Source organism: Typopeltis vanoorti, chromosome 24 (assembly GCF_054136105.1).
Source record: "Typopeltis vanoorti isolate ZY-2024b chromosome 24, IOZ_Tvanoo_1.0, whole genome shotgun sequence".
In the NCBI taxonomy this organism is placed as follows: Eukaryota; Metazoa; Arthropoda; class Arachnida; order Uropygi; family Thelyphonidae; genus Typopeltis; species Typopeltis vanoorti.
The window spans coordinates 5,081,829-5,149,408 of record NC_143572.1 but is presented as its reverse complement, the minus strand read 5'-3'; the positions used below and the strand labels follow the sequence as shown (position 1 = coordinate 5,149,408).

General features: G+C 36.5%; 1 protein-coding gene across 7 annotated transcripts; it reads left to right on the top strand.

Moving 5' to 3' along the window:
• The first annotated feature begins 11,877 nt into the window (after positions 1-11,877).
• LOC150092902 (solute carrier family 61 member 1-like) lies at positions 11,878-62,530 on the top strand. 7 transcript variants are annotated; one of them, XM_090413429.1, is made up of 6 exons: positions 11,878-12,054; positions 25,803-26,017; positions 37,630-37,702; positions 37,792-37,942; positions 50,549-50,620; positions 60,933-62,530. In XM_090413429.1, the coding sequence occupies exons 5-6, from the start codon at positions 50,585-50,587 to the stop codon at positions 62,277-62,279; spliced, it is 1,383 nt and encodes a 460-aa protein (XP_090269555.1). In that variant the 5' UTR covers positions 11,878-12,054; positions 25,803-26,017; positions 37,630-37,702; positions 37,792-37,942; positions 50,549-50,584; the 3' UTR covers positions 62,280-62,530. The 7 variants fall into 7 exon arrangements, with proteins under 7 accessions (XP_090269555.1, XP_090269553.1, XP_090269559.1 ...); XM_090413430.1 differs by lacking the exon at positions 11,878-12,054 and adding an exon at positions 14,964-20,059; XM_090413427.1 differs by lacking the exon at positions 25,803-26,017.
• Positions 62,531-67,580: the final 5,050 nt, after the last annotated feature.

Sequence of the window (67,580 nt, the reverse complement as noted above, 5' to 3'; positions counted from 1 at the left end):
TAAGAAATAGTTTTGCTGCTGCTGTAAATGAAGAAGCGAATTTATTAAGCGATGAGACAAAATTTAAAGATGAAAAGGAAAGAGTTAAAAAACGAAAAACAATGAGTGACGAAGTTTCACAATCTAACAATGAGATTATATTACATGGAAAAGAAATTTTCGCTGTGAACACTTTTAATGTCATTTGCGATAAGCTAATTTTGAAAATTAATGAAAGAACAAAAAGCTATTTCGACATATTAGATATGTTTGACATTTTTTTGAAGGAAGATATAGACCAAGACAAGTACAAGACTAGTATTGATAAAATTTTACAAACTTATGGGACTGATATTGATCCAGAAAAATTTACTGATGAAGTTAAGCAATTTTTTATAATAATAAAGCAAGAAAATTCTTCAATTAAAAATATGTACAAATTTATAAACGATGGGTTAAGGTCTGCTTTTCCGAACGTAGAAACAATTTTAAAAATATTTTTGACGATGCCTATTTCAAATGCAAGTGCTGAACGCTCATTTTCAGTGTTGAAACGAATAAAAAATTATTTAAGAAGCAACTTGCACCAAAATAAAACAAGAGTGACCTGTCGTTATTATGCATTGAATCAGATGTAATGGACTCGATCAATTATGATCGAGTCCATTACATGACATTATAGATATATTTGCTAAAACCAAAGCCAGAAAAAAAAATGTTAGTTATTAATTATTTTTGATCAATTATGATCGAGTCCATTACATGACATTATTCCTCCTCAGGGGCTCACTTTAGTGAGTATGGGTGTGGCAAACCCGAGGTACCTGATGCTGGACTATGCCTTACTTCATGTAATATTCTTCTTATTGTGCTATCTTCTATCGAAGGTCAGCGACCATCCTGGCGAACAAACCGCGCTCTTGTGCTAATCTCAGCAGTTGTGCACTGCTCTTTCCTGTCCACGTCTTTATGTTGTCAAACCATGATATTCTTTTTCTTCCTCTAGTTCCTTTGCCATCAATTCTTCCTACCAAAATAGTTTGTAGAAGTTGGTATTTGCTGTTTCTCATGATGTGTCCAAGATATGATGTTTTTCGTTTCTTGATTATTTGTACAAGATGTTTAGCTTTGCCAATGGATTTTAAGACATCTTCATTGTTATTTTTTCTGTCCATGATATCTTTAGCATTCTTCTGTATAGCCACATCTCAAAGGCTTCGATTTTCTTGATGGTTGTCGCCTTCAATGTCCATGTTTCAACTCCATAGAGCAGAATAGACCACACGTAGCATTTCAGCATTCGGCATCTGACTTCCATGTTTAGGTCTTTATTGCAGAATAGTGTTCTCATTTTCATGAAGGACTGCCGTGCAACTTCAATCCTTGTCTTTATATCTATTTCTGGATCCCACCGTTCATTAAGCCAGCAACCAAGATATTTATATCTTGACACTTGATCAATATCTTTCCCATTGAGTGTCAGTTTCATTGATGAGGCTGGATGTTTGCTGATGATCATGTATTTTGTTTTGTTGATGTTTATATTTATTCCCATTCTTTGGCTTTCTATGTATACTCTGTCAATGAGTTTTTGTAGATCCATAATATTATCTGCAATTAGCACGGTGTCATTTACATATCGTAGGTTGTTAACAATCTTTTCATTTATTGTGATTCCCTCTGGACATTCTTCCAATGCTTTTTTAAAGATTACCTCTGCATATATGTTGAACAGGAGTGGTGAGAGCACACATCCTTGTCTCACTCCTCTTTTGATGTTAATATCACTGGTGGTAATGTTGTCTAATTGAACGGTAGCTGACTGATTCCAATACAGATTTGTTATTAGTCTTATGTCTTGTTCGTCTAGCCTTATTTGTTGAAGGATTTCTATTAAGTTGGTGTGTCTGACTTTGTCGAATGCTTTTTCAAAATCTATGAAACACATAAAGACAGATTTCTGTTTTTCTATGCATTTTTGTATCAATATTTGGGTACAGAAAAGGGCCTCTCTAGTACCAAAACCATTCCGAAAGCCGAATTGTGTTTCACTTAGAGTTTCTTCACTTTTTCTATAAATGCGATTCTGAATTACTTTCCAAAATATTTTTAATGTTTGGCTCATTAGACTAATAAGTCGGAAGTCACCACAGGAATTGGCTTTGAGTTTCTTTGGGACAGTGATAAATGTAGATTTGAGCCAATCTGATGGAAATTCATCACTTTCATATATTTTATTAAATAGTTTTTCAAGAAGTTTGATGTTATCTGGTTCGATTAATTTTAAAAATTCTGTTTGCACACCATCTGGTCCACTGGCTTTTCCTGTTTTACTTGTTTGTATAGCATTCTCTATTTCGCATTTCATGATTGCTGGTCCTTGAATGTTATCTTTTATATTTATAGGCTTCTTACTAGTATCATTGAAAAGTTCTGTTACATATTTTATCCAAATCTGTGCTTTATTCTTTTCTTCTAGAACTATTTTTCCATTTTCGTCTCTTAGAGACACTATTTGCTTTTTCCTCAGTTTTCCGGAAATTTCGTTGATTTTCTTATACAGATTGAAATTATCATGTTGTTTCTGAAGCAGTTCAATTTCAGTACATAAATTTTTCATCCAATTTTCCTTGGCTTCTTTTATTTTTTTCTTGATGATGTTATGTGTTTCTGTATACCTGGCTAGGTCTTTGTTTTTATACATTCTTCTTGTATCAATAAGAGTAAGAATCTCATCTGTCATCCATTCCTGTTGTTTTATATTATTCACATAACCTACTTCTTCAATACTTGTTGTTACGATGGCATTCTTTAAGCTATTCCAAAGAGATTCCACACTTTTATTTTCTTCTATGTTAATCTGTTGTAATCGCAGGTTAAGCTGTGTCTTGGCACTTTTATTTATGTTTGGGTCTTTCAGTTTTTCTACATCAATTTTCTTTTTCTTCTTTTGTGATTTTTTAGCTGATTTTAATCTAAGACGTACTTCTGCAACTCTTGGATTGTGGTCTGATGAGATATCTGCTCCAGGATAAGTCTTTGCACTCTTTATACTACTGTGGAATCTTTTATTTATCAGTATATAATCAATTTGATTTCTGACAATATTATGTTGGTTATCTTGAGGCGATTTCCAAGTGTACAGTCTTCTGGGTGGAAGTTTAAACCAAGTATTTGCTATTGTTAGATCTTCTTCCTGACAGAATTGGACTAGGCGATCTCCTCTGTCATTTCTGGTGCCTAAGCCATGTTCGCCAACAATTTCTCCATCACCCCTCTTCCCACTTTTGCATTGAAGTCACCCATCACTATGTTTATATCATGTTTCTTTGTTAGGTTTTTAATCTCTTTTAGGTGTTCATAAAACTCTTCAACATCTTCTTCACTTTTGTCAGCTGTGGGTGCATAAGCTTGGATGATATTTATGTAAACGGGGTTTCCCTTAAGTTGTAACAGCATTATCCTTTCAGAAAATGGAATCCAATTTATTACTGATTTATTGATTTCTTAATCTACTATTACAGCTACACCATGTCGATGTTTGTTCTCATCATTCCCAGAGTAATACATTGTCATATTATCTTGTTGACACTTTACAGATCCTGGCCATCTTGTCTCGCAAATTCCCAAAATCCGGATGCCCAGCCTCTTCATTTCTCTTGTGGCATTTCTTAATTTGCCAGCTTCATACAGAGTTCTGACATTCCAAGTTGCAATTTTAAAAGTGGACACCATTTTGAGCCCGGAGATTCTTCGCACCCCTGTCCCATTTAAGGGACGCCAGGAACTTGGGGCCAATTGTAAGGGTTTGCTCGCCATGGTGGTTGTTCTGGAGATAAGGTAGAGCAGTAGTTTCTCCATTTGCTTTCTGCTCCGCAGTATTACAGACGTACACAATATAATCATATTGCCATCTGCAAATCTCTGATCACAAGCTTTTCCGTCATCATTTGACTTCAACCTTGTGTCAGTACTGACAATGCTGCTTCCCAATGTCAGGGGCGGTAACCCCAGCAGGTACTTATTTAATGGCGGCACTACTCGCCATGTCACCGAGTTGTCATTGGGCTTTGTGAGGTTTTAAGTGAAAAAGAGTTGCCACTTCTGCTCCCCCACGCCCTGATAGCTCAGTCGCTGTTGGTCCACGGCTGCTTATTCGCCAAATTGCTCTGCTTATATCGCAGCTAGCCTCCATATCTGAAGGCTGTTCCCCGATCCGCCACCTGGGGACGCACCCGGTAGTAGTCAGCTCTGCCCCGGGTGTAATATACATCTGTTATATTATCTGTAGACTGGTCCCTCCTCTTCCTCCCTTGATTTTTTCTTTCTTCTCTTCTTGCTCCTTCCCCCGAATGCTATTAGAGTATTCGAGGGGAATCTTTCCTATTTTTCTATGTCATTTCGTCTTGTGCTAACAGGACATTATCAAACACTGTAACATGATCAGGCCATCAAAAATTGTTCATACCGCATCGTCGGTTGCGCGGGTTACCAAGGGACGCGTTCGGGTTTTAGGCAGAGGGACCCGTTCGAAAAATATGTTACAGTCTCCCTTAGACACCACTCCTCAGCACTCTGCTAGAGGAAACTTCATCAATGGGCCTGCTACCCGTTTGGGGAGGTGTTTAGGGGAAGCGCAAAGAAATGGTTCTGCAAAAGGACGGAAATGGCAACGACAACGGCACCAGACTATGGCTTTAGGCAACTGGAACATCTCTCTGACAGGGAAGGAGTTGGAACTGGTTGAGGAAGCCAAGCGCTACCGGCTAGACTTAGTCGGGCTTTCTTCAACCAAGAAAAGAGGCTCTGGAACTGTCGACCTGGATAAGGGGTGGAAGCTCTACTAATCTGGTGTGAGCCCGACAATGTCTGCTCAGGCGGGTGTGGGGATACTCACAAGCCCCAGCTGTCAGACTGTGTTGCTGAGTGGATCCCATTGGGGGGACGGGTATGTGTGTTAAGGCTTCAGATGAAAAACCATGATTTGGCTGTGGTGCAAGCCTATGCACCTAACCTGGAGTCAGAATACTTTGCCTTCCTAGAAGAAGTGGATGCTGCTTTTGATAGGGTGGCAGACATGGAATCAGTCCTGCTAATGGGCAACTTCAATGCACATGTTGGAACAGATGACCACGGTATGCTGAGGCACGAAAAGCTGCTGCTAAGGCAGTAAAGACAGCAAAGCAGAAGGCTTGGGAATCCTTTGGACAAAGATTAGATTCATCCTATGCAAATGCGAACAAAGTATTCTGGCAGACCATCCGCCGCCTTCGAGGGAGGAAATCGTGCACAGCAAGGGCATTTAAGGCCTCTGATGGTGAACTTTTAACAACCGAGAAGAATATTCTTCACAGATGGAGGGAATACTTTGAGAGCCTCCTTAACCCGGGTGGCCCAGCAGTTGTGGACATCCAAGAAGTGCAGATTGGGGCAATGACTAGTCTCACAGTAGAAGAGGTCCATTTAGCAATAAAATCGCTAAAATCGGGCAAGGCTACTGGTGATGATGAAATTCAGCCCGAAATGCTAAAAGCCTTAAATCGAGACAGTGTTCTCTAGCTGACTCGAGTGTGTCAGGCTGCTTGGATATCTGGGGGAGCACCAAAGCAGTGGCAGACAGGCATAATAATACCAGTCTTTAAGATGGGAGACCAGAAGGATTGCAGTAACTATCGTGGCATCTCTCTGCTCAGCCTGCCTGGGAAAGTGTATTCTAAGTGCTTGGAAAGACGGTGCAGGAGCATAGTTGAGTCAAAGTTCCAGGAAGAACAATGTGGCTTTCGTCCTGGTAGAAGCACAACTGACCAAATCTTCACTTTAAGGCAAGTCTTTGAGAAATCTTGGGAATGTGCCAAGAATGTCTACACATGTTTTGTGGACTTGGAGAAGGCATATGACCGGGTTCCTCGAGAAAAGCTTTGGCAAGTAGTACAAGAGTATGGAGTGGATGGTCAACTATTAGCTGACATCAAGTCCCTGTATGAATGCCCAGAGTTTTGTGTCAGGGTAAACAGCACAAAGTCTGAACCTTTCACAGTCTCTGTTGGCCTCCGCCAAGGGTGTGTTCTGTCACCCCTCCTTTTCATAATATTTATGGACTGGATTGATAGGCACAGCCGAGGCAGTGAGTGTGTCAGAATTGGAAAATGGAGCATTGGACATCTGATTTTTGCAGATGACCTAGTTCTGCTTAGCTCTTCCACAGATGACCTCCAGCGGACCCTGGATAGGTTTGTAGCTCTTTGTGCAGATTCCGGAATGAAGATCAGTGTGGCCAAAACTGAAACATTTGTGGTCTCAAGACAACCATCCCAGTGCACTCTAAATGTAAGTGGAGTCCCAATGAGACAGGTGGAGAAGTTTAAATACCTTGGGTCCATATTCACGAATGATGGAAAATGGGACGTATAAATGCGGCCCTGAGTTTGGTTTCATTTTGGACAGAGGGTGTATATCACCAGTTTCACATCTACCTCCATATACTTCTTTTTACATAACAAAGTTCCATGTGGTATTCTGTTAAATGTGTTTGGAAAATCCGAAGTTTCATCATGTACTGAAGTATCAGAGCAGTAATCGATAATACTTCTTGCTTATCTGACGATCAAATCCCTTTCCTGATTCCTTAATTTCATCTTGGTACTTTGACATCTCTGATTTTTCGGACACTATAGTATTAGAATAACTCAAGCGGTAAGGGTTTTTGTTTTATATACATACACTTTCCGTTTGCTATTATTCGACTATACAACTGGTAAAAAGTTAACAAATGCATCTTCCAGTCCATCTGGTCAACATGGAGGATTAGACCAAAAACCTCCATAAATATGGAGAGAAGAAAGAAAGGCAGGCTATAAAGACTACAGGTATTTTGTCTTTCCCTTGCATAGAAATGTTTAGTGCATTCAAATTCTGTGTGATATTACTTAGGATAGCTAGTGAGCTAAGGTAAACGATATCACGACGTCATTGAGAATTTTAGTTCAGTTATTAGTGCCTTCCTAACGAAGATCCTGTGCTGGAATAAAGACTGTGTAGCGCAGTGGAAATGGTAGTTGCACCCGTATCGCTGACCTCCGAAGAATGAGTTCTCGCTCGGTTCGAATATAATCGCCGTCTAGAGATACTTTTATTAACCTTATCTTGCAGGAAACTTAAGAAAAATTAGATTAAGAAAATTAAGAAAAAATCGATCGTAGACCCTATTTCTGCAAATAAATATATTGTTCTAGAGTTAGTCAATGGGATAGCGGAACTTGCTAGCCATAGCTTCGCTTGATGTCCATTGCAATTAGTGATAGTTTTCGGACAGTTATCTCTGATTAACAACCACGGCTTTTTTATCTAAATATAAGTTTACCTGATATAAGTTTAATATAAGTTCTCATCTCATAACACAAGAAAATCAAAACATACCAGTCCTTTGAAGCTCTCGTTCTTTTAGTTTTGACAAATGGATATTGTATATATCAAATGGAAATAAAACATTAAAGCAAAGGTGAAAAAAATTTAAAAAATACCTTAATTTTCACAATAGCTTCCAATTTGGGCTCATCACACTTGTGTTGCCATCTTCACGAGTTCGTTCCTTAATCTTAGTGTCTATTGCTAGATGCCTGCCTTTCATGAACCAGGAATTGACGTATGGTGAGGGTTGAAAAAAACACAGAGGAGGCCCAACCAATTTGATGAACATCAGTGTACTCATGATCTTTATTTGTGGAGAAACTCTTATCGGTGTGATAATCAAGTTCATCTGAGAAAAGCCACGCTCACATTCAGCAGTAGAAATGGGGATGCTGTTGATAGTGTTTATTAACTGCAATAGTGCAGCAGGAATTTTCTTCTCTGTCAAGAATTCACGAGAACCTCTAACAACCTGTCGTTCTGGAATTCTTAGCCACTTACACAAACCCTTCACATCAGTCTCACCCAAAGTATCATTCCTTTCAGCACGGTCTGATCAACATTCTGGATACAACACTTTTCTCCATTCTGGAATTTGCATCTCTTCTGCAGATAGAAGGCGATTTTCCATTCGTTGTTTCAAGCAGTCATAAAATTTTGTAAGATGAAGAGAACGATTCACATTTGTTGATCGAATGGTTCAAAGTCACTCCTTTAAAATTCAGGTTTTCAGCTGCTTGTACAGCTTCACGATAAAGAGGACCCACTATTGACTTTCCTGTCTTCAAATAGCTGAATCTGCCTTGATATACTGCTCTGAGCTTTGTAGAGTGTAATATCCCTTGCTTGCAGTTCAACACTAAGCTCTCACAAATTTTGACAGCTCTGACATGTTTTGCTGCTGTAAAATGAGCCACAAGTGCTTTATAATCTTTCCACACCGCGGAAACACTTCTGAAAGTAGAAGCCACCCAACGTGTACTTAAAACCCTTCCACTTTTGAAGATATCCTTGTCAAGATCTTCAGCTACTTCGTCTCTGACATTTTAGAGTGACTGGTGATAGAGACAGTAAAGTTTGTCAAGAAATTACTTAAAGTGGTTGATTTGTTCTGGGAAGTCTTTTTTTTACAACATCACCAACAGAGAGCTTGAGTCTATGGTTGGTACAATGCCAAACCAAAATGTGAGAATAACGTTCCTTAATGAAAACCACTACTCCTTTTTACATACGCAACATCACAGCTGCTCCATCACAGGCAATGGCAACAAGATGTTTCTTCAAATAATCATCATGAAACGCCAATTCATTAAGGGTATTCATGAAGCTATGAAAATACCTTGTGCGGATATACATTTTCTAACTCTACAATGTCAATAAAAATATTTGTGTGTTGCTCCATATCAGGTAGCATTGTGTACATATACTATTAATAATGACAACCGGTCATCATTAATAATATGTCAATCAAAAGGGAAATCTCACAGTTTGACTCTGTTAATTTTTTAAAAAGGATTTTTCTCATTTCAGTTCCAATATGATTTGTTATATTGATACAAGCATTTGTAGAATGTAGAATTCGCTTATGTCACTGCCATTCAATCCTTGGAGGTCATTTTCTGATTCAAAATCGTTAAAAGCCTGGGTTTTCTTTGCAACTTTATATGCAGTTCTGAAGATTATACAAGTGACTTCTTTCTCATGTTCAAATGCTTTTGAATAAGCTACCTCCAGTTTTCGTTCTTTTCTAGAATCTATAATTTTAGCGGCAGCAATGTGAGCTGAACTGTTCTTATGATTGTGAATTTTTTTACGTAATGAAGTCATTTGTTCTTTTTTTATTCCTACCATAATGAAAAATGTGAATATTTGCCCATGGCTTTGAAATATACATACCTTGCTTCCTTTATACTACCAGACTTGCGACTTCCTTACATATTTTACAGCCAATGTTTTTATTCTCCACCAACAGCCATTCATTTTTGTTGCAAAAATCAGCTTTTTGGTCTAGAGTCCAACAGGCAGGGTAGATCTTCTTGTGCATCTTTAGTCGTCGTAGTCGTGTAGCAACCATAACAGCACGTGTTTTATCCCTCCAGTTTTTGTATCACTGTCCATCGGGTCTGTTTTTGTACCATCGCTATTACTACACATACTGTTCTCGAGCTTTAATTTTTTAGTTGCGGGAGCGAAAGAGAAAAATTGTGTTATTTTATTATTCATCGCATAAAACTGGTGAAACTTCCATGAAACATGTTAACTTCACTCACCCACGGTGTAAAAGTGCGAGTCTACTTGTATGCTTTTTCACATAGAAATTCCACAAGATGGCAGCACTAGGTTGGATGAACCAAAGATGATCTTTGATTTACGTTGTCAACGACCATAACTGAGAATTTAAAATGGAGGCAGTCCTAGTTTTGAAATACTTATAAAATATGTGTTTAGGGACTATTGAAATCCTAAACGTTTACTGGAACGCGTTCCGGCTGAAAAAAAAAAAAAAGCCTGTTAACAACTGGTGGAGTTTAAAGACCCCCCCCCACCTCCCTCAGTCTCCAAATGTTACATAAGACTAAAACAGCCTTGTCTTTTTCTTATGGGAGAATAAAAGGCGTGAGTTGATTTAATATTTTTATTTGAAATAGTTATGAGTAGTTCAGTATCACATTTAATTTCTTCTAAAAACGAAGTTTTTATCGAAGTTATAAAGTACGGTAAGTATTATTTAGATTTTCTACGTTTATTTGCTTCTGCTAGTTTAGCAATCGCTTAAAATATACAGTGGAAATTTTAAGAAAGTATGATACTAGATTTTAAAAATACTAAAAAAAACGCCGTCTTTCTTGATTAAAGTTATATTCTTATGGCAGCACTTGTTTGCTGGTCTCTTCATCGGTGGCTGCAAATAATTAGTGATAGCCTTGGGCTAGCTATCTCTGACTGGCTATAGGTGGAGAATGAACTGCCCACTGAGTCTCCAAATTCTAGATAGGGTTTAAAGGTATTGCCTACTCCGTATAAGGGAATAAAAGGCGTTAGCTTATTATTTATTTATTTGTTTTTAGTGTCAGGCTATGTACGTTGATCAGAGAAGATGGAATGGGGTATACCATCAGCGCCGTAAGGAGGTCGTGGCGAAAGAGGCGCCCGCCACGGGCGCAACTAGGTTTGGGCACAAAACGTAAAAAATCTAAAAAATAAAAATAAATAAATAGATATAAAATTCCGCTATTGTATATTGTATTTTTAAATTTCGGCAATACGCCGCTTTAGACACACAAATTCTGCAACACACTGCAACTTTTTTTGATGAGGTTAATAGTAAGTATTTAATATATTGCATTTACTAAAATTTAACTTGTTGCTTTTAAATTTTTCAAAATATTTGGCCTTTTTTGGTGAAGGGGGCACAAATTAGACACTTGCCACAGGCGCTTCATACCCTCGTTACTGTACTGTTTACCATATTGGAGGAACTTTTACCACATTGAAGAAAGCAAGCCATCTGGTCATCTTGGTGAGCACGGAATAGAAGTTCAGGGGACACATCGCGAAAGTTGTACGGGTCACACAAAAAAATTGCTGCTGTAATGTGAAGAACGCTGACACGTGCGGATAAGAAAGTGACAGTTCCACTACATAAAGCGCTAATCGGACTACGTTTGGTTTTTTTTGGACAAATATGGTCACCTGGCCATATTAGTGATAAGGAGACACTGAAGAGGTTAAAACTGAGCATGAAGATATTTTCAGGCGCAAACTTTGTTTGCTCATACTTGGATAAAGGATTAAACTAAATTTATTATAGTCTAACCAAGTGAAAAACAAATTTTCAACATCTTTCTGTAAATCCAGAGTAATTTAATAAAAAGGTGGCACACCTTTTGGCAACTCTTATAGGTAAAGATGACCTCGCTATTGGAGATACCTGGTATCTCCACTTCTGGGCCTGGCTCCCACTGAAGAGACCTCAATAAAGGTCGAAACTAGTCAGGGTTGTGGCCCTTCCATTAATGCGTAACATTATACATATCTGCAAGGAGATGTGTTTTGCATTATGGGAGATACTGAGATAGGAGTGCTGTTAGCTTGGTCCACATTTGCTACGAGTTTCCTGGTGTTGTACTACCTTATCCGAGGCCTGAAGATATTTTCAGGGGCAAACTTTGTTTGCTCACACTTGGATAAAGGATTAAACTAAATTTTTTATAAGGCAAGTGATCTGAAGTCATTAGCCTCTATATACAAGAAACTCGGACGTGAATATATTTCACGCGTAAAACTTTGTTTTGCTTACTTGGGAAAAAGATTAAAACCATGTATAAAATTTCTTGGTATCTTTAACACACACACACACACACACACACACACATATATATATATATATATATATATATATAAACATGATTTCTGACCAAAATAAAATGGGAACTTTTACTTCTCCAAAGAGATAGAATTTAATCAGAGGGGGCGCCTTGTAGTTTTGGTGGTTTCTGCAAAATCGTGTTTTCGTAATATATTATGTAGTTGTATTTGTTTTGTAGAACTTTTGATTTGTGATGATTTGAGTTGTTAAGTTCACATAGCAGTGATATGCTAGTTTGAGAAGAAAGAGCAGTGACAAATGTTGATTAAAAAAGTTTCCCCGCCAAAGGTGGTTGGCAGGTACGTTAATTGGAGCAGTTGATTTATTATGAGTCCTTTGATTCCACACTGTCCACTAACATTACATATCATACATCGCATTAAACTTATTCAATGTAAGAGTGCTCACAACCACCTCCGGCAGTCGCTTTCACTCATTCACCAAGCTAAGAACCTAGTATGCACACCCTTACTAACTACACTCTTAGACAAGTATGACTTGTGATCCTTGTATTCCTCCTACTCCCTTTGTATTGAAAAAATTCCTTTGTGCTAATCTGAAACAATCCCTTTATTAACTTATGAGTTTCTATCATATCCCCTCTCCTCTGCCTGCCCGCTAAACTCTGCAGCCCACACACTTTCAATCTATCCTAATAGGAAACATTCCACAGACCTGTTACAAGCTTGGTCACTCATCTTGGAATCCTCTCCACTACCTCCTGATCCCCCATGAAATGTAGATAACCAGATCTATGCACAGTATTAAACATGTGGCTGAATGGTAGCCATATAAAGAGGGAAAATAGCCTTCTTATCTTTCTTGGTATCTTAGATTAAAGATACCAAGAAATTATATTCTTAGTTTCATCTTTTATCCAAGTGTAAGCCAACAAAGTTGGTGCACTGAGTAATTTCACTACTGGGCTACACGTATATAGCGGCTAATGACGTCATATCAATTCACATCAATCGATGGCAATAGTTGATAACTTACCGGATGATTTAAATGAATTGGCAGTGTGAGCAAAGGACAGTGGATGTCTTTTCATTGTTGTAAAGTGTAAGGTAATGCACTTCAGGGATGAAAAGATTAAATACTTCGTACCATCAATATGATACGAAGTATTTAATCTTTTCATCCCTGAAGTGCATTACCTTACACTTTACAACATTGAAAAGATATCCATTGTCCTTTGCTCACACTGCCAATTCATTTAAATCATCCAGTAAGATATATCACCTTTATCAACTATTGCCATCGATTGATGTGAATTGATATGACGTCATTAGCCGCTATATACGTGTAGCCCAGTTGTGAAATTACTCAGTGCACCAACTTTGTTGGCTTACACTTGGATAAAGGATGAAACTAAGAATATAATTTCTTGGTATCTTTAATCTATAGTATAACCAAGTGAAAAAACTTTCAATGGTTAGTAACTATGTTTCAGTGGGCTGCTCTATTCAGTCCTTCCCTACTTTTGTGTGTGTATATATGAGGTGGTATCAAAAAAGAAACCAGACTGTGCTGGGTACTCATCGACAGATCGAGTTAGTCTCACACTGCCAGGTGTCAGTGGCATAGACACTGTTGAGTCAGCCTGCCATGCAGCATTCAACTATGTGTGCACCGGAACTCATGTAGTGCTATGACCTCATTAGGACTATTGCTCATAGATCTTTTCTTCTGCTTTCTGAGTTGATATAGAAGAGAGAGAGAGAGAGAGAGTGTTAAAGATGATACTGAGACTATAATGTAGATTATGAGGGATGATGATAGAGAACTAAGAATTTTGAAATGGTGGTCATACAAAATACCAGGAAATGGAATTTTTCATTTAATGGAGGGTTGGGAGAGGATGAGAGCATCCATGTAACTTGAGAATGAATGAGGTCAAGAAAAGGGTGGGAGCCACAATGTTCTCTCATAGAGCAGTGCATGATTGAAGTGGCTTGCTTTTTTGCAGGTGGTGAGTGCAGACAGTGTGAATGAATCCAAGAGAAGATGTGGCAGGTGGATGATATGTGGCTTCCCTCAATGAGACCGTGATTCCCCTGAAGTATTTTATAATAATAATAACAATAATAAATTGAGTGGTGGGCAATGAAATCCATCTCCAACCTAATGACAATCACAAACATCCATACCTATGTTGAAAGTTTTTCACTTGGTTATACTATAAATTAAAGATGCCAAGAAGTTATGTTCGTAGTTTCATGAAGTGACTTCATGCACAAACTTTGTTTGCTTACACATGGATAAATGATGAAACGAAGAATATAACTTCTTGGCATCCTTAATTTATAGTATAGCCAAGTGAAAAAACTTTCAACATTTATCTCTGATCCAGAGTATTTTAGTAATAATGTGGGACACCTTCTGGCTTATAGTATATGGAAATATGACTTTTGCATTCAGCCTTGGTATCACTTATGGGTTTGGTTCCCACTGATGTGACCTCAATAAAGGTCAAAGCTGGCCTGGGCAGTGGCTCTTCCCATTACAAATAGCATTAAACATATATATAAGGTTATGTGCATTGTATTATGGGATACTAAGGCAATTGATTTGAAGCTATTACGAGGTTTTCTTTTTGAATGCAGCACAGTAATTCCTGTAATGGCAGGAAGCCAGGTTAAAACAGTAAAAATCGCAAGATTTCCAATGGAATATACAGAGAAAACAGTAGTGAAATTCTTATACAAACATTCTCGAAATGGGGCATAATTAGTAACATATGAAAGGGTTTATCAGGTGAAGATCCAAACTAGTTCTCTTGTGAGGTCAACTTCACAATGGATGTGAAGATGCCCGTACCAAATTTTGTCAACATCGCTACAACCCTAGTTATGATAAATTATCCTTTAGTACAGAGGCAGTGGCTGCATTGTGGGTTCATACAATCACCTGGGCAGCAACTGCCCAAATCTAAATGTTTCAAGTGCATGGAGATTGGACATATCGCTGATCAGTATATCAAACCTTGTCAGAAATGCGAAGGTTCTGAACACCACGTTAACACCTGTCCTTTCAGAACTTTTGCTGAAAGAGTGGGATCACTGGTAGAGCCAATTAGAACACCATATATATCAGAGAGGCATAAGAAGAGTTCCCAGATCTTCCAATTTAGTCTAATAAAGATGCAGCTTTTAAGCAAACTAAACTTGGTAAAATCACAAAAAGAGCACGACCAAATTAGCTTCAAAATTCCAGAACTGCAGGAGCCACTTTCCCACTCAATCATATATAGATGAAACAACATCAGGTGAAAAAGACGTGAAACTGAAAAGCAAGTTCTACAAGGAGAAACTGGAGAAGAAGCAGAAAAGGAAGTAAGACAACTGAAAGTACTTAATATGCAGACAAGATCATCAAAAAAGGAAAGATGAATTAATAAAAACATTAAGGATAAACAAAATAAAAAATAAAAAAAAGAACTACATCTAAAAGAAGTAAAAAAATGTAAAGATGGAGAAGGTTGTGGATCATCAAAGGAAAACTCTTCAGGCTCAGAAGAGTTTATGGACTATGAAAAACCATCTCATGTTAATAAAGTGAAAGCGACAGATACAATTAAAATATAATGAAGTTTGCTGATTCAAAGTTTTCTCAGTGTGATTATCATCTTCATGAAAAGAAAATGACTAGCTTCCAAATCGAGAACGATAGGCATGAAATTGAAATAATTAAAAGCAACTTTACAAAACTGGAAAACAGTTTACAAGAAGCAGGCTACATAATTGCTCCTTCACAGATTGAAGATCTCATCAGGTTCATCCAAAATCTAGAAGTTAAAGACTTATCAGTGACACTTCACCAACACTTCCTTTTGCCTCATTAAATGTAAGGATTCCACAGACAAATTAAACAAGAAACTATATGGGAGCTTATGCTATGCCATAATATCAGGTTTTTGTTTCTCCAAGAAACATACTTCTACAGATATAAAGATATAAAAACTTTAAGAGATGGATATCCCCTTCTTTCTTACTGGAGCTGTGGAAGATTTAACAAGACTGGAGTTTGAGTTCTTATTCTTGCCCCCCCCCTTCCTCCCTCCTTGGGTCAGTCTGTAATATCCAAAGGGATGCAGAAGGGAGAGATCTTCACAATTAACTGGAAATACTGTGAATGTGTAATAAGGTTTATCAATGTTTATGCTCCATCCAATGGAACAGTTAGATGAAAATTCTTCCAGGAATTGGAGCCATATTTATATGGTGCCCACTACATTGCAGCAGCTGGAGACTGGAATTGCATTGAAAACCCCACATTAGACAAAATACGAGGACACCCCCAGGAGCGGAAAAGTGGGATATGCACAAATAAAAACATGTCTCGACAATGCTCAACTAGTAAAACACATGGAAGATTCGCAATCCTTATCTCAAGCCTTACACATACGTGAATCAAGGTATTGGTACCCTTGATCGAATTTATATCTCTTCTTCCCTTATAAATAGGATAATTAAGATAAAACATCTTGACATCAACATCTCAGATCATAATCCAGTTTTACTTAAATTCCACTGCGTGGAATAAGTAGAGATCTGGACCATGGAGACTTCCACCAAATTTTCTGTTGATCTTTTCAACCATATTCCAGACCCTCTGTTCAAATTGGAATAATTTTACCTGGAACTGGGATATGTGGTTAAAAATCCAAACTAGCCATAAAACAATATGATTGAATGGGGGAAGGAACAGGCTTTCCTTAAAAGAAAAAAGTTGAAAGACTGTATAGAGAAAAAGTTGGACTGTAAAGACTGTATTGAAAGCTGTATAAAGAAAGAAGCTGGTTCATTGCAAACCAATGCAATGGTATAGAATGCAGCAACATTAGAAACATTAAAATAGAGATAGGAGTGGAAAGACAGAAGCAAGTAGAAGAAAGAAATTTTAAAATAAGAATATACAGCAGCACTTAGCAGATTGCCCTTCAGCTGCATTCTTCAATAGACAAGCCACTAAATTCCGAGAAGAAAGGACTATCACTCAAACCTGCATTGATGGTGAAGACATCCATGGCTCCTTTCAAAAACACTATAAAAATCTGATAAAGACAATAGTACTGTGGGAAATCATAACTCTTGGAACATTAATGGCTTTCCTGTTCATATCCAAGATGGGCTTGACAGACCCATTACAGCATCTGAAGTTACCACAGTCTATAGAGAATGCCAGACAAGAAAATCCCCAGGACCTGGTGGTCTAGTAACAGAACTTTACTGCGAGGCCTGGTATTTTATTCTTCCCATTACAGTTATATTGTTTAATTCTTTTCTTTTGTCAGGACACATGTCAAGTGAATTTGTAGCAAGCCATACCATCCTCATTCCAAAACCTAATAGAGATCATGCCTTAATCAACAGCTGGAGGCCTATTTGTCTATCTAATATTGACTACAAGATATTTTTCTGCATTATCAATAACAGGCTCAAAGTTGGAATGAGATACATGATTAAAAGCACACAGGTATATGGAGTTCCAGGCCAAGCAGTAGAATTTAATCTGTTTCTGCTATGTGATCTACTCCGCTTCGTTAATAGGTCAAAGCAGTTGATGGCAGTACTATCAGTAAACTTACTCAAGCATTTGATGATGTCTGTCATCCCTTTCTGTTCCACATCCTCCAGTAAACTGGTGTGAGTAAAAAGCTGCTATCCATTATCAGAGGAGCCTGTGCCATTTCAACTACCTGCCTCCTAGTGAATCGGCTCTTGTCAGACCTAGTCAAAATTCAAAAAGGAGTCAAGCAAAGTTGTCCTCTTTGTCCATTGCTCTTTGCATTGGTTCTTGAACCTTTCTTACAGGAAGTCGACAATACACATGCTCTGTGAGAAATAAAAGTTCCTTCAGCTATGAAGGAAAATAAGATGTTAGCATATGTTGATGATATAGTTGGGCACTTTGAAGGATAATGATTCCATATACATCTTTATTTGTATTTTGAAAAAATTCAGCATGATCAGTGGATTAACTACCTGTGTGCTTTTAATCATGTATCTCATTCCAACTTTGAGCCTGTTATTGATAATGCAGAAAAATATCTTGTAGTCAATATTAGATATACTGATGCAGATAAGACAAAATTAAAAATTTTTGGAAAGCGGGATCTTGGAGGCATTCCTTTTGAACTAACCCCTAAGAGAGAACCCATCATTACACTTGGAATTCCCTTCTCCACTTAACCAATATTGCCTGTTCAAGAACTTATATACAAAAACATCGAAACCTTGGAAGACTGGAAAATAGGGCCACTTTCCTTTTCTTCTAAAGCCATAGTACTCAAAACCATAATCTCCCTTCTCAGTTGTACATAATAAATATTACAGACATCACAGAAGCTGAAGAAAAGCAATTGTATAGTAAGCCTGTGCAATTTTTTTGATGCAGCCAATGCCAAGAACTTAAAATGGAATTTCTTCAACTATCAAAAAAGCATGGAGGATTTGAGCTTCCCGTCTTAACATTCTGCTATTTAAGCAATACAGCTTCAAAAATCAATAAAACATTGCAGACCAATCATACATGTGCAGACCTTCTTCTGTACTACCAGGGTTTTCATTTTCTCCTGTTTGGAATATATCATTATAAAGATCCAAAAGCTGAGATTGTTCCTGAATACTACAGCCAAATCAGCCCTTCAGAACACACGCAATTTACAGACAAAAAGTACTTGTTGTGGTGGCCGGTAGATGGCGTTGATGGAGATGATTCGTAGTAGAGGTTCGGTTTAGTGGTTGAGACAGCTGTTGGTGTCCTCCCACGATGAGTCTTCGGACTCCTTGGAGGTGTCAGGAATAATAATAATAATAATAACATTCTGTGCTTGACTCAAAGACTGCTACACCACTCTGGCATTAACATTTTTTCCATTAAAAAAAAGTAAAATTTAGTATAAAGAAATCTTTTTTGCCAAGAACTTCTGCAGTTAGGTACTGATGACAACACTTTGTTTCATAACTTATTGAAGTTTCAAGGATATCCTAACACGAGGGATCTTGCTTCGAGAATTGCATATAGTTATCTTCCAGTCAATACCATCAAATGGAGGTATTTTAATCAGAAATCCAATCTGTGACATCTGTTACCGATTGTAAACAGTATAGCCGTAAAAATAATAGTAGAATATGCACTCTACAACTGCCTGTTGCCCTGCATATGTGGAACAGATTATGTAATGTGTTGGGCATTCCATTACAACAGAACAGGTTTCAATTGGTCTTTTGGTTGTTCATTTACATGAGATTGGTGAAAAAGGAAAACTGATAACCTTTGGCTATATGATGATATAAAAAAGCTGAGGCGTTTTCTCTGTCTCCTACTAGCTGTCTGTCTTTTCTTTCTCCTGATACTATCAGGCTCTCTTGCAACTCTATACTAACTACTCTCGACCTATGATGAGCACCCCTTTACTTTTTAACCTTAATAAAGGTTGAAACTGGTCTGGGTAGTGGCCCTTCCCATAATGCATAGCACTATTCATGTCTGTAAGGATATGTGCATTGCATTATGAAATATTATTATTATTATTATTATTATTATTACGGGCGACTCCAGGGAGTCCTTAGACTCATCGAGGGAGGCCCTTAACATCATGTCCACATAACTATACGACATTCTCACAATATCTATCATACCTTGCCTTGAACTCACTCACCGTCATAGCACCCACAACAGACTGGCAGCTTATTCCACTCATTCACCACTCTAAAAGTAAAGAACCCAGCTCTAACACCCTTGCTAACCACACTCTTGCCCAGCTTCCATAGGTGTCCTCTAGTTCTCCCACCACCAGTCCTGATCTCAAAAATATCCTCTGAATTAATCCTATAAAAACCCATTAGCAATTTGAATGTCTCAATCATATCTCCCCTTTTCCGCCTATCAACTAATTTCTGCAACCCACAAATCTTCAACCTGTTCTCATAAGGCTCATTCCATAGACCTGCTATCATCTTGGTCACTTGCCTCTGGATCCTCTCCACCACCTCCCCATCAAGAAGAAACCTAGGTGACCAAATCTGGGCACAGTAGTCTAGATGAGGTGTATCTGTATTTATCTGTATCTACAGAGGTGTATGGTAATACCCTGTAGTCATCCTGCAGGTGCTTACTCTGGCCATTTTGGAATTAAAGCTGAAGCAATTGGAGGCTGGAGGCTGCCGAGTCCAGTGTATTATATCTATTATGGTAATTACATATGTTCTTCTGGCCAGATTGCCTGTTTTGCTGGATGAAAAACCTGAATTTCTAGGAGGCAAACCTGGATTCCAGAAATACAATTTAAATCTACTGGTAAAAATTTTTTATTTTTTTTTTACTTTCCCATAGTATGAATTGTGGTAATAGGTATATACATATATTTAAACAATTTTCAGAGCTTACACGTGTAGCAAAAAATATAGACTTTATTCAAAAACTCCAGTTGTCACTATTGTTATTGGGGATGAAACCATGGTCCTTTATTATGATCCTTTTTCTAAAAGGGAATCCATGGAGTGGCACGAACCAGGCAATAATCCATGGTCACTTAGTCTACCAAGAAGATCATGGCAACAATCTTTTGGACTTGCTGGGGGAATTCTCTTGATTGACTTCAAGGAAAGGAATACTACCGTGAATGCAGAATATTATGCTTTACTCCTGCACAAACTGTGCTATTTCATAAAGGAGAAGTGATGAGAAATGCTGAGTCATGGTGTTCGCCTGCTTCACGACAATGCACCAGTCCATACGGCTGTTGTTGCAAAAGTTGCAGTGAAGGACTGTCTCTTCCAGGAGATTGAACACCCACCCTACAGCCCAGATCTAGCACCCAGTGACCACTACCTTGTCTCAAAACTGAAGAAAGACTTTCAAGGAAGAAAATTTGCAGATGACTGAGGTGAAAGATGCAGTTTTAGGCCATTTTGCAGACAAATACAGGTTATTTTTTGAAGGACATAGAAATGTTAATTCAAAGATGTGAAAAGTGTGTTGAAGTAAAGCGAGATTATGTTGAAAAGTGACACAGTTGTTTTCTTTCTATCATCTAAAAGTCGACAGGCTGGAAACTTTTTAGAGCCACCCTCATATATGTTTAGGTATGAGACAAACTACCTTATCCTAAAATTATAGGAGCTGGTTTGGGAAGGTTGAAGGCCTTAAGGGTTAGTATGTACCACAGATTAACATTATTATAGTAACAAATCAAGTTTTTACCTTTGATATAAAATATCACATTTTTTTATGTTGGCACTGGGGAGTTCCTTTGCTTGGTTGAACAGTGGGAAGGAGTGATAACAAGGGGCCATCCCTAGAAGTTACGAAAGGAAACTGTGAGCAAGAGGGTGAGGAGTGGTTTCTTTGCATGGAGGATGGTTGACCTGTGGAATGTATTGCCTGATAGAGTGGTGAGAGCGAGAACGGTCAATGAGTTTAAGGAGTGGTATGATAGACTTTGTGTTTCCTAGGAGGGACTTACCACGTTGAGTCTTGATAGACTTGTATTTCCTAGGAAGGACCTCCCGCGATGAGTCTTTTGACTCCTTGGAGGCCTAAATAATAATAATAATGTAATTTACATGGATGATGAATCTTTTCTTCTCTCTTAACAGTGAAGATAACGACATGGGATGGGATTAAACATCTTCCTGTACTTTCTTCATTTCTGATGGCTGACTTACAACTAAGTATCAGCTGTATATATATATATATATATATATTCTGTGGAGTGTTCCATTTAATTTTAGCATTTTGAACAGGTTTTTCCTTGGCATATGATCATGTGACTTTTTCAGATCTACACATCTACAAATACACATTTCCTGAAATATAAGCTACTTTGGCTTGAAAGCAACTTATATTGTTTTTTCTTTTCCTATTCACATATGCTTACCTGGAACACTCAACAGAAAAATTCCTTTCAAATTGTATTTTCTTGTTATTTATCCATGGGCACAATAAGAATTCTGCTCAGTCTGGAATTCAATCTTGCAGTCAAATCTTCTGAAGTATGTAGTGTAGCTACTGTCAAATTTTTATGTTGCTGTACAGGTATCCCTTGCTTAACGCGGTTTGGCTTAATGTGGGATTTGATTAACACAGCGAAATTAATCGCAACAATCCCTTTATATACACAGCAAGAGTTTTAATTAACGTGCCTTTAAATTTGCCATGCAAAAACATGCAAGCCTCGAGGAATGTTTCCTAGCCGAGAGAAAGAAAGTCGTGAGCATGATGTCATGTCATGCTCATGACTTTCGACTCACGAAAACTCAAGGACTTTAAAAGGATGTAACAAGAACTCTTTATGTTGAAAGTTTATTTTTCACTTGGTTAGACTATAATAAATTTAGTTTAATCCTTTATCCAGGTGTGAGCAAACATAGTTTGCGCCTAAAAATATCTTCAGGACTGGGGTAAGGTAGTACAACACTGGGCAACTCATAGCAAAGGTGGACCAACCTTTGCTACGAGTTGCTCGGTGTTGTACTACCTTACCCCAGTCCTGAAGATATTTTTAGGCGCAAACTTTGTTTGCTCACACCTGGATAAAGGATTAAACTAAATTTATTAAAGAACTCTTTACCTGTAATTTGTTGGGAGAATCAGAAGGCTTGGGTTACCCAAAACCTATTCGAAGATTGGTTTAAGTCTTATTTATGTCAGGCAGTTGAAGCTTATTGCAAGAGAAATAACTTAGCTTTCAAAGCTCTTTTACTTTTAAATAATGCACCTGGTCATCCAAATTCTCTTAATGATCTGTGTGAGAATGCAAAAGTTTTATTTTTTTTACCAAATACGGCATCATTGCAATTTTCAAAGCCTGTTGTTGGATCCTGAATGGAGAACTTTACAAGTAAATTCTTTATTCAGGATTTAACATGATAAATATTACTGATTAAGGAGATACCTGCACATCAGCTAATAATTATGAAAAATTTCTTTATGTTATGTGATAATGTGTAGTCCATATGTGCCATATATTGAAATTTATTCCTGTATAACTGAAATGAGAAGCAGAGAATTTTGTGTCAGAATAGTAAGAATTATGTAAGGGAATTGTTAAGTTATTTGTAAATCCCATTAAGCTGTCTAGTACATTACGAAATTTCCAGAAAGATAATAAGTAGTAATCCGGAATGATCGTGTATAATCTGTACGAGTCAAGCGTAGCGATGGAGGCTGTACCTACGCGGAAAGTGACATCAGAATGACTACCTGGAATAGGGTAACCTAACAAATTAAGGAGAGTGTAGAATCACCCAAGGGGCATGAACGATGGGGTTCATGGGTAAAAAACACATCGAATAGAGGGCGCCCAAAAGGGTGAATAAAAGACGATGCGCGCCATATTACAGGGTTTTTTCTTCTTCAGTTCCTGGATTCCAGTTTTTGGAGGTTTGTCGGGGGATTTGTGAGAGAGCGGTGGGTCAACTACAGTGATGTCGGATGATGAGGCTTATTCTTGAGGATGCTTGAGGATTTCCAAGCGAAGCTGATTGTGTTACGACAGCCTATGCAGGAGCGAGCCTTCGAATAAAGTCCCATCGAGGGGAATGGAGAAGATTTCCTGTGGAGCGGTAGACAGCACGCCACAATCCGGAAATGATTCAAAGAAAAGCGTAGTGCATCGCCAGGTGCAAAGATGGCTGATAACTATACAGTAAAAAATACAATTTTATTAATACAGACCAGTTTACAATAAAACTTATATTAAAACCTACCAGTTTTGCCAGCAAACTGTCTGGCTTTTTCAAGGCGTTTACGGAGATATGAAAACTAGTAAATGCAAATTGAAAGGAACATAAAAAACGTTGTAAACCGACTAGTAGCTAAGGTTACACGTTCGCGTGACAGAGGGGACTTATTGTTCGTATTCATTATCACGCATGCGTGTTTGTTGTAAACGTGTAATGTGATTACTGGCTAGCTGTAGTTCACGTTTACAACAAACATGTATGCGTGATAATGAATAAGAACGAGTCCTCTCTGTCACATGAACGTGTAACCTTAGCTACTAGTTGGTTTACAACGTTTTTTATGTTCCTTTCAATTTGCATTTACTAGTTTTCATATCTCCGTAAACGCCTTGAAAAAGCCAGACAGTTTGCTGGTGAAACTGGCAGGCTTTAATATAAGTTTTATTGTAAACTGGTCTGTATTAATAAAATTATATTTCTATTATAAAACGACCAAATATGTATAATTTAAACTATACAGTAAGGTAATCCAGATCTACATGAGATGGCAGCATGAAATCTGAAATGATCCAGTAATGTAAAAATTTCATTCTATATTAAAAATTGCTTAGAAGAATAAAAAAATTGTGTATACTGTAAACTAAGGACACTAATAGAGGACTTTTAAGTGAGAATTTGATTGAATTAGTTAAGACCCCGTGGAACAAAGAAGAATTGTTGATAGGCAGTACTTTGATTGAGAATGGCTAGGCTTGACTAATGAAATTTAGAATTAAGATGGTTATCGATAGAGTATTAATGAAAGTGTTCAATGCGTGTTCTGTGAATAACTTGTGAAAGGAATTATATCCTAGTAGTGTTATGCTTACATTTAATCTTATCTTTTCATAATTGAAGGATTTAGCTTACTCAGTTTCATTGTTGTGATTTAGTATGAACCTTAGCTTAGAGTGAGTTTTGTTCTATTGAATATTTGAATTTTCTTATATGTAAATGTTTTGTGCTTTTTTTCCAATAAATATGTTTTGTACCTTATACCTGAGTTTATGCCTGATTAAGAATTCAAACCACCACTTATGAAATAGGAACCTTTTGGCAGGAAGGAATTAGATATTATTGCTTAGGTGAGATTCAGGTCACGACTGCTAACTGAATCTGCACAGCGCTAGCGTAAGATTAATAATAGTGTGTATCCCTTTAGAATTTAGAATTATTTCTTTGAACAAGAGTCTCTTCTGTTATAGGATATTGGCTGGTGCAGCATAAAAAGAAATTTTGCCAATATCCGTAAAGGAAATAGTGCTGAATTAATATTTTAAGGGCACAACAGTAGATTAGAAAGCGGGCTATTTAGAGGTAGAACAAGGTAAAATATAGTGAAAGTAATGACATAACACTGTTTTCTTAAAAAGACATTCTCAAAAGCAGTAGAAACAGCAGGAGAAAATACGATTACACTACATGAATTTTGGAAAAATTTAAACATTAAACATGCAATTGCAAATATTCATGACTCGTGGGAGCAAGTGTCTTCTAGCTGCATGAGAATTGTTTGGAAAAATCTTTGGCCAGAATGCACTAATGACTTAGATGATTTTCAAAATCCTGTGAACAACGTCGTCAAAGAAATCATTGCAATTGGTTAAGACCGTGGTTTTGATGGTGTTGATGCAGAAGATGTTAAAGAATTATTGGATTCAAATTCAAAAGATTTCAGTGACAACGATCTTCTTGAAATTGAACAACAATGCGCATATGAAGACAATGAACAAATGGAGTGTGAAGATGAGATTCCTAAGGAGATAATAAAGAACTGGATGGAATATTTTTGCAGTTTAAAATCGCTTAAGCAGCAAATAATGGATATGGATCCAGATGTTAATCGAAGAATGCTTGTTTGCTGAGGCCTAGAGAGTCATTTTGCTTGTTATCATAGAATTTATGCTGATAAGAAAAAAAACCTAAATCTGTTCAAATGACTCTTGCTCACTTTTTTTGATAAAAATTGCAATAGCTAACCTAAGCACAAGCATTTATTAAACATTTACTTTGCATTCATTTTTTATTTCTCCTAAAAGAGTACCATATGGAACGAATTATTAATACAGTAATCAGTCATGGACAAATTGTAATTCTTACCATTGATTATTATACACTGCTCAAAACAATTAGGGGATATTTACATGAATAAATATTTCTTACTTATGGATAGGGTGTAATTGATAATTTATGAGATATTGTTTAAATAATCGATATTTATTACAAATTTAACAAATTATACATTTTAGCGTGAAATAATTTTAACAAGAATAACAACAAGAATAGCCAAAAACGCTTTTGTTAATTTTTAATAGGGTTTACGGTCTCCATTAACAGCCAAAACAGCAGTACAGCTTGATTGCATGGACCGGATAAGATGATCAAACACTTCTTGGGATATTTCCCCACTCTTCTGTGAGAGCAATTTCAACCTCTTGAAGCGATTGTGGTGGCACCAGTCGAGCAGAAACGCGCCTACCTAAAGCATCCCAGGCATGTTCGATTGGATTACAATCTGGTGAACAGGCAGGTCAGTCCATTTGTTCAATACCTTCTTCCTCAAACCATTCTTATACCAAATGTGCACAGTGTGGACGAGGATTGTCATCCATAAAAATGAATTTTTGGCCAATTGCAGCAGCATATGAACGAACTATAGGTTCCAAAATCTCATCATGATACCTTTGGGCTGCTAAGGAACTGTTTCTGATAAAATAGAGATTAGTACAGCCACCTATATTTATTCCAGCCCATACCATCAAACTCCCACCTTGATGTTGGGGTCTTTCATGAACAAACTGTGGATTATTTCTTATTCCACTTTCATGCCATATCAAGATACATCGGTTATCTAGTTGCAGACTGAACCTGGACTCATCACTAAAAAGTACACAAACCCAATCCTCATTTGTCCAATTGCGGTGTTCCTGTGCCCAAATTCTTCAGGCTCTTTTGTGATTCGCAGTAAGTGGAATGCAAACCATTAGTCTTTGAGCATATAAACCTATGGCATGAATACGGTTTCGAACATTTCTCGTCTCCAGAAAGTGATTCCAAAGTCGCGAAATTACACTTTGAGATATACGACACACTTGAGCAACAACGTGTTGCGTTTGTCCAGCTTCTAATCGATGGCTTGGAGAGCCATCGATTCTGGGATATCATGTTGCTCTGCCATTTTTAACAAAATAATGGGTGGTAGGTGACACAAGTTTACAATTGAAGTGATAATTATGCACTGTGGAAGTGAGCGCAACAAGCCACGCTTTTATACCCCCCACATGCTAATACAGCTAACACACGTTTCGACAAGTCTTAACATGATTTTGTATGCAATTGCATGTTCTACACTGTTGTATATTAAGATTATTTTTAAATAAATGTGTTACATTTGTAAATTAATTTTATAACACTATAATTTACAAGAAAACTAAAATATCCCCTAATTGTTTTGAGCATTATATTTGATTAACTCGATTTTGATATATGCAGTAACATTGAGGGATTAATTAATCGCATTAATCAAGGGATACCTGTATTTAAGCGTTTTTGATTGAATGCCATCTACACCAACTCATATTTCTAATATCTTTTTCTCCTTCACTATGGAAATATACTCATCACTGCAATCCCTCTGAATATTTTCTGTGCTGTTCTGTTACTGATTTTGTCACCCAATATTTCAGATTATTAAATAGGAGTAAGTTGTGATGGTGCACAAAGATAATATATGGTATGTTCTTTGCTCTGTGAAGAGAATAGAGTACTATTGTTAGGAGAGAATAATAAACTTAAAAGTGATTGAAAGATCTAAGCAAGCAAGAGGAGATGCAATAAGAGAAGGAGAGCAAGATCAAAGGAGTAGTTTCCACTAAAGGAGAGGTGCAGCATAATAGTAAGAGGCAAGAGTTGGGGTGATAAAAAAGATACAATGGTGGCTGCACAAACACTTTAAGAATTAGCAAAGGTGTGTGGAGAGTAGTCGATGTGAAGAGGAGCTATCATGGGATGGAGATCTTTGGAGTTTTAGGAAAACAAGGTAGCTTATGATCAAGAGGATAAGTTCAGATCTAGTAAAGAGAATAACATCTTGGTGTTGACAGATGTTGGATGAGCTACATTCTTAAAAATGCTGTATGTGTGTGTACAAGTGCCAGAGGTATCAGGAATAAAGAAGAATTAGTTCAACTGATTGAGTCAATGTATTTGAAAATGTTAATTAAACATGATTTAAAGATGTGTGTTGATGAGAATAGAGGTGGAGGAGTATGATGATGTTTTTTTATGAGAAGGAAGCATTGTGCCCTCTTGAAATGGAGTTGCAGGGGAAATTATGACAAAAATTTTAAGGTGGCACGATATGAACTGAAGGAAAGACAGTGAGATTTTAGTAAGATTTAGTTATAAACCTTGGAATATTTATTATAATGAAAAAGAAATACAAATTAGTTTAGCAGAAGTGTTTGATCATTATGGAAATTTAGATTGAAATGAAGGAAAAAAAAACAAATGAATTTATTGAGTTTCTGAGGAATAACTACATTATACAGTATTCAAAGTATACATAAGGATCAAGCAAAAGTCATGTATGAGGACTTTTATGAGGAAAGGGTACATGTGAATTGAAAAGCAGGTTGTCATAACTTTATTAGGGAGACAGCTTGGAGCAGTAGCATGGAGTGCATAATTGGATAGATATATCAGTACTGCTTAAGAGAGTGGTCAAGTAGTATTTAATAATAGCATTGTCTGAATTTATAATATACTAGAGGTATATTATTTTTTTAATATCACTCTCTCACATGAGACCACAGGCCCTGTAGCAGATAAATGTGTGAGGGCTGGAGTCGAGCAAAGTAATTGGTTGTTATTCCTCTTAATGAGTTGGAGGTTGTAGTCTTAGAGGAATACTTCATAGTAAATGCTGTTCCACAGAACTGAGGTAGATGACATGAAAAGATGAGGTTGGGAGTAGCTGGTTTGGTGAGTTAACAATTCAACTGTCAAGGATGTTGGGCAACTCTTGCTCATGTTGCTGTAGGTTTAGCTGAAATGCTGGGCATAATGGATGTAAGTTTTATTGAACATCACCCATGGAAATATTTAGAACAAACACTGTAAAAACTGTGTGAGATAGCTGTTAATCAACTTAATTGCTCTTTCTGAACAACATATCTAGAATTTTTAGAGCAGTATTAGGTGCATCACCCCAAATGTTAGAGTAGTATTCCAAGGTTGGGCAGATATTGGGACTTTTACTGAGTAAGTAATTGGTTAAATGAAAAGTAGCATCTTAAGTGAAAAAGGATGGCAAGTTTTTGGGAAGCTGAGGATGCTACGGAAGTGATGTAATTATGCCACTGGAAGACTAGGAGTAAGATTTTGTCTGAGAAGAGATCTGATCTTGAGTGCTGTCAAAGGTTTAAAAAAAAAAATGTTTTGGAAGCATTGAAGGTGATTGGGCAGGATGGTGTGGAGTGGAGATCAGGGTTAGGACACTTATTGTAGATGAACTTGAAGATTGCAATGTTGTATGAGTAGAAGATGCTATTCTTAAGCAAAACTGTAAATAGAATTTGAGATCGGTGCATATATGCATATACAAAAATGACTATGAGGAAGAGGGTGGATGAAATAACAGCACCCTGAGGAATGTCTGTAGTAATAGGAAAAATCTGAAAAGAGAGCACTTTCTACCATTACACATGAACAACATGAGTGTAAACTAGAAAGATCAATTACAAAGGGAGGAAAGCAGACCATAAGATGACAGTTTACTGATAAGCCCTCAGTGCCAAACCCTATCAAATGCTTTAGAAATGTCACTTGCACAGGTTTCTTCAAACTTTCTCATTGTCCAGAAGTAGATTATGTAAGTGAGGAGATTGCTGTGGATCTTGATTGAGTATCAACTAAAGGAAAGTGCAGTATGTTTTAGTCATCTCTTTTGCAGTTGGATCAGAAGAATAATGCTAGGTGATCAGCTTTATCTTAAAGTGATGTTGCAATATACCATTTAGTGAGAAAGAAGTGAAAGCACAGATAGAAAAAAGTTATGCCCAATGACTTTTGGGATGGACCATTGACACAGGTAACAAGTTTTCTACATTTAGCTTTTAGAGTCAGATTTGGTCCTGTTAATGATGGATTTGCAAGTGTTGTGGATTCACTATAAGCTGTAAATGAAGCAGGAGTTATATCTCAAGCCACTTATCAGATGTTTTTTCTTGGGCTTCTTAGGCACACATTTTGGGAAATTATGGCTTGGATGTGGAATGTGAATTTTATACAGAGTGGGAAATGAAGGCCTTCATTCCAGCATACCAATATCTGTAGAGAATTGCTTGCCCATTATTAAGAAGAAAATTATATCAGATAAATTCCTACCTCTGAGGAAATCTGGATCTACTTCAGCAATCAGAATATAGAAAAGCAAAATGGATCAACTTGGATGAACAGCACATCTGCAGTAGTCCAGTTGAAAATAAGCACTCAGACCAGATAGTATCAGTGTATTTCACTCATGTGTCATCTCCTATCTAGGAGGTTGACTTCCAAGATGTGACTAATGGTTGACTATGGGCGTAAGGACATGTGGTGAGGACCTTATCTCTTCTATGTATTGTCGTAAGTATTCATGACCATAAATGTGTTCATGGGGCTAATTTGCCTGTTCTGAGATGAAAAAACTTGAGTTTCGGGGTGAAAAAAATCCTCTAACTCTGTATAGATTGTCTAACTCACATTTAGTCGAAAGAGACCAGATAAAGGTTCCTCACATCACGGATGGGAATCGAACCCAGGTCTTTCCAACCAACGGGCTTCATCTATACTGACTGAGCTATGGAGCTTTGTTGGTGTATACAGCACGATCAATGTATACAGTTTAAATACAAAAATAAAAGAGCTATAAATAGCATTTCTATTCTTTTTCAGACCTGATGTCATCTGTGATATTTAGTGATATCGGGATTATCTTATTTTTTTTAAATTTTGCAGCAGTCAATTTTTTTAATAAAAGATAAAAAAATGAAAGGATAACTTTTTGTTTTATTTATATGTAAATATTTCACTAAATGTATAGTGCTTTATTTCTTTTAATTAGAAATTTGTTTGAAAAAGGTTTGAATAATGCATGCACTGTGTATGTGACACATGATGAATGTTGGTGATAATCACTTGTATGCAAAGTACAAAGAGTAGGCCAGGAAGGTGACTCAGTAAAGACAGTGAAAGTGCAGTATGAGCAGAAATTAACCAATCAAGCCAACAAAAATCGTAGTAAATTCTTTCGATATGTGGCAAATAGAAGAAAGAATGACTACAGAAGGGTGATGTTAACCACATCGCCGTCAATGTGGATAAAATACACCACTCCTCTACACTTCGCAACCATCATATGTTTCAATATAATATCAATGGTATTAAAATTTTAATATGCACTTCACATCCATGCTAACCTGGACGTATATATATATGTCTTGGCCGGTTGTATGGTTAATTCATGACAGTTGTAGATTGGTAACTCATGCAGAGGATGTAATTGAAGTATTCAATGAGCAGTTTATAAAAGTATTTCATCCTTGTGAAGGCAATATCATGAGAAGCTAAGTGTAGAGGATATGGTGAAGGAGGAATTGATGACGAGTGAGCAGAAGGTATATGAGGAATTAAGTAAACTCAGTGTTAATAAGCCAGTAGGACTTGACAATATGTCACCATATATTTAGAAGGAATACTCTAGGGAATTAACTGCACCCTTGGTTCACTCCTGACACACAAATTATAGATTATTTTGTGTGCCTGGAGTTGTGGTTAAGGCATTAGAGAAGCTGATGAGGACTAAGATTCAGAAGTGGGTTGAAAATAGCAGTATGTTCTATGATGCTCAGCTTAGTTTGTTGGGGGGGGGGAGAAGATCATGTTTTAGCTCTTCTTTGTACTACAACAAATTGATGAATCCCACTGGATAAGGGAGATACATATACAGGTATACTTGGATTTTTCAAAGGCCTTTGATAGATTGCCCCATGACAAGCAGGTTATTAATTTGAAATGGTTGAGTTTGAATAAGAGACTTGTGAGTTGGATAACTGATTGGCTGTCAGATAGGTGTCAGTAGGTTATGTATAGAAAAGTAGTATCACAAAAAGGAAGGTCACTAGTGGAGTACCTCAAGGGTCTGTTTTGGGGTCATTATTATTTAACTTGCATGTTAATGATATTGGATAGGCTTAACTGGAGGTATTAAGTGTTTGCTGATGATGCGAAGTTGAGAAGAACTGTGAGAAGCTGAGCAGGTGTGGCGGCCTTGCGGGAGGATCCTAATAGACTGTGTGAGTGGGCAAATGAGTGGGGTTCAGTTTAATGTTGCAAAATGCAGGGTCTTGAAATTTGGTCTTCAAGGTTTGGATGCAGAGTATACAATTAATGGAGAAATTTTGAAGGAGGTTCAAGAGATGGTGGACATAGACTTAAAGTTTACAGCCACATTGCTAAAATTGTAAGAACATCACAATTGATTATGGCATTGATGAGGAGGACCTTGACATGCAGAAGCAAAGAGGTTATGGTTCCTTTATATAAGGCTTTGATCAGGCTACATATGGACTTCTGTGTGCAGATTTGGTTGCCTGGTTTTTAAGGGGGATGAGGCTATATTAGAGAGTCTAATGAAGGTTTACTAAGTCAATTTCAGGTCTATGAAATGCTGCATATGAGAATTGATGGAATGCAACTTTCAGAGCCTTGTGAATAGAAGAAGAGAGACTCTGTATAAGGAGGGTGTGAGCAAGGGAATGAAGAGTAGCTTCTTTGCATGGAGATTGGTTGGTGATTGGAATGCACTGCTCAAACTGGTGAATGCAGAAAATGTGACTGGGTTTAAGGCACAGTTTCTTTTTGCATGAGAGTGTCGATCTTTCACAGTGAGTCTTTTTATGCCATGGAGGTCTGATTTTAATAATAAAATAAATATGTATAGCTTATGGTCTGTCACAAACTGTTTAATTACAATACTATTGGTATCAAGAGCTGCTGTAGCTCACTTGGTTTTGACATAGTCCTTTGGTTGGCAAGATCTGGATTTGAATCTCATCTATGACAGAGAACCTTTATTAGGGCTTTTCAATCAAAGGTGAGTTGTCCATTCTGGTGTGGAGATAGAGTTTTTTTTTTTTTTTCAGAAACTGGGGTTTTTCATCCCTCAAAACAAGCAAACTGACCCTTGAAAACATGCATATCTACAGACATAAAATACTTATGGTTGTGCAGGGAAGGCTGTGAAACCACCTTGTTTTGTAATCATTATTTCATACTTAAGTAGCATGTGAAAATATTGAACTTTTCTAAGTTTTTACACCATTATAGAACTATAGCCCTGTTTACAATAGTTGCTTTCATTTTCAATGTCATGTTATTAATGTCACACCAGGCAGTAGTACACTTGTGCAAAGTTTGATATAGTGAGAGCAATAAGGAACAACTGTTAATTAAAATAGAATGCATTCTGGAAATTGGTAGTTGAGGAGAGAAATATAGTTCAAAGAAAATTATTATCATTATTTTTTTTTTTTTTTATGAAGCCAAAAAAGGTGGAAAATAACATTAATAGGGAAATGAACAGTTCCCCAGAATCAACAGATGTTTTTTTTTTTTTTCCCCCAAGGAAGATAAGTTAAAGTATGGATAAAACTACTGAGAAGGATTATGAATTGTTTTCCAAAGTAATGGGCAGTTTTTAAATACATTGGTTGAGCCAGTGCATTTTTGTAAGACAGTGGGTGCTAGAATGCATTCTTTGCTAGTAGGAAGAATTGAAATTTAAAACCATACCACATTATCCACGTGTCACTGTTAATAAAGGTGCTGGTATACCATACTATTGCTTATTGCCCAAAAAAAAAAAAAAAAGTATTGCATTGAGCAGCAAACTTGTTCTAATTAAATGTTTGAAACACAGAAGAGATGAATTTTTTGTGCTGAAAGATAATGAAGGAGTTTCTAGAACAAAAAACATACACACAAAAAAAAAACAGAAACTTTAGAATTGTTTTAAAAAGGAATTTCAATAGTTTATTATTATTACATGACACCTCCAAGGGCTCGTTGAGGGAGCCACCAACTACACAGAATGCCACTACTATCATCTATGCACAACACCATCTATTGCCCACCACCACTACTAGTATTTTTGTCTGTGAATTACATGTGTGCTTATGGCCAATTTGTATGCAGGATGAAAAATCCAAGTATCCTGAGCAAAAAACTGCTATCTCTATATGAGATCAGCTAACTCTCCTTCAATTGAAAAAAAAAATAAAAATAAAGATTCCTCTCGTCAAGATGAGAATCGAACTTAAGCTTTCATGTTAAACTTAGGCTATATGTTAGAGAAGATATGAAAAAAAAAAATGTTTTTACTTAAGAAATGCTGGGCACAATTAATTTGTTTTCAAGTAAAAAAACAAGTATAAGTTATTTCTTCCTTTCTCAATAACCATTATTGAGAAAGGAAGAAATGGTGATTATTACATTTGGGGTTAACTGATTTTGGTTGGAAATAGGAAGGAATTTTGTGTAATTGTCTGTCTGATATAAAGTTTGTTGGTTTTTCTCTTTAGATTATAAGTTTGCTGATTTGTATATAGTACTTGTGAAACAAACATTTTACACACCCATGCAATATCATAATTTCACTAATTGTTTGTAAATAAACATATTAACTTCAAATGTATTTTGTCTCTCACTCAATCCCTTCAGTTTTTTTAGCTATTTTTATGACAATATTCTGGACACAAATCCATGTTATTAACTGGAGAAAGAAAATCAATTAATAATCTAATTGGCATAATACTGACACTTGCGAAGAGATGAATCAAAACTCTAGAACATAATGGCTTGCATTTTGTTTTAATGTTTTTCAACTGTAGTTTTGTTAAAATAAAAAAAAAAATCAAATAATCATTTGATTATTATTCTTTTATTACTAAATCACTTAAGGAATTGACAATGTAGATAAGAATATAAATTAAATTACACTTTAATAAATATTTCCGATATTTTGACAACATTACGTTACCATCTTCAAAAGGAACTTACAAAAAAGGCATGCACGTAGGCACTACAAAACAGTAACTGAGAATGAAGTGATGAAGCTATTGTTCTCCTAAAACTCCTGAAAGCCCCCTAGCAGGCTAAGTAGGTGTTCTTGGCCATTGGGCTGAAGGTCTGCTGATGTAAGCCTCCCAAATTTGGAGCAGTCTCATACAACCAAATTTGTTGAGTTTTGGAGAGTTTCTTAGGGCTGAGGCTGATTCCATGAATAGTCTTTCGAATTTATATTTGCTCGATGTATTGCTATAGCTTTCTTCCACCATATCCTGTGGCGTGTATCCAGAGCATGGTCTGCAAGACTAGAGTGGCTGTACTTGTGAAACCGGATGTAGTCCTTGTGTTCCGAAATTCTGATATTTGCTGTCTTGCCTGTTTGGCCAAAGTAAGACTGCTTACAGCTACAAGGGACCTGGTATACACCAGGTAGGTCTAGGGGAAGTGGTTGGTCTTTAGTAGAGCAGATAAGGGATGCCAGTTTTCTGTATGGTCTGTAACAGGAGGTCAAGTCATGTTTTTTTTAAGATTCTGGTAATCTTTTCCGATGTGCCTCGGATATAGGGAATGGTGATGGATTTAGAGTAATCCTTGTTGTGAAGGGGGAGGGGGGGGTTGTGGTTTGTTGGTTTCAATATTTTTTTGGATTTTTTTTGGAGGTAGCCATTGGCTGACAAAGTGTTGAGGATATAATTTAGTTCAGTGTTTAGGGCCTTGCCGTTAGAACAGATTAGTTTAGCCCTATTGTATAGTGTTTTCACCACTCCATATTGTTGTGAGGCGGGGGGGGGGGGAATTGTTGGTGAATGTACCTGCCTGTATGGGTGGGTTTTCTATAAACTGAGAAAACCAAGGTTCCATCAGGCTGGTGGGTGACAGTGTGTCTAGGAAAGGGAGGCTGTTGTTTTCCTCTTTTTCCAGAGTGAACTTGATGGGGTGTTGGTTGTTTAAGTGTGTTAGGAAGGAGAGGAGTGTATCAGAGCCATGTGGCCAAATAGCAAACACATCATCAATGTAGCAAAGCCATATCGTTGGTTTTTGTGGGGCAGAGGCTAAGGTTTTTTCTTCAATGGTGTCCATAGAGAAATTGGCCAAGGGTGGGGAGAGTGGTGAACCCATGTCTATCCCCTCTATTTGTTTAGAATTTTCCCTGCCAAACAAAATAGCCTGAGTTCATTGTGAACTGAAATAGGGCTGAGATATCGAGAGAAAATTTAGCTTGGATTAGCTCTAAAGTTTTCTTGAGTGGGACATTTGTGAATAAGGAGGAGACGTCAAAGCTGACCATTATGTCAGTTGGAGTGTAAGGTTTTCTATGCTGGCTTTGAAATGGGCTGAGTTTTTTATGTATGATGGTGTGTTGCTAGTATAGTGTGCGAGCGCTGTGGCCAAATGTTTAGCTAATTTGTATGTAGGGGAATCAATGCCATCCACTCTGAAAAAAAAAAAGCCTTAGCCTCTGCCCCACAAAAACCAACCATATGGCTTCGCTACGTTGATGATGTGTTCGCTATTTGGCCACGTGGCTCTGATACACTCCTTCCTAACACACTTTAACAACGAACACCCCAGAATCAAGTTCACTCTGGAAAAAGAGGAAAACAACAGCCTCCCTTTCCTAGACACACTAGTAACCCTGATGTAACCAACAATTCCCCCCCCCCCTCACAACAATATGGAGTGGTGAAAACACTATACAGTAGGGCTAAACTAATCTGTTCTAACGACAAGGCCCTAAACACTGAACTAAATCGCATCCTCAACACTTTCTCAGCCAATGGCTACCCTCCCAAAAAAATATTGAAACCAACAAACCACAACCCCCCCACCCTTCACAACAAGGATTACTCTAAATCTACCACTGGAAAAAATTACTAAAATTTAAAAAAACATGACTTGACCTCCTGTTACAGACCATACAGAAAATTGGCATCCCTTATCCGCTCCACTAAAGACCAACCACTTCCCCTAGACCCAGAGGCGTAGCTAGAGAGGGGAAGAGGGAGCAGTCCGCCCTGGGCGGCACTTTGAACATTTTTTTAACTTTTTCAGTTAATTCTAAAATACAGTCTCCAGAACTCAGTTCCAACTATTGTAATACTGCTGCGAATTTTCCTCACAGTTGCTATAAGTGTTGCTAGTTGTGAGAGGAGTTTTTCTAAATAAAATTTATTAAGAATTACCTACATTACTATGAAATAGACTTCGCCATTGTCATCAACGATTTTGCTAACAGAAAAGCAAGAAAAATGACATTTTAGAATGTTTAAATTAAAGTTTTACTTCAAAAATAAATTAAAACACAGTTTTTAATTTATTTCCCTATATGTCGTTTTTAATTTTTGTAGTATTTTTGGTGTGTATTGAGAGGGGTGGCAAACTCAGGGACCACCCCGGGCAGCAAATGCTCTAGCTACACCACTGCCTAGACCTACCTGGTGTATACCAAGTGCTTGCAGCTGTAAACAGTCTTACTTTGACCAAACAGGCAAGACAGCGAATATCAGAATTTCGGAACACAAGGACTACATCCGGTTTCACAAGTACAGCCACTCTTGTCTTGCAGACCATGCTCTGGATACACGCCACAGGATATGGTGGAAGAAAGCTATAGTAATACATCGTAGCAAATATAAATTCGAAAGACTATTCATGGAATCAGCCTCAGCCCTAAGAAACTCTCCAAAACTCAACAAATTTGGTTGTATGAGACTGCTCGAAATTTGGGAGGCTTACATCAGCAGACCTTCAGCCCAACAGCCAAGAACACCTACTTAGCCTGCTAGGGGCACCATCAGGACTTTTAGGAGAACAATAGCTTCATCACTTCATTCTCAGTTACTGTTTTGTAGTGCCTACATACATGTGCCTTTTTTGTAAGTTCCTTTTGAAGATGGCAATGTGACGTTGCCGGGAAATATTTATTAAAGTGTAATTTAATTTATATTCTTATGTACGTTGTCAATTCCGTAAGTGATTTAGTAATGCATAACCAACGTATACGCTTGTCTACGAGTATTATTCTTTCAATAGGACTACACTGACAATATTTCTTGATGCTGATGGAAGAGGCATGCATTTAAGTTTACAGTCGACAATAAGAAGTGTAAGTGACACATTACTGTTCATTCCTTACGTGTAATCATATTCACATTGAGAGATAATTAATTACTGATATATTATTATATATATTAGGTTAAATGATGGTTTCTGGATTGAACAGAGAAGAAAGAATAACACATCATTTTACATTCATTGATGGCTGAGATGTCAAGTTAACTTAGTTAACTGCTGTACATCTAATCAACACAAAACAATCAGTCATTGAGTGGTCAAACTTTGAAATGTAAGTTATTTTATTTGTATAATTTGTATTTATTTTGTACAATTATGCTAATTTTGTGCTGGTAATGTTGCACGTACATTGGTAATGTTTATTTAAATGTCATGATAGGTAATATAATAAATTTAGTTTACTCTTTTATCCAAGTGTGAGCAAACAAAGTTTGCCCCTGAAAGTATCTTCAGGACTGGGGTCAGGTAGTACAACACCGGGAAACTCGTAGCAAAGGTGGACCAAGCTAACATTACTCGCATCTCAGTATCTCCCATAATGCAAAACACATCTCCTTGTGGATATGTATAATGTCATGCATTAAGAGAAGGGCCACTACCCAGACTAGGTTTGACCTTTATTGAGGTCTCTTCAGTGGGAGCCAGGCCCAGACGTGGAGTACCGGGCAGAAGCAATACCGAAGTCATCTTTACCTATAGGAGTTGCCAACAGGTGTGCCACCTTTTTATTAAATTACTCTGGATTTAGAGAAAGATGTTGAAAGTCTATTTTTCACTTGGTTAGACTATAATAAATTTAGTTTAATCCTTTATCCAAGTGTGAGCAAACAGTTTGCACCTGAAAGTATCTTCAGGACTGGGGTCAGGTAGTGCAAACTCGTAGCAAAGGTGGACCAAGCTAACATCACTCCTATCTCAGTATCAATAAAGGTCAAAACTAGTCTGGGTAGTGGCCCTTCCTTTAATGCATAACATTATACATATCCGCAAGGAGATGTGTTTTGCATTATGGGAGATACTGAGATAGGAGTGATGTTAGCTTGGTCCACCTTTGCTACGAGTTGCATGGTGTTGTACTGCCTGACCCCAGTCCTGAAGATACTTTCAAGCACAAACTTTGTTTGCTGACACTTGGATAAAGGATTAAACTAAATTTATTATAGTCTAACCAAGTGAAAAATAAACTTTCAACGTCATGATAGGTGTATTTCTTGTGTGTTTGAACTTGTTTGACTCGTTTTTCACATCATGTTGGTGCAATTTTACAAACTTTTCAATATAATATGGCATGCCATTTTTAGTTTTTTTTGGTAGAATTTTATTTGTAAAGTTAGTATTTCTGAAGTGTCTTAATGATTCAGAAAATATCAAATGTAATTCTATCTAATTTCAAGTTACTCTCTCCCACTCACACACTAGGCTTTGAAAAATATGAAGTCATATGGACTGTTGTGTACATATCTGATCTTCTGGTTTGTTTCTAGACTGTAAACACTAGAGACCTACTAACTTGTGAAAGGGTTAATTTTATGAGGGTGGGAAGATATGAGAGGGCATCTATCACAGTCAAGATTGTATGCAGTTAGGGAAGGGGGTGGGGAACAGATTTTTCCTGGCAGTGTTTAATTGGAAAGGATTGCCTTTGGAGCTTGTGAGTGCACAAGTAGTGTGAACATCTGTTGTGGGTGATATGTGCCTCCCTCATTGAGTTCCTGACTTTCTAGAGGTCTCTGGCAATAGTGATATTTGCTTTTGAAATTTTGGATTGATTTCTTCATCTAGTGTTATGAACAAGCATGATCATATATTTTCTGCAACTGATAATTTGAAATAAGTTGTTAGGAACATTGTATTTAGTACCAAAATAAAATTACTTTGTTTGTGTTTGCCCATGATTGTAGTGGTGGGCTGTGGGAAGGGAGGTGTTTTTCATTACACAGGGTTATTTTCATTCCAGTTGTTTCTAATTACACTAATTACTAAATATAGTACTTAGCCTCTAACTGTTTCACTACTGAATTTAGTTATATAATGAAAACTTTGTTTTGCTTGCATCTGTGCAGTATAATGTCTGTTGGAATTATTCCCATTATAACTGGAAACATGCATATCTGTAGATTATAGGATGATATAATTTGTACTGCCTCACAGTAACTTATTGGACATGTGCATAACAACATTGAATTATTAGTAATTTAATTTGCTATTGATGTTTTAATTCAGCATTTCTATTTTTGCTCTCTTTTATAAGGGCCAATTATTCTCACATGATTTATATCTCATTAATGTCAGTTCACATATTTACACCTTTTGGTAATGATATACCAATAATGATGCCAACCACATATAGAATTCCTCCTAGTTATTGATTTCTGATATATCCTGAAACAAGCATATTCTTTTTACCTGCTCTACACAATTTTGGTTTCAATCAAAATGCACCACACAATTTGCGGCATACCTGCTGATATGCAAACAAGCATTCAAGACAAATTATTGTGTCATGTCCCAAGGTCAAGTAGAGAGTATGATGATCGTCCTGACCTGGTGTGGACACATCAAAGCAATACATTTCACGTTAGAAACAGACACATTTTATCTTAAAATTAGAATTATTCTATACTCTATTGTGAATGACTGGGTTTGACTGTTATGGTACTTTGCTATGAAACTATTCATGCATATCATACTACACACACAAAGGCAATGGATATATACATGCTCTGTTTGGTCATTAATAAAGAATGTTTAATAAACACATGGATGGGCTACTCCTTCACAGATTTTTAGTAGATGGATATTATTACGTGACACCTCCATGGAGTCCAAAGACTTATTGAGGGAGGGCACCTACTCTACAACTCTGTCTCCACCACTCAATCCACCAACTACAATGAACTGCAACTACCATCATCGTCATCTACCTCCCATCATCACCACCATATTTTCACAGACAATCACAAACATCCATGCCCATGCAAGGATTCAAACTCACAGCCTTTTGACTGGAGAGGGGATATGCTGACCACTTGGCCAACTAGGCCAGGTATATTAAGAAATAAATCCATACATGGATATGGAGGTATGAAATGTTTCAAGAAGCAGACCTATAAGACATAGTATCTCAGGGCTCATTGGGACAAAAGTCTTGTAAGGGGAAGGATTGTCTCACAGAACTGAGGAGGATGGAATTAAAGATGATTGGAAGCAACAGGAGTGTTCATACAAAAAATCACTTAAACCATGACTTTTAACCCTATTCATAGTTTCTGCACTTATCACACTTTCGGGAAATGTATTCCACTCACCAACTATTCTCCATGCAAAGAACATGCTCCTCATTCCCTTGCTCACACCCTCCTTTATACAGTTTTGAGAATTGCTCTGTTGTTCTGGGATAAATGTGGAGATTTTCTCCACATTTATCTAGTAACAACTCCTTACCAACTTATATGTATCAATCATCCCCTGTCTTCTATTCACGAAGCTCTGCTGTGCAGACCTCATAAGTAGAAACACATTCCCTCAGTGCATTATATAAACACATATCCTGCATTTCATAGACCTGATATCGACTTACTGAGCTCTCTCTAGTATATCCTCATCCCCCTTGAAAATCAGGCAACTAAATCTGTGCACAATAGTCCATGTGCAGCTTGATCAAAGCCTTTATACAAGGGAACCATAAGTGCTTTGTTTCTGCATGTCAAAGTTCTCCTGAATATTGCCATAATCCATTGTGATGTTCTTACAGTTTTAGCAGTGTAACCTCTAAACTCTGTCTCTGTCCATCATCACTTCTAGATCTGTCATCTCTGGTACATCCTTCAAAATCTTTCCATGAATTGCATCACAATCTTGCCTACTAAATTTCAAGATCTTGTACTTTGCTACATTAAACTGATAGCTTCACTTGCATAGTCTGTTGCCATCCTCCTGCAAGGCCACAACATCTGCTCTGCTCCTCGTGGTTCTTCCCAACTTTGCATCATCAGCAGATAGCTCTTGATGAAGCTATCTCTCATAACTCATAGCAGCATATCTCCAATTTAAGCCTGTCTCAATATCATTCACAAGTTAAACAATAATAGTCTCAAAACAGACCTCTCAGGCACTCAGTTTTTTTTGTGATACCACTTCTCTATATATAACCTGATACCTATTTGTCAGCCAATCAATTATCGAACTTTAGTTTTCTTATTCAGTCCCATATGTTTCAATTTAGTTAACAGCTTGTCGTGTGACAGTGTATCAAAGGACTTTGGAAAAATCCATACTGCTAAATTCTAGCAGTATGGAAAAATCCATACTGCTAGAATACTGCTAGCATCAACACCGGCCTGGTTGGCTGAATGGTCAGCGTAGCCACACTCCAGCCAAAAGGCTGCAGGTTCAAATCCCGCTGTGGGCATGGATGTTTGTGATTGTCTGTGAAAATGGTAGTAGCATTGTTGGTGGTGGGCAGTAGATGGCATTGGCGTAGATGATGCAGTTCGCTGTAGTTGGTGGATTTGGAGAGTTGTAGAGCAGGTACCTTCCCTTGATGAGTCTTTGAACTCCCTGGAGGTGTCACATAATAATAATAATAACACAATTCTGAATCCTGGTCCTCACCATAACCTCTCCCCCTTTGTGAAGTGGAAGAACTTTATCCACTTTCTACTCCTTGGGGACTCATCTTGTTGCAAGGCTAATGTTACCAAGGTGTACCAAGGGTGCCATTAATTTCCTAGAACATTCCTTCAAGGCACACAGTAATATAGTTAAGTCCTATTTCCTTATTAACAATAAGTTCACTTAATTCCTTATATACCTTCTACTCATTCACAATCAGTCCCTTCTCCACCATATTTTCTGCACTCTAGCTTCTCGTGCCGTTGCCTTCAGGGGGGGATGAAATACTGTGATAAACTGCTCATTAAATACTTAGGAATATTCTATTCTCTGTCCATCTACCATTGTCATCAGCTAATATCATCCTCTTATAGTCATTCTTTGTTCTACTTGCAAGTTGGCTAATTTTTGCTCACGTGCAATTTTTCTGCTTTACCAACCAAATCACCTTCCTGGCCTACTATTTGTACTCTTCATGTAACTGATCATTGCAGAAATTTATCTTGTGTTGCCTCTGCAATACCTTGTTCTTCTTCCAGATTTCATGCTTAATCTCTTCATTCATCCATTTTACCCCTATCTTATTTAGCCTTTTCATCTTTGGAATACACTCGACATTGCTGCTGTTAAATAGATCTTGATCATTATCTAAACAGCTTCTGTCTCCTTTCTGCTCAACTCCTCTTTCCATTCTATAGCTCCTAGTTGTCTGCTAGGCTTTTCATAATCACCAATCCTGCAGTTTCACATATATCCTTTTTTCAAAAAAGTTCTTATGACTGACTACATTAAACTGATAGCTTCACTTACATAGTCTGTTGCCATCCTCCTGCAAGGCCAACATCTGCTCTGCTCCTCAGGTAATCACTTCATTGTCACTCTCACCAGTTGGCTGAAGATTAGATAGTCCATTTGCAATCACATCCTTTAATGATGTGATCAGATCAAGATTCAATCTTTGTGTGCTGTCTGTTGTGTATTGTATAAGATAGATGTGTTGTAAGAACTTAGGAAATTTGTTCTCAGTGTTCCCTGAAGCAATCTCTTTATTCTAATCAATATTGCCTTAATTAAAATCACCCATAATGATCATCCTTCTCTTGCTTACTAAGCTTAGTTGCCTATACATTTTTTTTTTTTGTCTCCACCCTCTATATTTCCCTGTCTATAGCAACAACCAGATAACTCATCCTATCAGCTTCTTCCTCCCACCATACTGTTTCCAAACCAGTGCCATGGTTTTCTCCTCATATCTCAATCTAGTGTAGACATAATTTCTCTGCTATTATCAACAGCATGCCCCTCCCTTTTTGTCCTTCCTATTTTCACAGAAAACATCATATCCTTTTGTTTATTCCAACTATTTTTGGATGAATAATTTCAATGACTGCAACAAATTCATCTCCCTTATATCTGATATTCCTTGCGTGTATAAATAAGAATAATAATTCCTTAATTGGTCAATATTTAAGTTCTAACCAGCAGTTAGAATTAAAGGAGATAGAGAGAGATTGTTTGATATAAAATCAGGTATGAGGGAAGGGTGCACACTGTCTCCACTGTTATTCATCTATATCAATTGCATTATAGAGAAAGTGGCATTAAACCTGATATCAGAATTAGAGACATTTATCATAGCTCTTTACTTTTATACAGGCTCCTAAATAAATCCAGTTCAAGTTTACATTATTCCTTAACTAAATTAAATAACTGTTGTAACAAATATGTTATGAAAATAAGCAATAAAAAGACCAGAGCTATGAAAATAGGTAGGAACATAAAGAACAAATAACACTTTGACTATTTAGGTGCAGTTTTTAGTGAAGAAGAAAAATTAAATATGAAAATAGACAATTAGTGGAGTTGGTATTATGGGAAATGACTGAATAAATTTATAGTAGAGAATTTGACAAAATTGTACCAACCTGTTGCGAGCATTAAGGATGTAAGTGAGTCTATTAGGGAGCAAAAGCAAAGGGTGAAAGAAATTATAGTGGTGGCAGGCATGAATGATTTGAAAGGAGATAAAATGGAAATGATAGAGGACCTGAAGGAATTGTTTGAGGTAGCAAAAGAGAAGAGTGAGAGAGTTAGGATGATTAGTCTTATGCTGCAGTATGACAGTGAAGAGTTTAGGAGGAGGGCCATAATTGCAAATGACTTTATGCATGGGTTATGCAGGATGAGTGGTGTGGAATTTGTGGATGTGTGGAGTGAGTTCGAAGGGTGAAAGGATCTATATAAAATGAATGGTTTGCATTTGAATGGATTCAGTGTAAAGAGACTTAAAAAATTGTTGTTGAATGAAGTGGATGTGCAGAATCAGGGAAACTAGATTTATTAAGGGTGGGGGGAGTAGATATGCAGACCTTAAGGAGGCAGTTGAGTGTATGAATGAGTATAATATGCCCGAGCAAATAAGAAGGACAACAAATCAGAATGGGATAGTTGTATAAGGCATCAAGGTAGAGATGGGGATAACAGGGGTCTGCAATTCATGTATACTAATGCTAGGAGTATTAGGAACAAGAAGGAAGAATTTTTGGCCTTGGTTGGCACTTCCAGACCACAGGTTATTGGCATTAGTGAAACTTGGCTGACAGAAGATGAGACAGCTAGTGGGATTGAATGTGAGGGGTATGGTGTGTTCAGGAGAGACAGGGAGAATAAAATGGGGGGAGGAGTATTATTGATGATAGCTGAAGCTGCAGCCAAGGAGAATAGAAGTTGAATTGCAGGATAGAGAAAAGAGTACAGTTGAGGCCATTTGGTGTGAGATTGAGGCTAGCAGAACAAAATATACAATTGGGTGCTGCTATAGACCAGGTAATGGAAAAGATGGTGGAGATAGTATGCATAAGCAAATAGAAGAAATGAGTGGAAGGAGGGTAATTATTATGGGAGATTTCAACTATGATAACATTGATTGGAAGGAGGAGAGGACACATGGGAGGAAAGAATTGGATTTTATGCAGTTATTAAGGGATAACTATCTGCAACAATATGTAGTGGAAAATACTAGGGGTCAGAGAGTGCTTGACCTAGTAATTACATCTGAGGATTTGGCTGTAACAAATATGACCACATTGCCACCAATTGGTGAGAGTGATCATAGGGTCTTGACTTGGGAGGTGCTAAAGGTGTGGAATTTACAATTAAGACAGGGTACATGTGGAATTATTGGGCTGGTAAGTATGACAAGCTTAGGAGTTTGATTGGTTCAGTGCCATGGCATGTAAAACTGCAAGGGCAGGATGTTGATAGTGCATGGGAGGCGGTTAAGAAGTGTTTGCAGGAGGCAATGGTTGACTGTATACCTAGAGTCCGAATAATAAATCAAGTAGGGATTAAATGGATGAATAACACCATTAAGCTTGACCTTCAAAAAAAAGAAACAACTGTGGAGGGAATTTAAGGTGAAAGGTGACTTGCAGGCACATGAACGGTATAAAGCCCAGGCCAGAAGGGTAACAAGTGTGGTAAGAAAAGCAAAAGCGGATTATGAAAGAACATTAGCCATGCAGGCTAAAGAGAATCCCAAACATTTGTTTCGATATGTTGCAAGTAAAAGAAAAAATATATACGGCAGATTGATTTTAAAGAATGCCGATGGTAGGGAGGTAACCGAATCAGTTGATATAGTAGAATTACTAAGTGAGCACTTTGCAAACATATATCATCCAGGTGGTGACATTGCAGAAATGGAAGAACCAACAGCTTATACAGGAATTGTGGTGAATGAAGTGGAGGTGAATAGTCTATTACAAAACCTCAATGTCAATTCATCTGCAGGATTGGATGGTATACCAGCTTGTGTCGTACGAGAAGCGGCTAAGGAATTGTCAGTGCCTTTGACCATTTTGTTTGATTTGAGTCTCAGGTCTGGGTTAGTCCCAAGGGGGTGGAAAGAGGGGAAAATAGTTCCACTGCATAAAGGAGGTTCCAAGACAAGACTGCTGTTGAAAATTACCGGCTGATCAGCATATCAGGAATTGTTGTCAAGGCTTGGAGAAAATAATCAAGAGGAAAATACAAGATTGGATAGATGAAAATGAGATACTGTATGGGGGACAGCATGGTTTTGTGAAGGGTAGATCATGCCTCAGTAACTTGCTCACGTTCTATAACACAGTGACGACTGAACTGGATAAGGGTAAATGGTACAGTGATTCTACTGGACCTTGCTAAAGCCTTTGATAGGATACAACATGGAATTCTAATCAGTAAACTGCAGCATATGAGAATGGATATAGGGTTGGTGAGATGGATAGGAGGGTGGTTGATGGAGAGATATCAGAGAGTGGTTTATTCAGGAGTAGAGTCCAAAAGATGGCCTGTGAGTAGTGGTGTGCTGCAGGGTTCTGTTCTTGGACCACTACTGTTTAATTTGTTCATTAACGATATAGGAAAGTCTGAGAGGAACTGTGCATCTGTTTGCAGATGATGCAAAGTTAGGTAGAGCAATAGTGAATCCTCAGGATGTCAAAATTTTGCAGGACGACTTGGATAGATTGGAGTTCTGGGCTAAGGAGAATGGATGTCAGTTTAATGTGGAAAAATGTAAGGTTTTGCATTTTGGGGTGAAAAGATTATCAGCAGTATATCACATTGGTGGAACTGTACTCCAGGAGATTGAGGAGGCCAAGGATTTGGGAGTGTTGGTGGATAGGGAGTTGAAGTTTAGGGGATACATCGCAAAAATGGCAAAATCAACTTATCAAATCACTTGGTTGCTGAAAAACACTTTAATGAGCACAGACAAACAGGTTATTGTTCTTCTGTATCGAGCCTTGATAAGATCCCATCTAGACTACTGTGCCCAGATATGGGCGCCAGGGTTTCTTCTCAATGGGGAGGAGGTGGAGAGGATCCAGATACAAGTGACCAAGATAATAGCAGGACTAGGGAACGAACCTTATGAGAACAGGTTGAAGATTTGTGGGCTGCAGAAATTGGTTGATAGGCAGAAATGATTGAGACATTCAAATTACTGAAGGGTTTCTATAAGATTAATTCGGAAGATATTTTTGAGAATAGGACTGGTAGTGGGAGGACTAGGGGCCATCCATGGAAGCTTGGTAAGAGTGTGGTTAGCAAAGGTGTTAGAGCTAGGTTTTTTACTTGGAGAGTGGTAAATGAGTGGAATAAGCTGCCAGAGTCTGTTGTGGGTGCCATGACTGTAAATGAGTTCAAGGTGAAGTATGATAGATACTGTGTGAATGTTGAATAGTTGTTCTTGACATGATGTTGGGCCTCCCTCGATGAGTCGAAGGACTCCTTGGAGCTGCCCGTAATAATAATAATAATGTTACTGATGATTAGTCTGTGTCCTGAACAGAAATCCATCATGTAATTCCAATATTATTAGCTTGCCCTTGCTCCAAATTTTCCAGTCACAACTTCTTTCTGTTTGGTATTCATTTCATATTCTGCTGTTTATATTTACAACAAGGACCAACTTTTTTTTTACGTCACCTCCCTTATCTAATGACTCAGAAAGTTCCTCCTTCTTCCTTAGAACTTTCTGTTGTGCCATAGGCAGAAATTAGTTCTTTGTTCAATTCTCCATTTTAATATTTACCCACATCACTCTACTTGATATTTGCATGCTATTCAAGATTATCCTCATTTTTAATGTTGAATACTGTAGCTACTCATCATTGTCTAAATATAATATCTTATATTTATTATTTAAAAGAATGTCATTTTTTTCCCTTCACCATGTCACCATGGTTCTTCTCTAATTCTACCAGTTTTATATTTTTTCCATTAATTTTGTGTTGATGATGGTTATTTTGAAATATGTAGATGTTGAGTTGAAAGTAGTTCTGTAAACTGACATTTCATTTGTTACCATTACTTGATGAAAACAGCAGGGACTTTGTGTACCATCTTTGTCTCTTAATTTAATCTGATGATGATGGGAATATTAGTTTGCTGGCAGTCCCAAATTGCCATTATCATTTATTCAGTATCCAGTTGGATATCTAATGATGGGGTGCACCACGAGAGGTCAGAAGCTGCAGTCTGTTCTTCATATTCCTAAAAAGGCTATTTGGAGGTCTCTGATGATAATTAAGTTTGTTAAACTGACTTGTCTCTAGCAAGAACATTCTGTGAATTCAAGATTTAACATTTTATTGGATACATGATGAAAAGCATTCATATTTTATGAAATGAAACCAAAAATATCAAATGTTTCCTTAACTTTTGTTGAAATGTTGAAAGTTGTTCTGTTTGGTTACAAAATATAGAATTATACTAGAAAAGAGATTATATTCATGTTTCAGTCCTTTACATAAGTGGAATCAGACAAAGTTTGCACATGAAGTATTTTCATGACTAGGCTGCTTATATAGAGAGGCTTTTGACTATACATTAGCTTTAACCATAATGGCAACACACTTCCTTTTGGATGTGTATATTGCTATGTCTTATGGAGAGGATTACTACCCAGCTGGTTTCAGTAGCATGCCAGTAGTGTCTAGTGCCTGTGTGCAAAACTTTAGTTGGTGCCCCTATACCCAGTAGCACGCCAGTAGTGTCCGGCGCCTGTGTTCAAAACTTTAGTTGGCACCCCTATCCCCCCCCCCTCAATAAAAAAATCACTTTAAAAAACGTTTTTTTAAAGTATTTCTTCCTCTTTGGCGCCTTTACTATCCTGGCACCTGTGTGCGTTGCACACATTGCACATATGGCCGGCATGCCCCTGGCTGGTTTCAACCTTTATTGAAGCCTCATCAGTAGATCTAGATTCAGGAGGATACTGAGATTAAATTAATGCAGATGTCACATGACCAAGTGGATAAGCTTTCTGCAACTGTCCAGGGTATTTTAATAATATAGTGATGCACTGTTTTGCTACTTGTATATGGAAAGTATGTGACATTATATCGATTTAACCTCAGTATCTTAGTGGGGCTGGCTCCCACTGATGAGATGCCATTAGTGAGGGCATTTCTGCATAGCAGTATACACGTCAGTGAGCACATTTTTCAAGCCTACTACTTGAGAAATATGCTCATTTGTGACAAGTGAAAATTTTTAGTTAACAAGTAAAAAAAAATCACAAAAGGAGTTTTGATTAATCATCAGTTTTATTTACATAATGGCCATTCTGTTTTATGTTGTAAATAGTTTTCTTATATGCTTACCTTACTTATCGTATCTACTGGGAAATGTTTGTTACAGATGTTCATTATAAATGTTTGTTTTACTGATTATCAGTGGAATACAACCACTTGGTTGTATTCCATTTTGTTGTAATGGAATGACCAATAAGAGGATCCGATATTCATACATCATTTTATCTATAGAAAAGCTTGGTTGTACTGTGAGGTAATCAATTAATCACATAAGGGGCAACTTAAAATTAATGGCAGTAGAAAGCAATAATTAGCTTATTTCTTACCTGATGCAGAATTTTACCATTAATAATGGTTATTAAAACTTTAAAAGTTGACAAATATTTATTTTACTAAAATATTTCTTTATGTTGATTCGAACCTAAATGTTTTTTGATTGTTTTTTGAGTTGCCAACATGTTATATGATATTGCTATCCCTGTTCCCAGCAATATTTTGAAGCCAGTCAGAATTCAGAAGTGCAGTAATGTTGTTATATATATATATATATATATATATATATATATATATATATATAGATCTATGTTTTTTTTTGAGATTTTTTATGGTACTGAATATTTTCAATATTTGTTTATAATGGCAGAGAAGAAATTGTTTGATTTTTTCCATATAATTAAAACAATTTAAGACATAAGTGTTAAAAGCAAAACATAGTATCATTAATCAAACAAAAAAAAAACAATAAGTGGGTCAGTATCACTTATATTTTCTTCACAGACTGACAAGCACACTAATATATAAGGAGTTAACATTCTCGATTCAATGGTGTAGTAGTTAGACGCCGTTAAAGTTGGCCATAACATCAACAAAAGCTTATAAACTGATCAGATCCAGGAATAAATACACATGACTGAGTATACCCCAGGCTAACATCTGACAAGTGAAATATTTTCCTAACTGGTGAGCCAGCACAGAATTTTCCAAGCCCTGATTATTGGATGCTAAAGCAATTGATGCAAAGTCAAATGCCTCTGTATATGAATAATCTAGTCGTGAAGATATTTCACACTAACTTTGTTTGCTTACAGTTGGGCATGGAATAAAAGAATATATTTTCTTGTCCATAATTTTTCTTAACTTCAGAGAGTGTTAATAATGTTTATATTTATATATTTCAGTTCTGTTTTGCCTAAATAAATATAAGGAAGTAAAAGATGCATACAATTTCCAACCTTACAATGCAGATCCAGGTAAGTAAATTGTAGTATATTACTGATTTAGAGATGTTATTTTGTTGTTGGTTACATTTTGCAAAATTCATAACCACTTATTCAGCTCATTTTTCCTTGTATTCTAGTTGGATGAATTTTTATTGAAATTTAGTATTTGAAGTAGTTTCAAAAATTGGCACATCTTTTCAAAATTATAGGTGGGGTGGATAGATGGAATTAAATATATTTCTTTAAATGGAATTAAATATATAGCTTTCACTTTTGATCCCATTTGGACCCCCTTTTTATCAGTATACTTGGATTTAAAATGATAATAATTCTGCAGACTTGGTTGAATTTTATACTTGGTACTTAGGATCTTTATTAAAATTTGTTGAGTCATCTTACTTTTGGTTTTGAGTAAATATTAAATACTATTAGCTACAGTTTTATGAATGCTTTTTTTTTAATTAATATGATAGTAAATCAGAAACAGATCTGAAGAATGGCTTAAGAAATTGCAGAGATGAAATTCTGTAAAAAATTATAAAAACAAAAATTAAAGGAGACACTGCCAAAATAAGGAAGTGGGTGTCTAATCCCCTTTTTACCTGCTTGAGTGGTTAATGTCATAGATTCAGAACCACGATAATATTATTATAATAAGTTAACTTAAGAGATTGAGTGAGAGACAAAGAAATACAAAAATAATATCTTTATTTGCAAATAATTGATATTAGTGTAAATTTATGGTATTGCTTTAACAGTGTGTGTGAAATGTTTGTTTTGCAAGCACTATATACAAATTCGCATTATAAATAAAATTAATCTCTTAAAGAGAAAAGGCCCCCCTCATCACACTTAAAGAACATAAACATCATACAAAGTTTCTTGCCTTCTCTTCAAGATCAAAGGATTTGATGAGAATACACAAACTTATAAGACACAGTTTCTTCTGCTCTCATTAATAGCTATTAAAATATAATTACTTAGCTCATACCTGTTTTTCTTCTAAAACAATAATAATTTGTGCACAACTTTTCTTAAGAGAGAATGAATTTCTTCTTTCATATTTTCTCTACAATATCAATTCCTTTCTTATAATATGTGTAATCATATGCTGTTAATTTCTCTTTATTTTAAGTGTCTTTATTTTTTCTCTATACTTTCTATATTATCTATATCTTTATATGCCGTTATTCTAATTTAGCTTTGTGCGCTTTCTCTCTCGTAACCTTTCTCATTTTACTCTACTGCGTACTATGATTATCCACTTTCCGTATTTACTAGTCGAATTCCTGTGAATACTGGAAATTTATTTTTGTCAGACTGCGCCACCAATATATCATTTCATTGGCATAAGACTAAATAAAACTTCTGGTAGATTTCCCTATCTCTCACGAGCAAGTTTCTTTTATCAATATTCACTTTAACAGTCGTGTTTCATAAGTAACTGAACTGCATTTTTATTGCCTTAAATTATTTCCCGCTCACAAGTCCGATTTATTTAAGAACAGTGCAGTTGTAAAATAAAAGATCAGGCAGCACTCATTTAACAAATAATTAAAGCACATTTATTTACAAATTTTACATGAATTAAACAATAGGAAGATTGCTTTCTCTATTCATTTATAAAATCTTTAGCATAAATTATAATCTATTTACTTTAACAGTAATTAACTTCTTTAACTCGCAATCTTATTTACTCTCCACCTACAAATTCAACTTATTAAACTTCTAGTTTATTTGCAAAGAGGTTAGTTAACTCTCTGTTAAGTTATCTTTACAATTTTTATATCAACTTCCAATATGCCAATCGATTAATGACACTTCTTACTACTATTGAACAATTTCTTAAAAGTCTTTCTATAACTTACTATGAGAGGGAATATACAAAAGGTTTGAACTTACAAAAAAACTGCATCACACATTCAGTTAAAAGTCTTTCACTACAGTCTTATGGCATTTCTTTCATCTCAGATCTTGAGCTTCCTCTGGAATGTCTGGCTTCATTAATATCTCATCGGGAAAATAGTGGGCTGTGAACTGCGACCGGCAAAAAGGTTGTTCTCCCATGGCGAAAAAGAAAATCTTCTGACCGAAGTTGCTTCAGGTAATTTACATTGCCTTTTCTTCTCTGCTTTGGCTCGCCGAAAATGCCTGGATGACTGCCGCCTCCAATAGCTCTAACTGCCACCTCCAATCACCGTAATTGTTGCCAACTGACTCTCTTATGGACTCCCGAATCTGTTCCCTCTCTCTAGCAATGACTGGAAGCCCCCCTCTCTGTGGCCTGGAAGCTGCTCTTTTTTCTGGCGACGAATGGAACCGGGAACTCCTTATGCTTGGCTCTGTCCCTTTTTATTAAGCCTTCTCTGAGACCTCACACGAAGTTTGTAACCCCAAAGAACTCGGCATGACTCTTTCATCTTCTATCAAGTTCAGCCCACTTTCTTTTGATTGTAAGTTGCCAGCCATCAGAAAGTTGTTTGAACCTTTCTGACTGACTTTGAAGGTGTTTACGTGCAGGGCTTGTAAGCCTTTCACATACACACAAAATTTCATAAACAACCTTTCTTATGCTGCCATGTAGATCTATTACATACAGCTCCGGCGGCAAAACATTACCTTTGTTTTTAAAACTCTAAAATATTCTTATTAAAGGAGTATATACAGTTAATTTCTGAAGAGTTATTTACAAAAAATATCTAGTACAGAGACAAGTTATTTTTACAACATTCTCATGGGGCTTGACCTCTGTAAAAAAAAAAATCGACGTAAAGCGCTTTGGTATTTTTAAGCCATCGAGATTTTACACTTGAAATACAATGATAATTTTAAAGTTCTCTTTTTCCTTGTGTAAACTTTTTCCTTATTCTTGAACACAAAAATAATTAATCTCTTTCAGGTTTACAGCTCTTTACTAGAATATGTTTGTTGCATAATGTCAAAAGGAACTGTCCATTGGTTCGGGATAAACTATATATCAGTTTTATCAATGCCACAACTCAGCTTTATTTAAACAGAAATTCATCCATTAATTTTAGGATAACTGTTTGTTGCCCTCATAACACTCTTTTCCACATTTTTGGCCTAAGAATTCCTTTAAACTCTATTTCTCCCCTAACCTTCCGACTTTTCAGAATGTCATCTCAGCTCTGATCAACACAACGACTGTTGTATTATTCCCTCTCACTAATTCAGCACTTCCTCTTCAGAAGTGCATACTTCACACAGGCACACTACTGCCTGATGCAGTAAGCAACATAGCAGTGGGATGAAAGTTACTTGTTGTAAACAAGACAGCAGTTCCTTAATGGTGTGAAAATGTTGCCAGAAAGTTCAATATTTTCTTCTCTCAAGATTTTGTTACAGAAATAATAAACTAAGTTAGAGGAGTCCTTTTTGCAAATAAATATCACAATTAAACAGTTTGCAAAAGACTGTAAATATACAAAGAATTTTCTTATATGTAACATTAGTAAAGAAATTTCTGATTACAAGAAATAATGCATTTTTGCTATACATTTAAGAAATGTTTACATACATGATAAATAATAAAACTAAAAGTTGTCATTTTTATTTATTTATTTAATAAAAAATCAGCTAGTGCTAAAAAAATAAATAAATAAATAAATAACAAAAAAATAAGATAATCTGATAGCTCTAAATAGCAGATATCCTAGAGAGGAAACTGAGGAAATTATTTAAAGTTAAATAAGCGATTTGAAGTCATCATTTGAATACATCTGTGGTTGCATGAAAGTTATGAAAAGTAAAAGATATTACCAGTGAAATGTACCAACAAATAAAATTGAAACAGCAAGATTAATTGAAAATGGGAAGTGAATGAAATTTAGCAATGCTGAAGATTGATCAGTGTTGAAATAAATAGCTTACCAGAAATGCAAACTGAAAAATTAGTGAACCCATAGTAAGGTGCTAAAGAGTTTATTATTTTTGCCCATTGAATACCTATCAACAGGAAAGCAGATTTCAAGCCAGTTATTCACTTACCTGACAGAAATTTTAAAAGTGAATGGATGGAGGATGAAGGGGATGCAAGGAAAATCAAAATTAGGATCTTTTCAGCAATCAGATCATTGAGCAAAACCGGTGCCCATCTCTGATAAGCAGATACTTTATCATATAAAGCAGAAGAGGAAGTGAGAAGGGCAAGTATATGTAAGTAAGAAATGTCCAACTATTCTAAAGGAAGGAAAATATCACAAAAGTGTCATGAAGATAAGAATGCTAGACAGCCTCGACAAAATTGGCAGAATATAGGAGGAACAACCTGAAACTAAATACCATCAGATGGTCAGTATATTAAATAGATGGATATAAGCAATTGTGGATGAGGTAGCACAAACCTTTTTTGGGCATTGTTAGAGACAGTGAAGTGGAAAAGTGTGAGAGAAAATTGTGTGTTGCTAAGGTATCATAGGAAGTTGAGGATTCAAGTGGCATGATAACTGGAATGTGTGCATGAAGGGAGGACTTGAGCATATAAATGTATGTGATAAATTTGAGAATCAGAGAGAGTTATTGCAGATGATCTACATTTGAGTGATAGCAACAGTATGAAGTTGAGTGAATTGTTGATACGAGGAGCAAAGTGTGTAGCATTCAAGGAAACAAAAACTAGATGGTGGGACTGCGATGATATCTTAGGATCGATGTGAGATAAAGGATGAAGGAAGAAAAGATAAGATTACAGGGATGCACTCAGTGAGAGAAATAAAGTTAAAAATACTTGAATCATTGAGGAATTGTGGGAAGGAAAGGGTTGGCAACTTGGGAAAAGCTACTCTGTTATACACCACTGTGAGGATTTTAGGATTAATGATGTAGAGTTCCTGGCTTTGATATAGTAAGTCCACAAATCACTGGTGTCAGCAAGATGTGGTTAGCAGAGGATGACATACTCATGGGAATGAAATTTGATAGTTATAACATTTTTCAAAAAGACAGAAAAAGATGAGGCAGTGGAGTATTATTGTTAATTTCAGAGGGGCTGTCCTTCATATAGAATGAATCATGTAAGCATTGACTGGAAACAGGAAATAACATGGATGAGTAAGGAGATCAAATTCCTTGAGGGAAGGAGTTCAATCTATATCATTATAAATTAATTTGCTGTATTAATTTATAATGAGGTACGTATTGAGACTTTAGAAAATCCATTAACCAGGATATAATGAAAATAATAAGTGGTTTAGCAATAATGGTTTTAAAATTAGCATAGATAAAATATAGTATTGCAGTTTAACAGATAAGCTAGATTGCAGAATAACTAAAATAGCTCAATATTAATTGAAGTGATATTCAAAACTATAACTGTTGATTAATCAAAAAAAAAAAAAAAATCCATAAAGTATTTCATCCTACATGTCTTTTTAACTCTCACTACAATGTGGTATTACTTGTTGGAGCAGAGATGACTACAGTAATTTGTTTGCCCTTCATAAAAATTTGGAACTGAACAGATAAAAGCTAAAGCCATTTCGAACTCATTCATATGAATGAGTTAGAAATCATCTTTGATATATTGCCAGTACAGAAACTCTTATTGAAATAGTTGTATACTATTCATAAAAAACATTGCAAGTTTTTCTATACATAATGTAGATTATGATCTTCTGCCTTTGAACACAAATTTCTGGTAATTATCAAAGCAAATAAATATTTAGCCAAGCTGCAAGCTGCATAATAGAATTAAAAATTCATAATATCATATTATGCATTCAAAAAAAAAAAAAAATTGACAGACTGCTTCATGAAAATAAAAAAAATGTAGTTTGTTTTAAACATACAGCATAAATTTTTTTATGGTAACTGTTATGTATCATGTGAAAAATTGTCTTAAATACAAACATAATTTTATGTTAACTGCTGTTAATTATTTTTAATAACTATTTTTTATTTATTTTTATTCTTTGAGTCTTTTATCACTTGTATAATACTTATATTCTATCTTTAATATTTGTGTTATAATACCCATACTGTACCATTATATTATCATTTGTATTACTACTTTAGTCTGAGTAAATTGTTTTCTTTCTTGGGTTGAGGCTTTGACACAGTTATGATAAGCAAAATATTGGAATTAAAATACATTTACTAAAATAAAGAGCCAAAAGGCTTCACTTGGAGTATCCGGAACCAGGAGTATACGGAATAAGGGAGAGGAATTGGTGGCGCAGATAGCATCAGCCTTATTGGCTGATGCTATCTGCGCCACCATGTGCTGCAACTTAAATATCAGCTTATCATGTGGCACCCTATCAAATGCCTTCGCTAATTTAAGAAAATTGCAGTGTATGCCTTTCCCTCATCTAATGTTCTTGTAACTTTATTATAAAAGGCTAACATATTGCTAAAACAAGAGCACCCTTTCACAAATCCATGTTGACTCTCACAGATAACATTACCCTCATCTGCCCAATGCTGTATACAGTCCCTCACTACTTTCTCCAAGATCTTAACAACTACTGATGATACACAGACTGGTCTATAATTAGACACTTCCAGTCTGTTACCACCCTAATACAATGACACTATCTTACCTTCCTTCCATTCCCTGGGCACCTTTCCCGCAGCCAGACTTTCATTGAAAAGCCGGGTTAAAGGCACTGTCAGTTCTCTCTAGCACATTCTCTCAAAACTCGTGGTGAAATACCATCCAGTCCCAAAGCTTTACTGACATCCAGAGTACTCAGTATCTGAAACACACTCTCCTCCTGTATCTCTAAACCTCGAACCAGCCCTATCCCTCTAGCATTAAAACTGACTCCTCTAGGATGAAATACTCCAATAAAGTGTTCATTGAACAATTCCACTTTGTCCTCTGCATCAGTCACTCTATTCCCTAGGATTTTCTTTGGATCTTAGGGCCAATCTCCTCTCATATTCCAGTTTCGCTTTTCTTACCACACTAGTCACTCTTCTGGTCTGTGTCTTATATTCTTCATGCATCTTCTCTTCGCCTGTCTCCTTATATCTCTTCCATAGCTTCTTTTTCGTGTGCAATTCCTGTTTAATATTGTTTGTCATCCACTTTACTCCAAATTGTGTCCTCTTCTTCACCCGTGGTATACAACTTACCATTGCTGCTAACAAATATTCTTTCACAATTTCCCATGCACTAATGATATCCCAGCCTTCCAATTCCTCCCTCCATGAAACTTCCCGAAGTTGACGTCTAAGACTATTATAATCACCTGCTTTATAATTCCACATAAATTCCTGTCTCTTTTTCATACTCCTGCATCTCTATTCATTTTCCAAGTCAAAACCATATGGTCACTCTCTCCAACTGGTGGGAGAGATGTCATCTCAGTTATTATCAACTCTTCTGATGCTATAACCAAATCCAAAACTCTTGAATCTCTTGTTCCCTCTGTTACATGTTGCCTAAGACATTTGTCCCTCAAGAATTCTAGAAATTCCATTCTCCTATTGCTACATGCATCTTCCTCTCTCCAATTTATACTACTGTAGTTAAAATCTCCCATAACAATCATTTTTCTTGCACTTGCCAAACTTAACTGTCTAAACATCTCCTGGTCCCCATCGTCTGTGCTCCTGGGTCTGTAGCAACGCCCCACTAAATATCATGTCTTGCCTACCTCTACCTCACACCATATGCTCTCAAAATCATTTGTCTCTCTTCCTTCCAAAGCCTCCACTCTTAGAGGACATAGGTCATCACTTATCATAAGCAGTACCCCACCACCACCATGCTTTCCCCTCCTATCCTGATGAAAAATGCTGTACCCAGTGACTTCTATTCCTGTTATTATATCCCCTTCTGTCAAACACGTCTCAGTGATCCCAATAACTTTTGGCCAGGCTGATGCTATCTGCGCCACCAATTCCTCTCCCTTATTCCGGATACTCCTGGCATTAATATAAAGCATATAAATGCCATTGTTTCTATACCCAGCATTATCCCTTCTAGACTCCACTGGGCTCAGTGTTACCTGATGTCGTCTCCTTTCTCCCAAATATCCATTCCCACAAGAGGTCGCCCCTGCTATCATCCTCCCTGGGACACACTGACTCGTTCACAACAGCAATATCTCCAGATGCCTTCGTCCTTCCTCATTGAAATGTAAATGGTCTCTTGCATACAATTCCTCTCTTTCCTCAAACGCACTCCAAGCATCCACATATACCAGTCCTCTCTTGTCACACATTCTCACTATTATGCCATTCAATATCACTGCTCTTCTGCTCAGCTCATCATTATCATACCTAGGCAACACACACACTATTTTCCCTCTCTCTGTCTTCTTCCATACAGCCTCAAGCAAAAATCTCGTATCTCTCGCCGCCCGACTTACATTACCACTCAAGTCATTTGTTCCTACCATCACAATCATCTCATCCACCCTTTCACCTCTCTTAATTGCCATCGCCACCCTTTCTATTGTTCCTCCTAGCAAACACTCCTCACGCATTGTATGTTGAACACCATGGATCATTGAGTTGCCATACATTATACCTCTTACCATTCCCTCTCTCATATTGTTTCCATTCTCTCCTCTTCTTTCATTCCCATAGGTCTCTCTCATTCCCTCTCCTCTACTGCTATTCTCTCTTCTAGCACTCCCATACATCTCTCTCATTCCCTCTCTCTCCTACTGTTTCCATTTTCTCCACTTCTAGCACTTCCATATCCCTCTCTCATTCCATCTCTTCTACTGTTTCCATCCTCTTGTTTTCTAGCATTCCATCTCTCCTACTGTTTTTATTCTCTCCTCTTCTAGCACTTCCATATCTCTCTCTCGTTCCATCTCTCCTACTGTTTCCATCCTCTCGTCTGCTAGCATTCTCATACCTATCTCTCATTCCCTCTCTTCTACTGTTTCCATTCTCTCCTCTTCTAGCACCCCCATACCTCTCACTCATTCCCTCTCTTCTACTGTTTCCTTTCTCTCCTCTTCTAACGCTCCCAAAATTCACTCTCTCCCCTACTCTGATTCGGCTTGCATTTATCTCTTCCATTCTCGTAATCTTATCTTTCATACTTCTGCTCTCATTCACAAGACATTCCACCTCCTCTTTCAGCTCATCTATCTCCCTCTGCAGGTCAGTCACTCTTAATCTAAATTCGCTCTCCCAAACAAAACCATCTAAAATTTCACAGTCACTCACGCCTTCCACGCTATCAACTATTATTTTCTCAATCATATGTATATTTTTTTCATTCTCTCCTATCACACTACTTGTCTTCCTACATTCATTCCCCGTTCCTGGAGCAACAAGCTTGGATATTGATATTTCGAATGCACTTATTTCCTCCCACTGCCTGCATTTTGCGCACATACGCTCTCCGCTCTCTTTCACAAGCCACATATCCAATTCCCGAGACACATATATGCCGCAAGTACTGCATGCCACAAAGTCCCTTATGATATTGCTTATAATAGAGTTCATAAATGGCGGAAGACTTGGCGATACGCCACTTGCGACTGCAGCTGAATCCGCCATCATTCCTTACTGCCGAGTAGTGTAATCATTAATTATTCAATTAATAAATTCCGTTAAATAAATAAGAAAAAAAGTACAAACAATTACAAGCAAAACAAAATATTTAAGTATACTAAATAAAATGAAATATAACTGAATACAGTAATGAAAATTTAGCTTCGTTTTGTCTTCCACCGTTATGCATTCAATTCTGACGGTAACCAAAATATATTATATCATGACAGGAACTAACTTCCAAAAAAACAACCACTGAAGTACACTCATATTCAGAGAAACAATTTAGCACTCAAAAACGTAGAAAAACGGACTATTCACTGATTAAAAATCACTTTCTTCTGCACAGCTCAAATTTACCGCCACGTGATGCTATAACTCACAGTGAAACACTGTGTTAATTAATGTCTTAGTTCTTACTTGGCATCACAGATGTTTTGATTTATGTAAATCAAGAAATTAGTGTGGAATATGTCTTGGGTGTGAGGTGGGATGGGCATTCTGAATTTCAGACCTTCATAACTATTCATATATATGTACACTGGAGGTAAAGGGCACTATGTCCATTTTTTTTACTGAATTGAGTTTTAGGTATATTTTAATGTTTTGTTTCGCGCTCTTTTCACTTGTGCAAAACACTATCTCCTGTGTGTAATAATAAGCGGATTAGCCAGTTGGAAAGAACACTATGTGCCATCATGGTATCGAGATAAAGAGCACTAAGTGGACAATTAGCCATTTACTGTGGATGCGTAAAAATATGGACATAGTGCCTTTTTACCTCCAGTGTACAGATATTAGTAATATGTAAATAATTATATGTAATTTTTTATATATACAGATTGGTTTTTCTTTCCAGATTCCTTCCTCTGGAAACAATTGGGTGTCGTCAGTTACTTATATTGCCTTCATTATACTTGCTGCTACATGTGCACTATTTCATTATTTAGCCCGAGGTACCAGGTCAAATCTGATATCAACAAGTAACCAGCACTTTCAGCAGTTCCAGAGAAAATATTTCACTGTTTACTTTTTGGCATTATTTGGAGATTGGCTACAGGGACCATATGTTTATAAACTGTATAGTCATTATGGTTTTGTTGAGTCACAGATTGCTATGCTATATGTAGTTGGATTTGCTGCAAGTGTATTGCTGGGTACAGGTATTGGGGCAGTTGCTGATCACTGGGGACGTAAAAAAATGTGCATAGCTTTTTCAATAATATATTCAGTGTGTTGTTTGACCAAACTGTCCCCAAATTATCAAGTGCTTATGCTTGGGCGGCTTCTTGGAGGAATATCTACCTCGCTGCTCTTTTCTGTATTTGAGTCGTGGTATATTTATGAACACATCAGTACATTTGATTTTCCCAAGGAATGGATTTCAGTAACATTCTCAAAAGCAACATTTTGGAATGGTATCCTTGCTATAGTTGCAGGTATTGTAGCAAATTTCACTTCAGAAGGAATTGGATTAGGGCCAGTGTCTCCCTTTCTTGTTGCAATTCCTTTTCTCTTGCTCAGTGGCCTTATTATTTCTAAAACGTGGACAGAAAATTATGGTGATTCATCATCATCTAGCCATACATGTATGAAGGGATTATATATGATTCTTCTCAACCAGAAAATTCTCCTCTTAGGAATTGTTCAATCAATGTTTGAAAGTGTAATGTATATTTTTGTCTTTCTTTGGACTCCACTCTTAGATGTAAGTCACCCACCTTTAGGAATGATATTTTCTGTGTTTATGATTTGCATAATGATAGGATCATTGGTATATCAGGTGTTAGCTGTTCACACATCTTCTCAAAAAGTTCTAACATTAGCTGTGTTTCTTGCTCTCATTTCAATGTTAATGTGTGTTATTGCTACTGGTTCACAAAGCCCATATTTATTTTTAGCATATGGTGCTTTTTTGCTTCTCGAATTTTCCTTAGGGATGTATTTTCCTGCTATTGCTTACTTAAAAAGTCAGCTTATTCCAGAATCATATAGAGCAAATATAATGAATTGGTTTCGTGTACCACTCAATATCATTACTTGTACAGCACTCCTATGGTTACACAATGATGACATTAAACATGGTAACCATGTGATTTTTATTATTTGTACAGTCATGATGTTTCTAGCTACTTTAGTCATGTATAAATTTTGCCAAATTGTACCAGTAGTATTGTCCGAATCACCTGAAAATGAAATTGTCTAATAAATATGTTTGCATTTCTCAGTAACAATTTGGAATGTAAATCCTGTTTTGGAGAACTTTATTCCTTTATTTTTCATAACTTGGCTAGTAAGTTAACTGTTATAAAACAGTCTTTTTTTTTTCATTAATTATAAGAAATTTTATGACAATATGCTAGGTTCAGTTTATTAAATGATGATTTGTGATATAATTTTATACAAAGAAAAGCAGTGACATTATGTATATGATATGATTAAAATACTTTGACTATTTTTAACATTGTATCAGTCATCACACAAATATTAAACTAGTATATAGACGTGATGTCTGCAACATTAAATAAGAATAGTTGTAAGGTGAAGTGTTGTTGTATGTAAGGCCTGAGAATAGCCCCCCAAATATGTAGTTCTACAGAGCAGAGGGAAATTTATGAAAGTTCTTTCATATTTCAAATTTGCTTCTGGGAAGTAAATTGACATTTTTTCCCCCTAACAGTTTTGTGTTGAATATTGATTTTGGGTTGATGAGACATGAGTAGCCTTGGTGATGGAATGAGATCTAATTTGGTTTCACCACTAGATTATTACTAAAGATTATATGACTGAGATCCTGACATCGACTCTTCTATAAATCAGCCATTATATATATATATATATATATATATAAGTTACTACAGGACTCCTGGTAATTCTGTGAAAAATCAAGGCTTGAAGCTGATCTATATGGTTTCAAGACAATAATCAGATTGTATTTATTTAAGACTTCATGTTCTCATAGCTCCCTGAATATATGGAATGTTTATCGACTTCTTGTAGGCTTTGATGGATGACAGGAGAGGGAGGAATTAATATTTTATTGTGGGTTTTATTGAGGATTGGCAGTAAGAAATAGTTGCATGTGTTATTGAAATCATTAATGCGGGCATTATTATTAGAGCAAATGATTTTTTTCACTGTTCACTAAATTTTTTAAATTTCATATTGTATTATGGTATGGTAGGGCACACCCACACAGTAATACATACTGTGTGGGTGTGCTTGCATGTAGATTTCTTGTAAACTGTCACTGAGGTGTCTAGGAAAGGCAGGCTGTTTTCTCTTTCTAATGTGAAATAGATCCTTGAATGTTGGCTGCTTAGATGTACTAAAAAGGTGACTAATATTGGAGCTAAGGTGCCAAATGAATATTGCATCATGGCATAGTGTAGCCAAAGGATGGATCTGTGTGGGACAATCTAAAGCATTATTGTTTTTCAAAAAAATCTTCCTGAAATTTGTAACCAGGAGAGGTCCATAGCTCTACTTTTTTTTTTGTTTGTAAATTTTTTTGTTGACGAAGGAAGTAACCAGAATTCGTGAACTGAAATAAGACTGAGAGATCAGAAGAAAATTGAGTATCACAGCAATAATATGTCATTATGACTTAGATGAAGATTTTGTGTGTGTGCGTGCGTATGTGTGGTGGGTTGTCAGCAATGTTCCCTCTAATTTTTTGCTGTGAGTGTGCACAGAAATTTGCCTGTGTGCAAAATTTGCCTTCTTTTGAAAAGTATGTATGCACCCATATGAGTCACCATACTGATCATTTAAGCAAAAAAGTTAAAAGATTTTAATAATTCACTCTTTACCTTCTGGTGTCAATAGGACGTCAGCCAGGTCACCCCACCTTGTTCCCACACATGGCAGTAGCCTCCCCAGTAAACAGTCGGAAATCACGATTCATAAGCCTTGGGCAGGACTCGATCCGGGGACTTCGCACATGTGAGGCCAACACGATATCGACTGTACTAGATAGGATTCTAAGTGTGTGTATTATTACCATCACCAAGTAAGTTGTGTGACATCAATCACAGAGCTAACATAAATATTTTATATGTATTTAATATTGATCTGATTAGAAGTAAGAAATAAAGTAAAAAAAAAAAAGATAACACTAGTGACTGATTGCCTTTAATTAAATTTTCTAACTTTGCAAATAACTCTAAACATACATAATAAAATATTCCCATTACTAATTTTCACCTTGTTAAACATTCATAATAAGTCCGTTACTAATTCTCATCTTGTATAGCTCTAGCTTCTATCTCTTTATTTTTTCTCTCTTCTGTCTTTGGCATTCACCCACTCTTTATGCACACTATTTAAATTAATTGAATTTCCATATAATTGGTAACTTTCACTCTCATTAGCATATCCAAATGACATTCTCCTGAACGGTTTCTAAGTTGGTATTTTATTTGATTCATTAGACTAAAACCTCGCTCAGAGTCTGCACTAGATGCAAGGAAGGTTCCTCCAATATCCATCAACTTTGCCAAATCACAAAATTGCTCATTTTGAAGAGCAAATACAACCATTTGTGTAAAATTTGATATCATTTTGCATTTAATTTTTTCTTGTAGGGAAAATTTGAAATCATTAAACTGACTAATTATTTCTGTAGTATCATCCAGAAAATCGTGATATTTAAGACAAAGAGCATTAACATGTTCTTGAAAATCTAGTGTGCGCATATTTTTTGCTTTGTGCGCTAGTTGTAAAACATGTGGGCCCGCGCACATCTTAAAGGGAACATTGGTTGTCGGTGATAACAGTAAATTTGCTTTGGCTAAAGTTGCCTTTTGTAACTCATAGTCAGTGATATTCACTGTAAGTTGCAACAACAGTTAAGTTTGTGGGTCTTGGGCAAGTCATATATCCAGGATGGGATATCTATATTTGTAAATCACATTTAAGTTTATCTTCCACGAGTCTTGAAGTTGCAATTTTGATGTAACTACAAGTCTTTTGATATTATATTGGATACATAGAATGGTTTAGTAAAATGACTACTTATGAGTGTAATTAGAGAGGGATTCAAAATTACTGATATTTGAGATTCATTTTCATTCCAACAGTCAAACACACCCAACTATGCTTTAAGATGTTTATAGTGATACTAAGGGGGGGGGGGATCTGCTGCCAACGCTCCCCAATTCCCCGAGTTCCGGGCTAGTAAGCTGGTTCTCCTTCAGTTCTGATGACTCAAGCCATGAGACAACAACGTGTTTGTCTCATGAAGGCAAACACATTGTTGGACGTTTCAAAACAATGAAGAGACAAAAAACTTGACATAAAAACATTTCAAATTTCGGCTTATCTTTTTATATATATATATATATATATAAAAGGAACTGAAGGCATCACTTCTTTCTTGTACTCATATCTACATACCAGTGTATTGATCCTCTGATGCACATTTGATTGTTTCAAGTATTTTAGCTTCTTAGTTGGGAACAATACACCTAACATAATTCTTTTTACATTTAAGTTTTTTGCCGAGAATTCTAAAGATGCTTGTAGTGGTATATAAAATAAGTATAAAGCAGTTTTCCAATAGATCCTTTCATAATACATATTAGAGTATTTATAAACTTTTTTTTCTACATATAAAATTAAATATACACATAAAAGCATTTCTAAGCAAATTAATATATTACAAAAAAAATGCCTTAAAAATCATTGAGAAATTAAAATGTTAAGGTTATTTTTCTCATTTCAAATTGGATCTTCATAAAACAGATTTACTTCTCCCTTGTGATGCATATCTATTATGAAGTGTTAAGGATGCAATTTAGGCCTAAGCATATAATGAACATTTTCTTATGGAATCTCATGGACAGATTACGCAACAAATACAGATGTCCTAGATGTCCAGAATGAGAACACAGAGATCTTTATTACAGGAAATGATCCAAAGAAAGATGAGATTGGCAGGACATGTACTGAGAAATTCAGCAGAACAGAGGATACTAACAGGGATACTTCATCCCTTTCCCATAATTTTTATTGGAAAGGGATCAAGAGGTAAAAAATGAAATTCATGCTTTGAAGATATAAGATCATGGACAGGATCACATGGCTATGCAGAAACAAAAAGGAAAGCCACCAACAGAGAGGGAAGGGCATGATGCTGCACCCTCTCACTGAGGAAGCTACATGATGGTGAATATTATCAACAAAAGAGTATATAACCCAGGGAAATCTATTCTTCTTAATTATAAATCAGGTTACCTGATTCCTAAGAGATCTCTTTTTTACGCTCGATTTTATTTGAATCTCAGTAACTTGTTTCAAACAGATTTAAATCATTACCAGCATTCAAATTCCTTTTATGGATGTTAGTTTTAGAAAAGGATATACTAAAAGAAAAACATTAAGATACAACATCTGATTAAGGAAAGAATTGACACTTTAATTTTGTAATTCTCATTTTTTGTACAAAAAATTTTATAATTTACAAATATTTATTCTTTTAAATGAATAAAACTTTCATTTTCTAAAATATACCTTAAACATGCAGCCAGGTGATGGTAATGTTATGTAGGATATTGTGATGATGAATTTACTGTTCACCTAATTTATGTAACAGTACAATAAAGTATTTAATATAAAAAATTATTTCATTATGAGTATCACATCAGCAGAGCGAATACATAAGATTGCCATTACACAAAGCAAGAATGGAATGAAAACAAACATTACAGAGTGTAGTCTTTCTACTGCTCTCCAGCTAGTATGATAATACTATTAGGAATATGTGGAACAAAATATGAGAAAGGCAATTGAATGTGAAGACATGTAAAAAAAAAAAAAAACTTGTGAAAATACTTGAAAAATAATATTTCAGTTCAAGCCCAAAATCTTGACGTTGCAATTCATGTTTGATTAATTATGAAGAAGTTGGTAACATTCCTTGAAGAGTCTCATATTTGAAAGAACTTATATTGAAGAATTTTTGTGCTTTTCCAAAGGATCTTTGGGGCTAGTAAACTCTAATTCTACAATATCAGTTTCTCGGGTTGAATAAAATGGGTGCAATCATGTTCTGATGTTAGATTCTTCAGTAACATCTATATGGCCAGAATAGGAGTGATTGTAGGAAAAAGAATCTGGTAAACACCAGGTGTACCCAGAGAAGTTTATCTTAAGTAGAGGGTAGAATGGAAAAAATCATGTTTGCTGGCTTGAAGATCATCTTAAATTTTTATAGAACTCTGAGATGCATTGAGAAATATCTTTGATTATAAGGAACAGAAATTCTTTTGATGCCTGCTAATGCGCTGTTAGTAGGAAATTAATCATTCAAGATGTGTTGTAATTTGGTTGGAAAGTAACCATTGAGTATCATATTATTGTTAACATATTGTTACTTCCTGTCTCTGAGAGAATTCTCAGCCATCACATGCCCTAGGTGGATCTTGTTGATTCCAAATTTTATGATAGGTGCTACATTGAATATTGGCGAATGTATCTTCTAGTAAACATACATCTCTTTAAAACA

Excerpts from the sequence above, each read along its gene's own strand:
- LOC150092902 (XM_090413431.1), top strand. The coding sequence starts at position 50,585 with ATGCATACAATTTCCAACCTTACAATGCAGATCCAG. Across the intron at positions 50,621-60,932 it reads ACCTTACAATGCAGATCCAG|ATTCCTTCCTCTGGAAACAA; the intron begins GTAAGTAAATTG and ends TTTTCTTTCCAG.